Source organism: Perognathus longimembris, chromosome 21 (assembly GCF_023159225.1).
Source record: "Perognathus longimembris pacificus isolate PPM17 chromosome 21, ASM2315922v1, whole genome shotgun sequence".
NCBI lineage: Eukaryota > Metazoa > Chordata > Mammalia > Rodentia > Heteromyidae > Perognathus > Perognathus longimembris.
Genome location: NC_063181.1, coordinates 44,523,660 through 44,595,748, shown reverse-complemented (window position 1 = coordinate 44,595,748; position 72,089 = coordinate 44,523,660).

Here is a 72,089-nt window from a genome sequence, read left to right as displayed (position 1 = left end):
TTTCTTTAAATGAAACATTGCCTTCACAAAGTGGAAACAGTTCCTAATAGAGTAGTCTGGTGTTATTCCATCTATTTGAGTTCTGAATCCCTCAGGTCAGATCTAGATGCCCAGACTAGAACCAGATGACAGAGTAGGTACATCAGTACAGTGTAGAAAGCAGTGTTTGCCACTGTGATTCACATTAGAGTTTTCCAGAGAGCTTAGAAATATAGTGATGACCAAAGCCCCACTTCAGACTAATTAAGTAAAAAACTGTGGAGTGGAGAAGTGGCCTAAGACACCCATATTTAAAAGTTCTGCTTATTGTACTACATAGTCAAAATTGAGATCTCCTGGTTTAGAGAAGATTTTCAGGCCAGCCGATCACTGGAAACTGAGAGCAGCAGTCACCCGGTCATCTCACCCCAGTACAAATGGTACAATGAGCCTGTCCGAATTTGATCTCCATTCCACAATCTTGTCAATGTATGAATCCCAACCAGCTACCACAGGATGGCTTCCAGTTAGAGCCCTTCTCTGGGTGGCCAGGAATGAGCTCGTGCCTCATTTCCATTCTCCGTTGATACACAGGAGTATCATTGATTGCTGTGAACATTTGTTCACTTACCTCCATCTTTTTCCTGGGAGAAGTTGTACAATAAACTTGTGGGTCTCTTGTTGCTTACATTAACTCCTTAAGAAGTGTCACTGTCACAAGCGACTCTCCTCATAGCTCTGTAATAGCAATATTACAAGATCCCTGAAGGGATAATGTGTTTCTATGTTTTATTCACTTTTGTATCTTCAGTGTGAAGTTCCAACTCCACAGAATAATTTACTAAATATATATTTTTTATTTTTATTAGGATAATTATTACTTGCAATAAATTGCCCTCATTATTAAATATACAGTTTAGTGGCTCTTGGCAATTCCATATAGTCGTGAGACCAGATCCAGAATCAAGACATAGCATAAACTGCCCATCTTAAAATATTTTCTTATTGCTCCTTTTGTACTTGATTCTTACTTTTTTATACCATTTTTTTGTTGTTTGTGGGGCTTGAACTCAGGGCCTGGGCACTGTCCTTGAGCCTTTTTGCGCTCAAGGCTAGCTCTACCACTCGAGCCACACTACCACTTCTGGTTTTGTGTGGTTCATTTAAGAGCCTCACAGAGAGTTTTCTTCCTGGACTGGCTTTGATCCACAATCCTCACATCTCAGCCTCCTAGGATTACAGGCCCGAGCCCCTGGTGCCCTGCTTCTTACTTTTTTAAAATTATATTTTTATTACCATTAATTGAGTTAGCATTCAATAAATGACTATGATGTATCTTGATCAATGTCATATCTTTCATCATTTTCCCCATCTCTCCCAACCCAATCCTTCCTCAATTTTCTTAATTTCATGGGATATGTTTTAAATATTATGGCTTAATTACACCCCTCCTTCATTCTTATACCCACTTCATAAACTCCCCTCCATTCCCCCTGTCTAGTACTAGACTCCTGGTATTCATTTTGTTGGACTGTGAGATGATTTTCTAAAGAATTATAGCATTTAGATTCTCCCATGCAAGAACTTCCATTAATGCATTTGTATATACTTGCATTGATTCCTACTCTGGCTCCATGCAACTACTAAACTTTTCTTTAAAGAGAATTTTTGCCTTTTGTATAATTTTGTATGAACAGAATCTTATGATACTCTGGTTTTTGTATTATGTTGAACCATTTGTACAGTCTACCAGAGTGTATGTCCTTCTATTTTTCTCTCGTTTTTTTTTTCATTCTGGGATGTTACCACAGAAAAATGTGGTTCCTCACATTTAGATATTTACATGTCAATAAACATTGATAAAAGTCTCAAATGTATTTGGAGAATTAACAAGGCTTTATATAGGAAGAAATAAATTTATTAACAAGGCTTTATATAGGAAGAAATAAATTTATGCCTTGGACTTTATGGATATGGACTCAAAATACTTGTCAATGAAATATAGGAGTGAAAAGTAGCTAAATATAGTTCCAAATGACAAATATGTTATAGGCATATATATGTTAAGTGGTAAAACTTACTGAGATATATTATAAGAAAGTTGAAATGACATTTTACCTATCTAGTAAATATCAAAGATTTTCTTGGAATCATAAAATATCGCAACCTGACTTGTGGAATTGAAATTTCTTTGTACAATTATTTAATAAAAATAACAGTGGCCAGGTGCAGAAGGCTCATCAAAGGCTTCCCAGAAAACGGTGCATTGCTCGATGCACTCAAGTTCTGGGCTCTTCCATGCATTTTGAACTCCATAGAGCTATCTGTGTCTCTCTGTTTTTGGTTTTCTTTGTTCTACTACCTGTTTTATTGCAAGTTCTCTGAAATGAACTCATTATGCCGTTGACCAGGATGGTCTGGAGCCAAGAGCTCAAGCAATCCTCTCAGTCTCCATCCCACAAGTAGTTGCTTCTTTCCAATTACACTATAAATAAACGTGTCATCTGAAGTCATATCTGAAGCTTACTGACTTGTCATGGTATTGTTGGAGGATAGAACTCTAATTTTATGATGGGGAAATAGAGACATGCAGTAATTGGGTAATTTAACAATAAGGAGACAATTAGCAAAGAGTATCATCAGATAAGAACACGGGCACGGTCTGATTGCACACTCTTCAAGCGGTCCATTTGTACACTGTATACGCGTGGCTCTTCCTCTGGTTAGAATACTTCACTTGTTTAAAAAATTAGATTTCCTATTAGACTTGACATTACTTTAAAGCAGGGCTATGCCTTTTCCAGCTTTGTCATTTCTTAGTCTTTACTCTTACTCCTAGTATTAGATCTCAGTGACCAGATAGATGGGTATCTTTGCCTTGAAGAGAAATGGTTACATGGTTCATGTTGCCGGCCTAACCTTATTGTTTATAGAAGGTTTATCAAAGGGCCAGTGATTGAGACAGATGCTGCTCTTAAGGCAATTTGCTTGCCACTTGACTGAGCTACCAGCAACTTTTCCCACCTAGTCCTGGCTCTTTTGTAGCCTGCTCTTTGATGTAGATCATTTACCAGAAGTAAATCTATCTTGGTGGTCATCTTTCAAGTGAAGGAAGAAAAACTCAAGGCATTATTCAACTTTATTGCTTCAGTGACTAAAGCATTATTTGTTTTAATGAGCTGCCAAGCTATATGGGGAGAAAGGGGTTGTGGCAGAACCAGGAAGAGGAGAAACACACTGGGAATCAGAAAAGCAAATTCAGTTTCCTGCCAGGCTTTGGCTAAATAGATGCTTTTTAGATTGTTGTTTCTTGGAATTCTCAGATTGGCAGCTGCAATGGCCTATTTGACGCTCTTTATCATCTGTTCATGCTAACACAGGGGTTCACAGTATTGCTTCATGTCAAAGCGGGTAAGCAAAGGCAGAGGAGCCTAACTGAGTATTTTGTCATGCCGTATTCGCAATCCAGAAGGAGGAAGAACAACACAACAAATTGTGTGGACTGAATATTTTACAAAGTGGCAATTGATGGCAAATAGTACTGTGAAAGAGATGTGCTGGGTACAAGTCAGAGCTCAGATTTATTCAATACCTCATGTTTTTAGTTTCCGTTGGAAATGTATTGGCTGCCTTGCTCAATAAACAGAGAAGAATAATTATTTCCACAATATAATTCAGCACTGCTGCTATCAAGATACAAGTGTACTCAGTACATCTTTCAAGGACACTTGAAGTGAGTAAACTGATAGTTATCTGATCCTTCATGAAGACTTTTATCTCACATTCTACTACTGTGACAGTGTATTCTATTGCATTAGGTCAATCGGATGTGCAATTTTGTTGAATACAGTACTGTTTAAAATAGTTCCAGGAAATTTGGTCTGCCTTACATGATTTTGTGCTTAGCTGTGGAGGACATACTAGAAGATTTAAGACAGTTAAAATCAACCCAGCAAGAGACTTCAAAGCCATGGTTCTATTTAGACTGAGGGCAAAATGAATGAAATATGTTTCTATGAGGTATCTGTATGAGATTCAATGATAAGTATAACATCAACACCCGAGGTTTCTAGTGGGGAGGATTCATATTGAAGTTTGGGGTTTTCTTTCACAAATAGTATACATACAAAATAGCTTGCTAAAAGTAATGTTGTTCCAATTGGGTGGGAGGGATGTTCCAGTTGTACTAACTTAACAAAAGAAAATGATACTGTAGAAACGATCCTGTTCATTATATGAATAGTACCTATAGCTACTGCATTCCATAGAATTGATATTATATACTATACAAAATGTGATTCCATACAGAAGTTGGAAGATGGTAGATTTAGTATCAGGACTTTTTTTTTTTTTGCCAGTCCTGGGGCTTGGATTCAGGGCCTGAGCACTGTCCCTGGCTTCTTTTTGCTCAAGGCTAGCACTCTAACACTTGAACCACAGCGCCACTTCTGCCTTTTTCTATATATGTGGTGCTGAGGAATCGAACCCAAGGCTTCATGTATACGAGGCGAGCACTCTACTACTAGGCCATATTCTCAGCCTAATATTGTGTTTTTAAAGTATCTACTTTTTTGAGAGTTAACTTGTTTCATAAGATAACAAAAATTACCCCAAGAATTATGTACAGAGCTATTACATGGAAGTTAATATTTGCTTTAAAAATAGCATATTTTCATGGGATTTAAAAATCATATTTAAATAAGATTTGAATAAGAAATCTGACTAAGAAATAAATCACGTGATTATTTGGCACAATATGTGAATTTTATGTAGAGCAAGACACAGTAAAGTTTATTATATAGTAGCTTTTGTAATTCAGTTTGAGAATATAAGTGAGAAATATTTCACTCCTTTCATAGCTCACCAATAAGATTAACTAATAATACTAATTAACACTAATCTTAATTAATGTATGTAAGATCTAGTATAGTAATATTATAAAAAAAAGTGAAAAGTGTTGAAGTGTCTAAAAAGTAGCCAAAATAACACATGGCAAACAGAAATGTTTGGTCATTCTTTCTTGACAAAATTAGTGGAGTTGTTTGTAGTTGTTAGAGTTGGGGTAGGAGGAGTTCAATGCTAGGTTTGGGCTATTTTTCATGTACCTTCCAGGAGGAAAGGTAGGATATTTACCTTTTATTTGCTCAAGTTGTAAGTAGAAAGGGTTATCTTGATTTTAATCTAACGACTAGAGAATAGCAATTCATCAGGTTGTTATGGGTTGAGGGAAATAGTCTATAAGACTGCGCTGTTTGGTATTCCCACTAAAATGAGATTCCCTCCCATTGTCTCTCTATCCTAACACTTAGTATCAACAGACTTTTGGTTTATTACTGCCCATGTGGCTGTGAAGTGAAATCTTTCTATGAATTTAATTTGCATCTTACTAATGCGTTACACACTGCTGGGCCTCTTTGCATGTGCTTACTAATCATTCTAATGTTTTTGTTGTTGTTGTTGAAATACACATACAAAACTTTTGCTCAACTTTAAGCAAATTGTTTACTTTCATAAATTATTGAATCACAAACGTTTTTTAAAAAACATATTTTAGATACATGCCATTTGTTGGAGATACTACTTTCAAGTACTTCTTTCTAGTCTGTGGCTTATATTTATATTTTACTGATGAGGTATTTTGAATTGCAAAAAGCTTTAAATTTTGATAATGCATCCATAAGCAAATTTCCTTTTATTAATTTGTGTTTGTTGTTATAAAACGATTGCATAATTCAAGATTACTAACATTTATAAAATCTAATCATCCCAGAATGGTTTGTTTCAAAGCTACTTCTTTTGTACTTAATTATCATTATGCTAGTTTCCTTTTGGGCACAATTTTCATTGCCAATAAATAAACACTTACTTCTTGTCATATCCTACTGCAGAGAAAGAAACCTAAAGCAAATATTAAACTTGTTTATTTCTCCTATGCCGGACACTACTGCATTGTGCTATGTTTTTGATATTGTAGAGGACACAGCCAAATGCAGAGTTTCTGCTAAAGACAGATAGTAATCAGGTAATATTATGTACGGTTAGGAACTATGTTAAGCTCCTGACTTTCATTTTAATAGAAGTTGTTCAATAACAATGGTCCAATCCTGTGTCCTTTTCCTGAGTGCATCAGAATATAAATTTATATACTGATTTTATAATTTAAATCTGGGCATACTTGGGTTAGCTGTAAAGGGAAATTACACACAAGTCTCATCGTAGTGCAGATGGATGAGTGTTTTCACCTGAGTTTGTGAAGCACTGAGCTCAGCATTGGGTGTCTGCCATATTCTTTTGCAAATGTGAGAGTTTTAATTTTCCTCAGAGTGCTAATGCCAAGATGGACTTGGTTCTTATGACTCTGGTTGAGTCATTTCACCTTATGTCTTAATTTTCATTTCTCTTAAGTGGGGATTCCATCTCCAAGTTCCTGTGAATATCGAGTGCTTGATGCCTAGTGAGAGCTGACTAAGTTGCTCACTTGAATGGATGCTCCTTGAGTGCAGGGATCTTTCTTCAGCTCTTCTAGAAACATCCCTGACACACACATATTTCGAGTTTTAGAATGAGTCATTAACACGTGCAGTACCAGCCACGAATAGGGAAAATTGCGGGAATTTTTATAGACTGGTGCGAATGATCTCATGCGGTTAGAAAATCTTTTGCATATCCTTTATGGTCATGATTTTAAGAGCATGCGGTACATCAGAAGGATTCATTGTGTCAGGAATACCTCTGTAAAACCTAAGTGTGGACCAACGATGCTGTTTTCTAGAGACCTGTGGACTAAACATAGATAGGTGTGGAGTAAGGCATAAATAAAGTTGGAACCAAAATCCTGATCTCTTACCGTACCTTTGTAAAGAATTTAAACAATGTAAATAAAAAACCCTTGGCAGAATTTCTAGGTGGTACTGAGGACTATGAAATGAGTGCTGGGGGAAAATAAATTGAAGTTGGAATGGAAATCCCCCTTAGTTTTTTGGCAAAGCTCCCTGCACATGTATTGAATTTCCAATAACATTTAGGATGTTTTGAGAGATAACAAATCAGTTTCTAGAAATAAATTTAAATTTGAATACCACAAGAAAAGACCCTTTAGAAATGCTCACTGCTTATTACTCTGAGCTCAATATTCAGTCAAGTCCAGATGCTATCAAATGAAGATTCTTACTTTGAAAAGAAAGCGAAATCTGATCACTGCAAGGTGAAGGTAAAGTCAATTGCTGAGATGAATAGGAAAAGGACAGAGTTTCAAAAGGAAAGTGGGAGTATCATAGTTGGCTCTTTCAATGTGCTTCTTGACTGATGTGCCATCTCTGAGCTTCTTTTCTTGAGCCAGTGGAGGAAGTCCCGTCTCTCACAAAGGAGGTTTCTCACATGCCTTCCTTTGTAGAGGGCTGCATCTCTGATTGCAGGCCTTTCGTCTGCCGTGGTTCTTGTGATTTGAGTTTGCGTGTGTTTCAAGAACAAGTCAGAACAAAAACATCTTTGAGAAAAGCTCAGCATTTACTTTCACAACCCAAAGAGGCAGATTTTGTGGTGACCACAGCATCTTTATGAAAATTGAAATAGAATGAGAAATATCTCTAGAGCAAGTAGTTTAATAATCTGAGGTATTTCGTTGCAATCTGAATTAATATTTATAGCTTATATCTTTCCTGATCCCACAGATTTGCTTCAATTTACAGAACACACACACACACACACACACACACACACACACATACACACACACACACTTTGGCTTATTTTGGAAGAATTCTTCTGCAGATAAATTTTGTAAATGTCTTCTACAGGTGGAAAGTGAGTAATGAGTCCGGTTTTCCTCGGGATTTGTTTGGGATTAGATCTGCAATGTCCCCTCCTCCCCCAAAGCTAATGTGGGGAAGGCTTGGTCCCAGTGCAGCAGTGTTTAGACATAACACTTTCAGAGGGGTTTAGATCCCAGGGAAGACCTTGTTAATGGATGAATCCATGCATAACTGAGTGGTAGTGGAACTTCAGGACCGGGGCCTATTTGGAGCAAGTCTGTTCCTGCAGGCCTGCGCATGAGAATCTCTCGCCCTGACTCTCACTCACCTTCCTGGCCTTCAGGAGGTGAGCAGCCATTTCTGCTGCCAGTACTGACCACCATAATGCTCTGCCGAACCTCAGGTTCAAAGCAACCTTGGAAACTAAGAAAAATACATCTTTTTAAAAGTTGTTCCCCCCCCGCCTAGGCAGACGATGAGGATAGTAGACCTAGTTTTCATAAAATGAAGCAAAACAAAACAAACAGTGTAAAGCAGAGAAGTTGCCAAGAGAACCAAACTCAGGCTCACTGGAGGCAAAGAAAATTTGTGGTTTCTAGTTAATGACAAAATAATATTTCCTCATCTGTTGTTAGTTTTCTTGATGATGGACATTCTTGCTGGGGTGACGTGGAATCCCAGTGCTGTTTTGATTTGCATTTCTTTTATGGCCGGTGATGTAGAGCACTTCTTCATGTGTCTCTTGGCCATTCTCATTTCCTCTTCAGAGAAATAAGTCTCTCTTTAAGTCTTCAGCCCATTCATTAATGGGGCAGTTGTTTCTTTGAGGATATGTTTTGGGGGAACTTAATTTTTGAGTTCTAAGTATATTTTAGATATGAGGTCTTTGTCTGTTATATGGCCAGTGAATATCTTCTCCCAATCTGAAGGCTTTTTATTTATCTTGCAAGATAAGTCCTTTGTGTCCTTTGTCATGCAGAAGCTCTGCAGTTTCATTCAGTTTTGTTTGTCCAACCTTTCTTTGATTTGTTGTGTTTCTGGGTCTTTATTACAAAAGTTTCAACCTGTGCCAAGGAGCCCTAGTGTTGCTCCTATTTCTTCCTGCAATGTTTCCAGTGTATCAGCAGATGCTAGTGGGGATCTGGCCAAAAGAGAACACTACTACACTGTTGGTGGCAGGGTAAACTTGTTCAACCCCTCTGGAAAGCAGTGTGGAGCTTCCTCAGAGGGCTAAACATAGAGCTCCCCTACGATCCAGCAGCCCCACTTTTGGGCATCTACCCAGAGGATTACAAATAAGGCCATATGACAGCTATCAGCACAACCATGTTCATTGCAGCATTATTTACCATCGCTGAAATATGGAACCAACCCAGATGCCCCTCAGTAGATGAATGGGTCAAGAAAATGTGGTACATATACACAATGGAATTCTATGCCTCTATCAGAAAGAATGACACTGCCCCATTTGTAAGGAAATGGAAAGACTTAGAAAAAAAATCATACTAAATGAAATGAGCCAGACCCAAAGAAACATAGATTCCATGGTTTCCTTCATTGGCTATAATTAGTGTGTGTGTGTGTGTGTGTGTGTGTGTGTGTGTGTGTGTGGCATAGTACTAGCAGAGGATCACAACAGCTGAATGACTATGTACATATGATCATATAAAATGATGTTAAGCAAAATGAGCTCCAAGATATGGAAATAAGTGGTTTTTCGTTGTTGTTATTTTTCATGTAATATGTAAATTATTTCTTTTTTCTCGCATTTTTCTTCCGTATGGTTTAGCCACTGTTGTCACTGTATTTGATTTTGGTACCCTGGGTATTGTATATACATTTATCTGAATTAGGAAAGGGAAGGGGAACATCAAAAAGGTGAGACAAAAGACAAAGGGTGAACCAATGTAACAACGATACTCACAAGACAATATGTTGTAAACGAACTGTACAACTTCGGGGTGGGGGAATTGGGGAGGAGGAAAGGTGGGAGAAAAGGGAGGGAGGAGGTAACAAGTTTGACAAGGAATGTGTTCACGACCTTCACTGCCTTACACGTGAACTTGACAATAAAGTTTAAGTAAAAATATCGCATCAATCCAAGTACTTTAAGCTATGGAAGCATGTGAACGTACATGATTATATTTCATCCTCACATCATTGTGAAAAAGGCCAGATGAAGTATGCTGTTATTGAAACCAGCTTGAAAATGGCAAATGTGAGTGAACTGATTTATTAGGGCTGCCGTTACCGCCGTTACAAGTGATCACACGCTTAGTGCCCTAAAAGCAAACAAGCAAAACATTATTCTCTTACGGACCTTGAAACCAGAAGTCAGAAGCAAGACGACACTTTTTTTTTGGAGGCTCTAGAGTAGAAATCTATTTCTTGCTTCTTCCGGATGTAGGAACAACTCAGTTAATCTAAGATAATGTCTTCATTTCATGATACTGTGTACTTTCTTTTGTTGGATGTGTCATGTGTGTTAAGGAAAACAGAATGTTTTCAGGTTGGTGTAATTAAGACCTTGACATACTAAGACTGAGGTACTAAGATGAAAGAGTAAAAGTGAATAAGTCAAGGTGGAACTGAATGTCAGTAGTCTTATTTATTTCAGAAAGTTGAGCAAAATTAAATAGTCTTCTTAATTAGACATCTGCCAAAGTCTTTAATAAGTTTCAGTGCATTCTTAATTCCTAGGATAAGGTCAACGTTTTCCCAAATTATTTGAGGAAGGGAATTACTTTTTGATGGACTTTAAAGAGCAGTGGCCTTCAACTATTACAGTGAGAAGCAATGTATACTTCTCTTAAAAGGGAGAAATTTAGTTTAATTGCTATGAATAGCCCAAATGAAGAAAAATATGGATAGGTCCTGTTTCTTGAGCATTTATGCTGTATAGGATGCTGTCTTAAGTACTTTAGGTGTGTTAACTTGTTTAAGGTGTTCCACACAGTAGGTTGGAAATAAGTCCTATCATAATTATTTTACAACTATGGGAATGAGGCAAAGAGAGTTTAAACAACGTGTCTGGCTTTGTACAGCTCGTAAGGACTGGCTGGCAAAGCTGCTGTCATAACTATGGTATTCTTCTAACAGAGCATTTTCTTTATGAACAAGTAGTTTAAAAAATGTATATGCAAACCAGCCATCAAGATTCCAATCACAGCAGCGTGGGCTTCTTTGGTTTGTGCTTAGTAGCAGGGAAGCAAGGCTCATTGTCCAATTTGTCCATCAGCATTTCTCTGAGTCAGAGCAAAGAGAAAACACAAAGCTAGTGTTCTGAAGGAGGACATAAAACACATTGCCCTGTTCTCAAGACTTAGTATTGAAAATGTTTCAGTTCTCAGGTAATTTACTAGACATGATAGTTCTGAGTTATTTCAAAGCCTCCATGAAAACGAAAGGCATGTGGTACTTCCTTTTGCAAAGACATTGGGGCTCTTGGATCTGGCCTTGCTGACAGGAAGCGTCCTCTGACAATCACAGGGCTCTGCTGAGGTGGAAGGTATTTCTTTTGTTTTAGGTTGTTTTTATGTTTCCTAAGATAAGAATTCCCTACCATTTCCTATCAGATTGTCTGCGGTACACTCATAGTTTTTCTCTACAGGTAGCAACCACTGTAATTGCTCACGAGGTATTTTAGGAATGAAAGCGGAATTGTTTCACGGAGATGATTGCATAGAACCAGACCACAAAGCTGTATTTCAGGGCACGGCATGAAACGCATTGGGTTAAATTAGTTATTATTAAGGGCTTTGAGTAATGTCTGGTGCCAAGAAGTGCTTGTTAATTAACTAAATACAAATAGAACACAGAGAGGGATTATTACTATTTTCTGCACAGGAAATTGAGTCTTACGAGGCTGAGCTTCTTGCTGAAATTCATAGGGTCATTCCCCTTGCCTTCCTGGTGCAATCTGCCTGATATGTAAAGAGATTTATCAGAAAAAAGTATTTATTCATTTTTATTGTGCTATTAAATCATTGTCTTCTGCATGAAGCAGTATTTAAGTTAGCAAGAATTTCCTCGCTTGGACTAATACCCAAAGGGGCTGCAAAATGCATAGACGGAGGGCTGCGAAGCAGGGCAGATTGTGTTTGGGCCAGGTGGGAATTTATGACTTCTCTTTAAAAGATGGCTCATGGACTCAGTGCCGTCGGGACCCCTCTCACCCTTGTGCGCTTCTGCCCCGTCCGCCCCGGGCGGAAAGCTGGAGGGCGGCCCGATGGGCAAACCTTGGCGGTGCGTAGTCGCGAGAACAACTCCCCCTCCTGCCCTCGCACACTTAAAGAGCGACACGGGCGTCACACGGGCGTGTCAGGGCGAGCTTCTGGAACTTCCCTTTAAGAAAGGGAAGGGCAAGCACATTTATAGCAGTAATGACGGCGGGAAGGGGAGGGACCTGGAGCCGCTAGCTCAGATCAGCGACAGGCTAGTCTGGGCTGTCCATCACAGTGATGTCACGGAGCTTCCCCCAGAGGCGGAGATCACAGCCCACAGAACCATTATGATATCACAGGTGGCCGAGGCGGAAGGCGGGGCTGGCTTGCTGCCTCTTCCGGTTCTGGGCCCGGAAGGGGGTGGGAGTGGCTAACAGCCGCGCAGCCCCAGGGCGGGAGAAGGGGCCGGCCTCTCGGGACCGCCCCTTAAAGGGATAGCCACGTCCCAACACAGTGCCATCATTGAGAAGTTTGGTTGTAGCTGATCTAGTTTCAGTCATTTAGCAAGGAATTTTTTTAAGTGGAGGTTAACTGTGTCTGAGATGAAAAAGCAAAACCCAAACTAAAATAAAGCAAACAAGAAAAATCCAGAAAGATACTTAGGAGCTCACAAGCTAGTGTTTACATCACCGAGTCCTGTAAACCTTGGACTTCTTTGAAGCGTGAATACTGAAAATCCAGGATGCTAACAGGTGTGCTAGCAATTCATATCTTCCAGCAAAAAGTCATCTTCATCTATGCATATAAAACATAAAATAGATTACTTTTTCTCTTATGGAATGCCAAAGTCTGTCCAAAACAAGGAGAAAAAGGACAGGATTCACTAGACATGGAATCTAAATGCACATAAGAAAGTTAAAACAAACTCAGTCACCGCACTGTACCTGCAGTATGAGGAACCATACTAGCTAGCATTTATGGAAGAACTCTCCGGACACTCTCTGTTCCTTAGTGTCTATGTCTATCGTTTGCACACAGTGGGGTGTTTTCTTTACTACTAATTTTTTTTTTTATCTTTTATTACTTTACTAGATAATGTTCATGAGCCACTTCACCGACATAGACTTCTTATCCTGACCCTCCCTTCTTCTCTTTTGACAATACATACTGTACATTGGACATTGATAATGACCTACAATTTTTAATTATCTCTTAACACTTAAATTTCAGAGAATTAGAGGGGAACATTGCAAAAGACCTATATTCTATTTCATACTTAAACTCCAAATATTCAGGGAAGGTAGAGATTATATAATCTAATTATATAGATGATATGAAGCATATTTTAGAATAAATGTCCAAATAGAATATATCATGAGAAAATTATTCCAAACAACTTAAAAACTATAGATGTTTTAAGAATAACCTACTCAAAAATGGGATTTACAATCACAAGGTCAAAATCATTATATTTATCTTTCAACTTTCATTATTTTCTTTATCCATTCAGTCTTGATGTGTTTTTTGTCCTGTTTAGTTCTTTGAATCTACTTTTGCTTTAGCATAGTGAAAAACCTAGTTTCAACAGCTGCCAGAGCCTGCACCTTATTCTTCAAGATAAGTGGCTCCACTATAAGTTTTAGAAGAAGGAAAAAAAATAACCCACCCACCCCACCACAAAAAAATATGTCATATGAATCAGTGCATTGCCCTGCTTTTTTGTGTCTGTTATTTTTCAGAGGTCAAACGGATCTACCTCACCCTTAGACCCCAGTCAGTCAAGTTTGCCTTCCCTTTTCCCTTCCCCAAGACAAATTAAGAACGCTGAAACCTTTCACTCATAACAAAACAGTGATAAAGCAGGTAACAAGACCTCCCATTAATCAGGCCTTTCACAGAAGAGGCCCCAACCTCTACTCTTTGTCTAGCTGGCTGGTAGGTAGGTTTTTTGGGGGGTGGGAGGAGGGGGTAGCATTCTTTAGTTCAGCAGCACATTCTCCTTAGAAATGTTTTACTTTTCAGACAGTCTATGTTGATGAAAAAAAACCAAACGTCCAAAGAGTTAATACAGAAATCTGAACTTCTAATGATCTTCCTTTATATTTCCTTACAATGGACAATAACTCCCCATGCTAACGGCATGAGGACACTAAGACAGGCAACAATGAACAGAGAGGGAAGGTGGGGAAAGAGTGGCCACTACTACAAGATATACTGTATCATCTTGGTGGAAAAAAAAATCCTGTTTTCTGTAGCCAAATTGCTGCTGTCCCTTGTTGAAAATATTCAAGGTTCCTGTAAGTCAAGATGAGAGAATTCTGGAAGCTGAAACAGCTTTCTTTTCACAAGGAAAACATTACTGTCAGTTAAACGGTAACAGATCTGTCATTTTGTGCTGTCGGAATCCTTTTCACCAACAACACAAGACAGAATCTGCTCATAATAATGTCTCCCTCAAGTTTTCCCCATACAATGACTTCAACTTTTTTCCAGGCTAGTTGCCAGCGTCTGTATACAATTACATTAGAGCAAGCACGCCCTCTGCTGATCAGTGAAAGTATTAGCAAATAGTACTTAAAATAACTGAAGCCACAAAGATATTTTGGGCAGTTTTATTGGCAACTATGTTATTAGAACATGGTCAACATGAGAGATTATAACACTAGCCTATTTCCTAGAAACAGGAATAAATTTATATCAAATTTAGAATGTTCATCTTGTGTTCTCAACAATAATATTTTATAAATAATGGTTTGTAAATTGTTCAAGGTTATTAAAGAAAACAGAAATAGCCTCAGATCTACTAACATTTTGTACAAACCATAATATTTTAATAACACATGGAAAATAAAAAAGAGTTAGGAACCTTTTCCTGAGATAAGCCAGGGAGTAAACAGTTTTTGCTGGCCCATAAGTCCATTGCAACTCCACACTTCTACTTCTGTAGAGAAAAGGTGGCAATAGAAAATATATGAGTGGATGGATATGGTTGTGGTCCGATACAACTACTTCCAGCCTGGATTAGGTCTACAAAGACATAAACCTTCAGACTGATCAACTATAAAACAATGTGTATGCCCTTAAACGGGAACATTTTTCAAAACAAATGTTCATTTAGTGGAGGCAACTGTCATTTTTGTTTCAAGTCTGCCATCATTTCCAACTGTAACCATAGGCTGCTTGTTATAAAATACATTATGCTCATCCTTTGTATAAAAGTTATGCCTTTGATTTTGTTTCTGGGCCTTTGGTGACTCTATCAAACGAGGGCCAAAAACTCTCTTTCCATTTTAATGTACGGTTACCCTGCTGTTCTCCCAAACAGGAGATCCACCTGAGCGATGGTCTTCTCTCTCACAGTCTCTGCACACGAAGGCCTACATGGGATCTTCTTTCTCTTATAGTAGAAATTAGTATGTCAAGTACGAGTTAGCCTTTGATATAAGACAGCCAGTGCTCTGCTTCTATCTCAATGATTCATATAATCCATGACCCCCCCAGCTCTTTAATTAGCCAGTCTGTAAAATAATGGCACCAGCTGGAGGCATGGCCCAAGTGGTAGAGTAGCAGCTGCCTACCAAGTGAGAAGCCCCAAGTTTCAACTCCATTACTACCATTTTTCAAAAAGAGATAATGATCTCTTTCATATTTTTCTCATGAAAATTGAGAGCAAAAATATGTTAATGTACACTAATTATGACAACAATACCAATTTTATACAACTTCCCTCAAATAGTGCTCTAATTTATTTTCTAAGGTCAATACTACCATTGATCCCCAAGACAGATAAAGAAATTACAAGAAAATGACACATCAATAGTCTAAATGACCAGACGCAAAAATTATGTAAGAATTTAATAACCTGGGGTCTAGCAATAATAATACATTGTGATGAATTGGGGTTTATTCTGAAGTGCAAGGTTGGGTTAATTGTTGAGAATTAATCTATACAATTAATCATTCTGTCATATTACAGAAGAAAACCATGTGATTCTTTCAATAGATGGAGAAATAGCTTTGAGAAAATGTCAATGCCCATTCTTGACAAAAATGCTCAGTAGTGAAGGGAGCTTCCTCAATTGGATGTAAAGGCATCAATAAGGAGCTCACTGTGAACATCAAACAATCATGAAAAGACTAAATGCAGTTGTTCTAAGAATGGAAAGAAGCTATTTTTGCTCAATATTTTACCAGATGTCCTGGTCAGGAAAACATCTATCCAGATGTTTACCTAGGCAAGACATTTCTAAACAAGAAAAACAAATAAAAGACATATAGAGAGGAAGAAGTAAACCTAATTATACTTGCAGGTGACAAGAAACAACGTTTAATTCTATTTCTATAAATGGATCAATAAACAATCAGAAGTAAAGAGTACAGTAAAATACTATTGAAGCAAATAGAAATGTATTACATAAGTCATGCAAAGTCTATATCTGGGGAGCAACCAAATATCACTGAGATAATTTAAAGAGGGGCTAAATAAGAGAAATATGCAGTATTTAGGTCAGAAGATTCAATATTGTTATTAAGTCTCCCCTCGTAGATTTAACACAATCACAGCCTAAGTCACTGCAAGCATTTTTAAAGAAACACACAGTACTATTCGAAACAGAATACACACACATTATATATATATTAAATGTTTGGGACATTGAATACAACTCATTCAAGAGAAGATAATATTTTCAACAAGTGCATGGGCCTGATTGTATAGTTACATGTGAGAGAACGAAGCTCAATGCTGGGATGTAGCTCAGTGCAAAGCTTTTGCCAAGCAAGTGAAATGTGCTTTGTTCGACTCCTAGAACCAAAAAAGAACAAACCAAACCAAACCAACAACCACCAACAACCAAATCCTCAAAACACCAAAGCCCAAACCTTAATTTCACAACAAGATTAAAAAATGGTCTGAAAATAAACTGTAGACTTAAGTTCAGAAGTTAAACATTTCTAGAAGACTGTTTAAAACATTGCTGACCTTGTTCTTAGAATGTCTTGAACATAATAGCAAAACCATAATTCTTAACAGAAAACACCTACAAATTGTACATTATTAAAATTAAAAACTTTTACTTGATTGGTAAAACTGGGAGAAAAACTTCAAATCATGTTAGCTGATAAAAGAACTTTAATCTAGAACATAAGACATGTCTCAGAACTTAATAAAAAGAAACAGCTAAACAGAAAGAGGGAAAGATACTTGGCATTCATTTTATCAAAGAAATTAAACAGATGACAAACACATTCAAAGGTGCTCAAGTTGGGTGCAAGCAGCTCATGACTATAACCCTAGCTACTTAGGAGGCTGAGAATCCTGGTTCAAAGCCAGCCCAGTCTGTGAGATGCTTTTCTGTCTCAAATCCTTGGGGCTGTGGCTCAAGTGGTAGAACACCAGCTGTGTGTGTGTGTGTGTGTGTGTGTGTGTGTGTGTGTGTGTGTGAGAGAGAGAGAGAGAGAGAGAGCGAGAGAGAGAGAGAAGGAGGGGGGCGCGGGCAAAGGAACAGTACTCAGGTCCCGAGTTCAAGGTAATCCTTGAGTAAATGCACATTAAAACTTGTGTTAGTCAGCTTTGTAGCAATGTGACAACATACCTGTGAAAACCCAGCTTGAAGGAGGAAAGATTTATGTTGGCTTACAGTCTGGGAAGATGACTTCCCTTGGTCCAGTTGCTGAGGACTGAGGACCGAGGACCTTACAGTGGGATGCGCACAGGAGGGGAATGAGAGGAAGAGAAGCAGAGCTGTAGGGAAAGCCAAGCCTTTCAACGGCATGCCCCGACGGTTCACTTCCCCCACCCAGACTCCCCTCCCAGGGTCCGGCCTCTCCCAGCGGCTCACTAAGTGATAACTATGGAGCTGGATGAATCCAACTATGATATAAGGATTTTCATGATTCAATAACGGGCCCAAAGGCCTTATCTATTGCTCTGGGGTTCAAATCTGCTTTGGGTGGCCATTTAAGTTCCAGTCCATAACAAGCCACCACAAAATACTCAGTTATCAGAAAGACTAAAAATTTCAAAAGTGTGATCCTATTAAATGTTGGGAGAATGTGAGCTCTTTATACACCTGGCTGAGGCATGAGATGGTAAAATCACTTGGGAAGAGTGTTTGGCATTTTCTTTAAAAGATGTGTGAGGGGGCTGTGGATATGGCCTAGTGGCAAGAGCGCTTGCCTCGTATACATGAGGATCTGGGTTCGATTCCCCAGCACCACATATACAGAAAATGGCCAGAAGTGGCGCTGTGGCTCAAGTGGCAGGGTGCTAGCCTTGAGCAAGAAGAAGCCAGGGACAGTGCTCAGGCCCTGAGTCCAAGGCCCAGGACTGGCTAGAAAATAAATAAATAAATAAAAGATGTGTGAGCACTTCTGTATGGCAATCGTTACATCCCTAGGATCGGTAGAAGAGAAATGGAAGCGAAGTTCAGAAAGAGGCTTGTTCCAACACTTACAAAACCCTTTGGTGTAAACCAACTGAACAACTCATGGGGGGAGAGGGAAAGGGGGAGGTGGAGGGGGGAACGAGGGAGGAGGTAACAAACAGTACAAGAAATGTATCCAATGCCTAAGGTATAGAACTGTAACCCCTCTGTACATCACTTTGACAATAAATAAGTAATTATTCACCAAAAAAGGAAAAGGCTTGTTCATGAATACTCATAGCGATTCTTTATGACAGTTCAAAACTGGAAACAATCAAAATTTCTATTAAGTGTTGAATAGATAGAAAATCGAGGTATATGCCTGCAATAGAGAGGAATAAATTATTGATGCTTGCAACAATATGCATAAATCTCAGAATAATTGTGGTAAATGAATGAAGCCAAACAGAAAAAGTAGATAGCATAATTCAGTTTATATGAAACATTAAAAAATTAGGCAAATTTATCAAGACTGAAAGTGTGTTAATCGTTTGGAGCTGGAAAGGCTGAGAGGGTAGAAAAGAGAACTTCACCGTATTCTACAAATACTAGTCAATGTTATTATTAGTGCTATCACTAGATTTTTTTACTAGCACTATTACTATTACTATTACTAGCCTATTATTAGTGCTCTCCTTCCTCCTCCTCCTCCTCCTCCTCCAGGGCCTCCTCCCCTCCTCCTGGCTCCTCCTCCTCCTCCTCCTCCTCCTCCTCCTCCTCCTCCTCCTCCTCCTCCTCCTCCTCCTCCTCCTCCTCCTCCTCCTCCTCCTTCCTCCTCCTCCTCCTCCTCCTCCTTCCTCCTCCTCCTCCTCCTCCTCCTCCTCCTCCTCCTCCTCCTCCTCCTCCTCCTCCTCCTCCTCCTTCTTCTTTGCTCAAGGCTAGCACTCTACCACTTGAGCCACAGTGCGATGGCCGGCTTTTTCTGTTTTTGTGGTGCTGAGGACTTGAACCCAGGACTTCAAACATGCTAGGCAAGCACTCTACCACTAAGCCACATTGCCAGCCCTATCACCAGCTTTTTATCCTCACACGTTGCCTTAAAGGAGATAAGATACCGAGATTAGGTTTTAAAAGTAACTGAGAACCAGTGATAGCACGGGTACAACCACAGGAAGGGGATCCAAGAGGATCATCGACAATAGAAGCTACGGTTTCACATGGCGTGTTGAAAGTGATTACCACAGTGATATAACAGTCGTTTCCATAACATGGAGTTCATTTCACTTAGCATCATCTTTTGTGTTCATAAGGGTATAGCTATTGGGCTCTTGTGATCCTCTGCTGTGACTAGCCTAAACCTGTGCTGATTATTCCCTATGAGGGAGACCATAGAGTCCATGTTTCTTTGGGTCTGGCTCACTTCACTTAGTATAATTTTTTCCAAGTCCTTCCATTTCCTTACAAATAGGGCAATGTCATTCTTTCTGATAGAGGCATAATCTCTCTGTACATCACTTTGACAATAAATAAGAAAAAAAAGTGACTGAGAAGAATGGAGTTGTATTTCACAGATCAGACCAAATTTGGATCTTTTTGGAAATGTGCAACAGTGCACTAAAATTGAGATGGAGTTATAGATTTTAAAATTTAAAAGTACTTATTTTTATGCTGGTACTGGGACTTGAACTCAGAACCTGAAGAACTAGGCTTTTTCTGCTCACAGCTGGCACTTTACCACTTTAGTTTTAGCTTTCTGCTTGCTCACTGGTGTCAACAGTGTCTTGGATCTGTCTGCCCAGATCTGACTGCCCAGGTTGACTTTCAACTGAAATTCTCAGACCCCATGCTCTTAAGTAGCTAAGATTACAGGCATGAACCGCTAAACCCCAGATGTAAAAACCATTTTAAAAGCGTATAAGCATTTGTCAGTCTTGGAGCAAAGTGAGAGATAAAGGAGAGATAAAACATTCCTGAGCCTGAAGGAATTTTGCATGGCTTTCCACAGAGATTCATCCCATTTTCCTTAGAGATGTGTTTGAAAATGTGCAGGGCCCCCCTCACATTGTTGGAGATGAGGCTGAGCATGCTAACTGTTTCTTATTCATGGGCTAAGCCTGAAGAATTGTCTTGACACAGGGAGCACTGGTGCTTTGGGGAGCACTGGTGCTTTGGGGAGCACTGGGTTCTAGTCACATTAGTATGAAGGAAATAAAGTTCCCAGGGATTTTATGCCATCCCATCACCTAAATGGAGGTTTAGAGCTCACTTTCTGTATTCCATTACAGCCATGTTGCAGTGGGCAGAGGGAACATATGGATTTTGGGATACATGCACCAGTTCATGTCCACTGACAGGAATGCTGCACTAGATGGCTTCCATGTCAGGAAAACGGGACAAGGCAGCCCTTCCTTAGAAGGTTCTCGGAGCGGTGACAGGGCCAACAGGAAGTGAAGTCAGGGACCAGGTTAGACTCAGGAACTGTAACTCTACTTCAGCAGGAAGTTCAGCATTTCTAATACAAATCAGAATGGGCTATACATTTTCCCCTTAGGAAAGCTTAAGAACCGCACGTTTACCCTGCATTGTGCTGGTGCTGTGTTTTCACTCTGTGTTTAAGAAGAGGGCCTTCACAGTCCAGCTTCGTGGCTCAGATTTCATCTCTGCCACTTCTGAACCCAAGTCCCTGGTTTTCTCCAGGAAAGGGGGCCGGGGGAAGATGAGTGAGGCCGAGTGGCTCACATCGCCCCAGCGGCTCGGGGTCTGGAGATGGGGGAACACAAACGTTCCCGAGAGCGCGCGTGGATCCCTGGTGGGCATCGCGGCGCACACCTGCGACCCGAGGCGCAGAGGCGCGCGCCTGTCGTCCCCGGGCAAGGGACGCCCGCACGACAGGACTGCCGTCTAGGCCAGCCCGGGTGTTGAATAGAGCCAGTTTCCACCTTGAAAAGTAACCCGCACGGAAAGCGTTTGCTAGAGAGGCTCATGGGGTTCAGCACCTTAGGAAGTCAGAGGCTCTGAGCGCAAACCCCCGGGTCCCTTCACAAAAGGAGGGAGCAGCCGCAGCTATTTTAGGGACTATGGGAAAGCCCTTAGCAGGCCGAGAAGGTGACCATCCTCAAAGGTCAGTGTTAGTTTTCAAAAATTAAACCTCTGCAGAGGTTAAAATAAAGATACGACAGTTACAAATTCACACAATTTGAAAGGCGTGATGTGTGGTTATAGGAATCCTGTATTTACCTTGGAAGATGATTTAAAAGAGCAATTCTGGTTGACATGCAAGCGTCTCCAACTGTTTGAACTGAACTCTGGTAGATGCAAGGGGGAACTCAAACAGTGTTAGTTCCTTAGAAAGGCAACGCCAAATTTCAACAAAATAAAATACCAGGAAGGGGGGTACTTGAAAGGGGTGGATTCCTTGGGGAAGGGCAGATGGGGAAGAGAAGCAGAGGAGAATGCAGTCAGGAGCCCAGCACAGAGCCTACAGACCTGGCAGGTGCGGGAACAGGGGCGGGGTGCGTGAGAATGTCGAAAGGGGGATACTGATTAAGATGCACTCTATTCACAAACTCTTCGCTAAATGGCAACTCCTTTGTGCAACTACTTAAAGATCAGAAGAAACTTATACATAAAAAGCAGTCTTTGGTTTATCCAAAGGGTTCCAAGTGGAAATACCCTTCAATTAAGCAGAGGTCATAATGACAACTCACAGGGTGTTAGGGGTTTGCTACAGGTGCTTCTAATCGTCTACCTGAAGGTTCCCTGGACTTCTGGAAGCTTACCTCCTTTCACTTCCTTCCGTGTCTTACATTGCAAAGATATACATTCTTGCATTTCTTACAAAGAAAATTCTACCTTTTCCTAACTCCATGCAGGATTAGTGAATGCTTCTAAATTTTTGCTTTCCTAAGTCAAAAAGAACGATTAACATGTTTATTTTGTGTCTTCTATACATGCATTCTATTTTACTGTGTAAATCTCGAATTACACTGTAAAGAAGCAAATTCTCAAACTATCCACTAGGGGGTGGTCTTGTTCTTTCATTAAGAGTAGATTTATTATTATTATTTTTTTCTTTTTTAAATGTAGGTTTCTCCTTTCTGAAGCAGAATGGTTCAGTCCTGGTATTGAGTACTCTGTTTAATGTCACGGTTATATCTTGGCTCTTTTGAGGCTGACAGTGCTGAATTCACTGAAGGAGAAGAGACAACTGTTGATCTGTCACTATGTTTAGTTTCCTTCTTTCTTTATCCTTCATAGATTACTCAAGCAACAGTCCCACATACAATATTGTTTTTCACAGAAATGTCACACTGCCCTAAAGACTGAATCAGAGGACTCACTTCTATCTCTTCACAGAGATGCCTTGTTTAAAGACCTCTCTGTATCACCTAAGCAAACCACGGTGGCTCTTCATCTCTTTGCCGCACTGACAGAACTCTTCACAATAAACCCATGCATGATGCAATGCTTCCTGTGGTTGGTTTCAAAGGGAAACTCATTTTTCATGGACCCAAAGTGAATTCCCTAGTATTTCTATATGAGTAGAATCCATTTTTAGCCCATATCTAGTTCAACTTACTTTCTCGAATGACATTGCTTTAGCAACGTGTGGATAATAGGAAATGGTAGAATGATGCAAGTACCTTGACTTGTTAGAGATACTGGAAGTTGAGTCTGGATTTGGAAAACACAGTAATAGTTATTTGTCTAGTGCTACGGAAATGTAATGGCATCTCAGAATGACAATGAAAAGTATGTCAAATTCTTAAAATGTTAATCATAAGTTTGAGCTCCTGTTGTGGGGTCATACTGGGGGTTGAACTCAGGGTCTTGCGCTGCTAAGCAAATGCTCTCTTAGCTTTACCCTAGTCCTTTTGTTTTAAGTTTGTTTCTCCATAAGGTCTCATACTTCTACCCAGGTCTGTCCTTAAACTGTGATCCTCTTATTTCCATCAAGCCTGACCTGTCTCAATAGTTTTATTACTGTTTGTTCCACCAAGAGGAATAAAATCATATACCCAAAGATTTGTATGCAAATGTTCATCAGCAGCATTATATATTAGCCAACAAATGGGAAAAAAACCCCAAAGTCCATCAATTGATGACTAAACACAAAATAATAACTATATGACGGAACACTGTTGTGTAATAAAGAAAGAATGGACTACTGATGCATGAACGAACTTCATAAACGTTATGCTAAGTGGGAGAAGACAGGCAGGAAGGTCATAGATTGTTTAATTCCACTTAAAGGGAGCATCCCGGAAAGGTACATGCACGTTGGCGGTGACCTGGGAGGCGGACCGGAGACGAGGAACACCTACAAACAGACCTGGAGCTTATCTGGAGGTGGGGAATGTCAGTCTCGGAAAATCAGACTGGCACCGGTGGCACAGTACTGTGCATTTGATAGTAGTCATTGCATTGTGTGCTTAAAATTATTTTGCATGTAAAGCTGTTCAATATTAGACAAATAAATCTGAACTTAGTTTGGATGAGTCTGTGGTTTCACCAAACGTTCCATCTGCAAGCGGGGGGTGCTGGCTCCCACCTCCCATCCGGCTTCACGGGAAGGACGAATAGATTGCCTTGCAGACTGGGTTGAGGATAAATATATGACCCTACAAGATAAATAACTCAAGCTCAGGATCAAGAGGCTAGCTGATTTCAGCAATCTGTTGTGAAGATGACTTATGGCATTGATAGTAATGGGGGGGGGAGAGAGAGAGGGAGAGAGAGAGAGAGGTGACATATTTAGAATGCAAAATACAAGATGATGATTCACTGAACGTGGGAAGTGAGGAAAAGGATGAGGTTACTGGAGTATAAAATCCTAGATGATGGACAGGTGTTTGGGTCAGAGGAGGAGAACTGATTTTTGAAAAATTTGTGATTTAAAATGTCTGTGGGATATCTGATCGGTGTGTTAGGCATTTGAATATATACATCTGAGGCTTTGTACAAAGTTCAGAGTTGTCTCCTCAAACACATAACTGAATCTACAGGATTGGGGGAGATTTGGACTGCATATGTATGAGAAAGAGGTTTGAGACGAACCCTGAGGAGATCCCAGACTAACTTCTGCTGGTATGCACAAGAGAGTGTAAGCAAGAGGCCGGGAAGCAGGAAAGGAGTGCTGTGGTATACCAGATACCCAGGTGGGCCTTGAACCCTCAACAATAGTCACCAGAACTCAGCCAATTGGGCTAGGAGTCTTTATTAAGCTGTGCACAGAGTCTGACAGCACTGGGTCTCAGTAGGTCTGGGGTTTTAAAGGCGAAAAATCACATGTACCACATGCAGGTGGGTCAGGCAAGTTAGGCAAAGCAAGCAGGCAGACTTACAGAAGCAGAATTTCTGTTAGTGATTAGAATTCCAGTAAACTTCCTTTGCAAAGGTTGAGCAGCTCTAGGTCAAGCTGCTTTTGGCTGCGGTTATTCAGCTTAGGTTTTGCCCTTCACCAGGCCTACTACCTTGTCTAAGCCTGCTGTTTCTAGGGACTCAAAAAAGGGGGTTCCCTACACCTTTCACTTGGTTTCCACAAAAACGATTTCCAGAAATCTTTGTTAATTAGAAAGAGAGAGTTGTGGCCTAAAGTTGGTTTGATTCCCTAGAAACCAGGTAATCTCATAAGTCCTTTAAAAAGCCTCCAGGAAGGCTCAGGGTAAAAATACTCCAAAGAAAACTAGTGAGAAACATCTTGAGTATGGGTGGAAGAAGTTTAAAGTTTCCTTGAGAGCACTACATAGCCAGTGCGCCTTTTTTTCCATAGGAAGGCTTGAACTTGCTGGAGTCTTGATTTTCCTTTTTCTTGAATAGCACAAATGTAGTGATACACTATCTGTCTTTTGCCTGCACTACGTCTATAACCTGCTTTAAAAAAATGATCACCAAGGGCTGGGAATATGGCCTAGTGGTAGAGTACTTGCCTCGTATCCATGAGGCCCTGGGTTCGATTCCTCAGTACCACATAAACAGAAAAAGCCAGAAGTGGCGCTGTGGCTCAAGTGGTAGAGTGCTAGCCTTGAGCAAAAAGAAGCCAGGGACAGTGCTCAGGCCCTGAGTCCAAGCCCTAGCTAGTACTGGAAAAAAAAAAAAAGATCGCTAAGCCTGTTATTCTTATAATGATCAGTAAGTGTTTGCTAAGTCATAGGAAGCAGCACAAAGGAAGCATGGCCTGGCAAGGGCGGGTAACAGCTTTGCTGCTCTTTTCAGGTAGATCTGATTGCAGAAACCTCAATTCCTCAGTTCCTAACCGCAAAAGGTGGCTGTCAGCAATAACCCATCCTATTCTCACAGCCTGACATTCACACCACGATATACATGCATGTGCACACACACACACACGCATGTGCACACACACGTACAGAAAACAGATCACTAGGTGCACAGGAAATGCCCGAGTGAAAGTCAGTAGATAAAAGATTGTTTCACCTTAAAAAAAAATCATTTCAAAAGGCTTCCTGTATCTCGAAAAGCCTTCAACGTTCAGCATTAAACTCCGTATCAGAGTCGACAGAGTCAAGTCGACGGAAGGCGCGTGTCTGTAACGTTCATTTGCTGCTGGATCCGAAGCCTGGCCCTTCCTTCCCGCCTGCGCTGCTCAGTGAGGCTCTTGGGGGGCTCCTTCCTGCAGGGGGACTTGAGACCCTTCCTGGGTGTGACCTCACCACGGTGGAAAGTCAGCTCAGGGCTCCTGGAGGATCCACAGACCCAGATGCTCTTCTGCCAGTTGTGTCACCTCAGTCTGCAACAGGCTGGAAATACCACGTGGACAGGGAGGTAAGGCATTGGACTCTGAATGCTGTGTCCACGCGGCCTGCTGGATTTAGGCTCCAGCCCTCATGAGGGATGGGCGCTGTCGCTCTCTTCCACGGCTTGGCTTTAGGAGAGAAGAGTACACTGTATTTTGGTAGCCTGAGAAGAGGCAAAACCTAAAAACAGAAAACTCAATTTCTATTGAAGGCATGTTCCTTTTGGAATATCTGAGAGTTGAAAAACTAAGTTCAAGTGTTGTTCATTTGGAGGGAGTTTATAGGTAGACATAAAGGATTTGTTTTTAAGGCAGAATGATGAGTATTTGAGCTATCATGATCAAAGGCACAAAATCATTAGGGATCAGAAAGAGAAGAAAATAGTCTTTCCTTAGCTGCTACCTGAAGAAAAAAACTCAGAGGAAGTAACAATGCAAATAGTGGGCAGAGAACTGATAAATTTCTGGATTGGCTAAAAGATCTATCATCCAGGAGCTATGAAAAGATTTAGTGAAAATGAAACAGGTACATTTGAAGTAGTTAGTGGTCAGATTCTAGAATCTCTCAATCCTTGATGAACTGCTAGAAATGCAGTCAGGTGAGAAGGAAGAAGACGAGCTCAACTAAGTTGGGGATGGTGGCTCTTGTAGTACAAACCTATAATCCCAGAGCCGCTTGAACATCCCCAAGTAAAGAAAATGCGACCGGTCTCACAAAAGCGTTGAGTGTTGTATACCGGACGCCCAGGTGGGCCTCGAACCCATGACCATAGTCACCAGCACTCAGTCCATCGGGCTAGGAGTCTTTCATTTACCTGTGCACAGCGTCTGCTTGCCACGGTGACAAGCAGTACTGGGCCTCCGCAGGGCGGGGCTTTTAAAGGCGAAAGTCCCATGTGCCACCCACCGTGACAGTGCTTGTGACAGCAACCAGACCTACAGAAGCGGACCTGGTGGTCAGTGACGACGAACAGCCATTGCGATTCCAGTAAAACTCGGGCAAAGAAAGCAACGAACCACGTAAACGATCGAAATACTCTTTGTTTAGTTCTTGGCTCTGGGTGTAACTGGTATTTACTGAGTAGCCACTTAACTTCTTTACAACATGCGAATGGAGTAATAATTAGGCTCCATCTCTCTCCTTCCTTTCTTTTGCACGGGCCCAGCAGCTCTCGGTCAGGCTGCTTTTCACTTACTCGGGATAGCTCAGCCTCTTTTGGACTAAAAGTGAATTTCTTGGTCTGGATGTCTCATTGAGTGTGTAGTTCAAAACCGTAGAACATTTGCATAGCAAGTAGCTGGCCTTGGGTTACATCCTCAGTACTGATAAAGAAAAAGTAAGGCCACTGATGAGGTATAAACGAAGCGATGGGCGAGACAATCTCGACAATTAGCACAGAAAATGCCAGCAGGATGTGCCTGACACGGTTCCAGTAAGGTAGAGAGAATGACAAGGTGAGGAGTCTAAAGATGTGGTGTGGAGTAGCGGGATTTGATATATCCAAGTCAGATCAGTTCCAGGCAATGGGCGATAAGACTTGAGACCCAGGTCTTGTCAAACTGTCTCATTGTCATTCCCCTGAAGGATTTCTATAAAATGAGGGCTTTTAAAGATAGAAACTCAACGTGAGATAGCTTTACAACGTGGGAAAAGTGAGCAGGTTGCTTTGCTAGCTTACCCTTGGGGAAATGAGTCACTTTCTCTATTACAGTGTGGAAATACCAATCTGTCTGCCTATCTAAATTTTCATACACACTTAACTGCTTTCTAATGGGCTTTGGGAGCCTGCTGCACACGAGCCAGTACTTTGTGATGATATTTTCCAGTTTAAGTTTTTGTTCTTTTGAAATTCTACTTTCCAGGATTACCTCACAGATTAGCTCAGAACCAAGATCTACCATACTGTGCATCAAAAAGAAAAAGAAATCCATTGTATACTCAATTGTATAGTCACTTCTAGAACTTTTAACGGCAGGAGTTTGTGAACTAGAGACTGAAAAGTGATCAAGGAGGTATTAGCTCTAACCTTACTTCTATTAATTATCATCATAAAGGTCACAGCTCTGACTGCTTCTCTTGCTCAGCTTCAGTCATCCTGAACCTATCGCTGAGTTTTCCACAGATTGACTTCTTCTCTTACTTAAGATTTCACTGACGGATGTCTTTCCCTATTTGGTGGCTGCCTTTGGGAAGATAGCTGCAAGCAAGGAACACTCGTTAACTCAATGTAGTTGAAGGATGCACTGAAGAAAGGCAAACTTTTCTTACTGATGTAAAGACATTTTTGGAACTATTAAACCTCTAGAGGAGAAAATGACTTTTTTTTTAGCACATATTCCATGCTTTGTAGAGTTGGTCACAAACACACTCACTGACTTTTGAAGTTATTGTTTTAAAAACCCTGAACTTATAGGCCTAACATTTAAATATTGTCCCAGCACTAGCATTTGTTGCTGAACTCCATTTGAAGCTCATGGTTGACCCAGTAAAAGCCTTCCCAAGGCAGGTCTCAGCATTCTGAAGGCAAACCATCTCCAGCCTATTTGCCATAGAGGAGAGCAATAGTGGAAGGACAAGAGATTAGACCAGATAGATGGTTTCTTTTTTTTTCCTTACAGGTAAATGGAAGGCATAAGACAATTTAGATATTCCTGACTTATCTGTTCTATATGGCACTTTTCCTCAGTGCAGAAAACTGCTTCCTTCTTGATTTTTTCTTTGAAAACATTTTACTTGAAATTATTAAAGAAACAAAGAGAGAGAGAGAGAGTTTCCATGCTGCTTGTGTAGATGAGACTCTTTAGTCTACAGCATTGGATGTGGAATTGATTAGCAAGTAACACTGGGCTGGAACGAGTCCAGCTATCTCAGAGAAAGCTGGATGCGTTCACCAAGTGCTTTGAATTGTTTTCCTCCTTGTGTCACAGGGGGAGGTTAGTGGAGAAGGTTAATGGGTGTATTGTTTGTACAAAAGAGAAAAGTAATTTAAAAACAAAAAGACAAGAGAAAAATCATACCAAAGTTTTGTAAAATTGTTCCTCTTCACAAATTTTAGAGTTCTAACTTTAAAACTGATTTATAATTTAAAGTGTAAAATAAATAAAAAGATGGACCCTTGGCAATTTTCAGATTTTTCCTTTGTGTAGGGTGTGGAGTACAAAGGACAAAGCACGGTGTTTTGGGGAATATTTGCTTAGCCATAGGGTTCCTGGGAGTACCAAGTGTTAATTGATGTTGTTGATTCTAAAGGCATATGTTGGGACTGTACTTTTCAACACTACGTTCGTTTCTTTAAAAATATCATTTTGGATTGAAGCATACATGTTTTGATGTTTAAACCTCTAGAATAATATTGCTTATTTTTTTTCCAATGACCTGTATACCATCTTTGAAAATCCTGTTAGGATTTTAACTCATTTTAATTCTAGAACCATGGGTCCCTCTTCAAAATTCCATTTCTTTGTTTCCAGGTAAGCTCTCCGAGAATCCACTACAACATTACAAATCAAAATACTATGGACAATATTGTGATTTTCATTTCTGTTTCATTCCATTGTCAAATAACATTGGGCAGTTTGGAACATTGCCCTGCCAAAGCTAAATTTTTCATCTTAAAATTTAAGCTTATCTATCTATCATCTATCTATCTATCATCTATCAATCTATCTACCACCCTTCCCTCTTTCTCACATTTATATTCGAATCTGGAACCAGGTCCTGCCTAGCCACCTTGTACAAAGCAATCATTTTCTTTTCCTTCTGGAAGATGGGATTGAAAAAAAACAACACATTGTTTGGATTCACATATGGGACAATTTTTCACCTTGATGAACTCGGGAAATTACTGTTTTGCTGATACAGTTCCATGAACAATGTTTGAGTCATCTCTTCAAAGACTCTAAGGGAAGAGAAAGTTCTACAGTGCCGAAGCTCTCAGAGCAAAGAGCCAAGGCTGTGGGGTATTAATTTCACCCAATAGCTAGGCACTGGTGGCTCATGTCTGTAATCCTAACTGCTAAGGAGGCTGAGATCTGAGGATCAAAGCTCAAAGCAGGCCCAGGCAGGAAAGTCCACAGGTGTCTTATCTCCAATAAACTACTCAGAAAAAGCCGGAAGTGGTGCTGTGGCTCAAGTGGCAGAGGGCTAAGATTGAGCAAAAGAGGCTGGGACAGCCCCAAGGTCATCAATTCAAGCCTCAGGACTGGAAAAGCAAATTTTCAACTAAGGTGCTATAAAACACAAGCAGCAACTTTATAAGTGGTTGAAATTTCAAAGGACACAAAAACCCATTTAGATAAAATGGAATGAATTTCAAGGTGCTTAGGGTAGTTGCATATTTCCTTAGGATCTAGGCTAAACTTGTTACAGTTAATGTCCAATAATGGGTCAATGTCCATTATTAACCTAAAGCCTTTTCTCATTTTCCATTTTTCAATGGAAATCTAACTATCACAAACATAGCAAATTATTGGGGGATGTGTAGAGCAAACAAGGAGATATAATCGTTGTATATTAACCTGGTTTTCATTTATGTAGCTAATGCATGCTTAGAGGTCAAATTATATAAAAATGTTCTTGCTGTTAGGAACTAATGCTTTTGATGGAAGAAAAGGTCAGTTCAAAAGCACGTGTTTTTTTTTTTTTTTCCACAACGTGAGAAGAGAAAGATGAGAAGAAACAGGGGAATAGGAGAAAAAGCAGATGTTGAGGAAAGACCAGTAGATCTAATCAGGGTATTGAACAAAATTCTGAGCTTTGGGAATAGGTAGGAAATATGTGGAATTAAAAAAGTAAATAGAGGCTGGGAATATGGCCTAGTGGCAAGAGTGCTTGCCTTGTATACATGAAGCCCTGGATTCCATTCCCCAGCACCACATATATAGAAAATGGCCAGAAGTGTGCCGTGGTTCAAGTGGCAGAGTGCTAGCCTTGAGCAAAAAGAAGCCAGGGACAGTGCTCTGGCCCTGAGTTCAAGGCCCAGGACTGGCAAAAAAAAAAATGAAAAAGAAAAAAGAAGAAAATAGATTACTTGCATTAAGATCTAACCATTTTTAAAAGCAACAAAAGCTTTACAAATAATTATGTAACACCAATGAGAAAACATAACCAGATTTTTATAAAAATTATTCTATCATTCCTTGATTTTATTATGACTATCATTTTTCCTGCTTTTCAGTACTAGGCTTGGCAAGCACTATATCATATGAGCCATGACCCTACCCTTTTATTTTTGTTTATGAGGCTGAGTCTTGTGACCTTTGTCTTAGCTATCCTTGCAGTATTGATCCTTCAGATTCTAACTCCCTAGTAGACAGGATTACAAGCCTTCACTACCATTCCTGATTTTGTGACTAGTTTGATTGCTTCAAGATTTAGGGTTACTGTCATGTTGAATAAAATGTAAAAACAGAAAGAAACCTTTTCTACATTTCCTTCCAGAAAATTGCCTACAAGAAAAAAAAAAGAAACAATAAGAAAGATGACAAATAAATGAGCCAAGGTAGTAATAGAATTTTCTTCTTATTGATAAGGTTGGTTTGCATCTTTTTGTATTGCTTGGTTTTTCTTAAAAACAAACTACTTACTTTACTTTCCAGCTAAACAATAAAAGATAATCGAAATGTATATTTTCCTGATGTGCTCCTTTGCAAAGTTCATTTTAATTTTCACATTTTCAGGGAAATGAAAATCAATCGAAGCCTAATGCAAGAGGGGAGGGCGATGTTTTATAGTTAGGAGAATTGGTGTGCAATCCTGCGCATCTCAGCGTTGAGGCTGAGCTTCCTTATTCATGATGCTTACTCTTCTGGTTTTTACAGAAGGCTAAACAACTCAGGGTTTGAAAAACGGAGCCACTGTGTCCTGGCCCCCCAGTCACCAAAGAACAGCCGTGGAGCAGGGGGCCATCCGGTAGAGCTGCTTGGAACGGCCTCTGACCATCTGACCAGCACTTCCACTAAGCTGCCTGGTGCAGTCTGCACAGGGCACTCACTCTACTCTATAGCAGCCTTGAAGTTCATGTGCCACTCTAAATTTGAGGCCTGGATTAGATTCCTTTCCCTGATGGTCTCATCTTTTACAATCGCAGCATCCCTCCAAAGCCTAATTAGTTTTTTTCTTGAGCTCTACTATGATTCTGCTACATTTCCCTGAGGATTTCTCCCTCACTCAAAGAGAGAATAAGAAATTACAGAAAAGGAAGGAAAAACAGCACCGGAATCCATACAGTCACAAACTGAAGCATGAATACTTTACCTGTACAAAAAGGAAATAACTGCAAAGAAGATAATCCAGAGTAGTCTTTCTAGATAGATGTTTAGCTGATTCATTTACTCATCCAAAGCTAATGGAATGTCTGCCATGTAGCAGATAGCTTATTAGGATTATGACATATAATGGTTTTTGATTCAAGCAACTGACGCATTGGGAAAACAAGAGAAGCATAAATAATAGTAGAACAAACTAACTTCGTATTGTATGTGTCAAGAATTGTAAAAATCATATAATGTGATCAGTAGACAGATGAGGGCTGGGTTTTCTTAGGCTACATCTTTAGGGAAGGCCTTTCCAGTTGATGAATAGTGATGTGGTAGCTACAGCATACTGAGCATTGGTATGACTGCTTCCTGGTTTGTGCTTACTCTCTGGGGTGGCGTTTTCCTGAGTCTCCCCCTATCAGATACCACATGTGACTAGTGGCTCATCACACACAGGAAACTCCTTTATAAAATCGACCCGACAGATACTTACTGTACCCTTGCCCCCTGCATGAAAGGCATACATAGTGAATAACACATGCTCAGGTGGTGCGTGCACACACACACACACACGTGCACACACACATCTTGTGGAATTAGTGGTCTGCTCAAAGTTGTATTATGATTCTACTTATCAATCCCTCCCCCTTTTAAAGGCAAATTTAAGGCCAAATTTTGTACAATGAAGGCATATTTTCTTTCTTTGTGCCCTGTTAAACTGGTATTTCAAATATTTGCAAAACAATTACTATGTATTATTTATAACTTCCCCCCCACCCCCCGAGCTGAGGCCCGAACTTAGGGCCTTGCCCTTGCCAGGGAAGTGCTTTTCCCCTGAGCTAAGTCCCCAGCCCCTAGTATATATAATTGAGTTGAAGGTATTTCCCAGTCAACATTCCCATTCATTCCATAGGCTTGGTCACTCGGTTAAGGGAGGTCTCTGTTGCAACTTGATCATTCGGTGCTTTGTAATTCTAGCGTCTGGTTCATTTCAAAATTCTATTTTACCCCAAAGTTGTCTATTTTGGAAGTTATTTATTATACTACAAGCAGGCACAAAGCTATAACTTCTACATGCCTTATGATTCAATCCACTATTGCAAAACAGCTCGGTGAGTCTCTCCTACTCTTTAATGTATTTCAGCAGACTAAGGAATATTGGTTGAAGCATACATCTTGTGAGAAAATGGGTCAGCTTACCACCTTCTCCTTTGAGGTGGGAATGCTGCCAAAAACAGTCACAGCAATAAAAGTATTCTTTAACTTACAATGATGAATTAGGAAAAGGTGCCTCTTTACTTCAGCTAAATTCTACAGATGACAGGGCAAGAAGGAGTGGGGACATAAAAGTTTCTCATGACCCTTATTGAGGTCAGAATCACAGGACATTGATGGGTTGAAGAATGTCTACTTCCTACCCGACTGCCACTACAACCTGCATAGTATAGATCTCATGGTGACCAGATACAGGATATTCAGGGAGGAATGGAATCCATTATCAAACATTTATCCTATCATCTAGGTTCACAATCTTTGCAATGGTGGTGACTTGAGAAATATAAAAAGAACACCGCTATGCTTACTTTATCATAACAGAACACACAGTTTCAAATTTGGAAAAAAAAGAAATAGAAAATAAGAACTAAGAGAATATCAAGTATAATATTTATTATAAAAGAAGAAGAAAATAGTGACTAGAAAAATATTACAATTTCCTTTATGTATTTTCCCAGAGTGAAACAAAGTAAGATAGGATATATGGTGAAATTCTCCTTTAGCCATTAAAAAAGTGGGTGACATGTAGGCTGTATCTCAGACACATTTTGAACTTTGGAGAACAGAACATTTTGGGAAATCACCTTAAGACTAAGACACTTATAGATGCTGCTTCTTAGCCATATCTTGTACACTTGTACATAAAGGCAAATGGGTACCAGACTTTTCTCAAAAGAATTAGAGGCTAAGGGCTAGGTGAAAGTGACCTAGAGTAGGCAAAAAGATGAAGTGAAAGACTAATTCTTGTATTTCAGACAATGGTATCTCCTTGGTAATGTATTTTTCAGTAAATATAATTTTCTACTTATGGTCATAAAAGGCTGGTGTGTGTGTGTGTGTGTGTGTGTGTGTGTGTGTGTGTGTTTCAGCTTTGCAAAGCTGGCAAATTCATGTAAAGGCATTCTCCCCTCCTTTTCATTTTTTTTCTATCCAATATTCTTTTTTTCTTTTCTTTTTTTTTTTTTTTTGGCCAGTCCTGGACCTTGGACTCAGGGCCTGAGCACTGTCCCTGGCTTCTTTTTGCTCAAGGCTAGCACTCTGCCACTTGAGCAACAGCGCCACTTCTGGCCGTTTTCTATAGATGTGGTACTGGGGAATCGAACCCAGGGCTTCATGTATAGGAGACAAACACTCTTGCCACTAGGCCATATCCCCAGCCCCCAATATTCTTTCTATCATCAGTATATTGTCTGATCAGAATAGGAACCTCTGAGAGGCAGACATATAATTACGGACCACTATGTTTCAGTCTGCATAGCTCTGATTTCGCCGTTACCTTTACTAGCACGATAACTGCTATGTTGAAAACGTTCAGGTCATGGCCAAGGGCAGAGTTGTTGCTGAAGAAGTTGGAAATTAATCAGTCTGAGGCTCCTCTGCAAAATTTAACTCAGAGACTTCTGGGGGCACCAAGTCAGCCTTTCATAACCAAGGACAATAATTAGCCTTAGCTTGTCAAACAAGCACAAGTCTGTTTCATTAGTAGACCCCAGAGAAGAGTCTCTCTGAATTTACTTTCCCATCCATCGGATGCAGGCAGAATTCAGCAGAGAAAACTCTGGGCAGCGAAGGGATTGGGAAACACTTGGGGAATTTCCTCCCAAGGACTAAAGCAGTGCTCATTGTAATGCTTTCTATTATACCAGGGTCAAGGGGGATTGCAAAATAAGGGGAAGAAATCAATTCCAAACAGCCAGAATCTTATTCCTCCTTCTGGCATGTGCAGAGCTTGGGGGATTTCCATGTTAAGTGTCACTTGATAAATGTTTTCTCCCCATGACAATTATCGATGAAGAAAAGAATTGTATATTCACTCAGGGATATTGGGTTCTAGGTTAAGATGCTTCTAATATCTGACTATTCGAATGATGCTGCTACATTAACACATACATACACACACACACACACACACACACACACACACTTCCACGAGAATTTAGCAGAAGGTTATGGCATTTTTTTTCTCAATTTAAATTCTTTCCTAACTTTCAAAACACTTTTCTCTCTTCCTTCTATTTTATAGTTTGCTAGTATAATGGGGCTGGATTAATTTATCCAGTAGAACTTTCTGTGGTGATAAAAATGATCTGTGTCTTCATTGTCTGCTGGGTAGCTGCTAATCATGGGTGGCCATTGAGCATTGAAATGTGGCTAGTGTAACTGGGAAGTTAACTTTTAATTGATTTAACGGAAGAGAATTTAAATGTGGACATTCCCATGGGACCAGCAGGCATGGCACTGCAGAAAGACCTAATGGCTGGAATAAGGCCAGAGATGCTGCATTTCTTTACACTGACTACAATTCAGGGATGCCAGAATTAAAATGAGCACGGTGTCACAGTGCTGTCACTTTAGAAAGGTGAGCTTAGTTTGCCTTGTACTTTTTAAACAACAAGAGGAACACACGTTTTAGGTAAGGTAGGCAGTCCAGTGAATATGCTTTCAGAAACAATTTTACTTCTCTTATTTTATGTAGGAAATTGATCTCAGAGCCCTGCAAAGGGAAGTGCCTGCTCCCGCAGAAGACAGATCATGACAATCAGTACTAAGTGAGCACGAATTGCCTGAAAGTTGCCGTATCTCATCTGTGTTCAGGATTAGTAGGCATGCAGCTTTTCAATGCCACAAGAGAACGATTAGGGTGTTTGGTAAAGCAGTCCACCGTAGTGAAATGCTTTCAGTATAGTTCTATTTGTATAAGGAGGCAAATAACAGATGTTCAATGCTTTGTAAAAATGGATTGTTTATTATTATAGCTCATTTTGTTATATGATCTTTGGCTTTCATGTGTTGAGTACATCATGACCAGTCAAAAACGTCACCTCATATCAACAATCAGAAACTTGTTGGGCACCATTGACTCATGCCTATAATGAATTCTAGCTACTTGGGTAGTGGACATCAGGAGGATTACAGTTTGAAGCAAGCTGGACTCCATCCCAATCACTACCTGGATGCGTAGGTACCCACCTGCCATTACCGGTTAGCAGGAGGCTGAGACTGACTGGGAAGGTCAGAATTTCAGACCAGTCATGGCATCAAGTTTGCAATTTAAAAAAAAATTGTATTTTATTGTCAAGGTGGTGAAAAGGAAAGGCTGCGCATGGTGGTTCACTCCTGTCGTGTTACCTGGGAAGAAAGTAAGATCCGATTTCAAAAATAACCAGAACAAAAGAGGCTAAAGCCATGGCTCAAGGGGTAGAGCGCCTGCTTAGAAAGCATAAAGCCTCCAGTTCAAACACAGTCAGTCCCCCCAAAAAATAAAGAAGAAAAAAGGAGAGAAACCAGAAACTCAGCTTCGGATGACAGAGTGACACGAGAGCGAGCTACGTTAATTTCCTACAGATACTAATGTTTTTCATAATAGATAATTTATATGGGGCCAGAAAGGCTCATATTTATATCTAAAGTGGGTTTCTAGTCCTATTAACGTCTTTAATTATGTAGCAAACATGTCTTTTGTATTCACAGCATGCCAACATTGTCTGTGGGTTAATGATTTCATTGCATAAGTGACATTTACAGAAAACCGTGGCAAAATGTTAATAGCACTCATTGTGATAGCTAGTCATTTTGCTTTTCTTTGTCTTTCTAGTCACCCTCAGTTGCCCTGTGGCTGCAGAGAAGGGCCCATTGGGGGGTGCTGGGAACTTGTCACGGTGGCCCATACTGACCGAATTAATCTCTGCACAGTCCTTTGTTTAGTGATATCAAGGCGGGTGCATAAAATGGACTGTGTTGAGAGTATCCACATCAAGAATTTTATCAAATGCTACAAACTGAGACTGTTTGGGAAGAATTGGTTTTTGCTTTTGTTTCTGTGCTAGTCCTGGAGCTTGAACTCAGAGCCTGCTGCTATCCCTGAGCTTTTCTTTTCTTTTCTTTTTTTTTCTCCTCAAGGCTAGTGCTCTACTACTTGAGTCCCAGCTTCACTTCTGGCTTTCTTGGTGCTTAATTGGAGATAAGAGTTTCATGGACTTTCTTGTGCAGGCTGGCTTTGAACTCTGACCCTCAGATCTCAGTCTCCTGAGTAGGTCGGCTTACAGGTGTGAGCTACTGGTGCTCAGCAGAAGAGTTGTTTTTTACATTTATCAGTGTACTGCTAGACCTGAAAGTGTCCAAATAGGTATTAACTGTAAATTGAGCCTGAAAACACGAGCACGGGAAAGTGGGAGGCCCCTTGCCTTTCTTCTCTTGTCTCTTTTCCACTGATAATTTACTACATGCCAATTTGTAAATTATTTGTAATCTTGATACTTCAACAATTATTTATAAGCTTCTGGCATAAAAAAACCCCATCAATATGAAGACTTGAACTCATAACAGCGTGGAGGGGTTCATAGGTACAGCTAAGCTTTGCCAATGAGCCATCTTGTTCAGGAGTCCCTGGTGATCACAACAGTTGCCAAATCATGTCTTTGTCATGAAGAATTACTGAGGTAAGTAAGGTCATCTTGCTGACCTTAGATTAGAGCCCTACAAAGAACCCTTGGGGTTTCTTGGTGAGCTTTGTTAATACATAGGAACATATATGCAACCTTTCTAATACTACAAGTTACTTGATGTCCGTTAGCTGATTTGTTGGGCTAGCTGATCTCTTCTGCCTGCTAGGTGTGGTTTTCTTCTCCTTGCAATTTCAGTCTCAATTCGGATTCTATGCTTTTCCATCATTGGTACCTACCTTCTTTCCACAGCTTACAATTCCTTCTTTTTTTTGGCCAGTCCTGGGGCTTGGACTCAGGGCCTGAGCACTGTCCCTGGCTTCTTTTTGCTCAAGGCTAGCACTCTGCCACTTGAGCCACAGCACCGCTTCTGGCCGTTTTCTGTATATGTGGTGCTGGGGAATTGAACCTAGGGCCTCGTGTATCTGAGGCAGGCACTCTTGCCACTAGGCTATATCCCCAGCCCCTTACAATTCCTTCTTGACTCAGAAAATGAAAAGAGCTTACAAGCTGGGTAAATTGATATTTTGGCACCGTTTATGGATAATGAATATCTATTGAAACTTTTCACCCTATCTTCCATTTCCTTTCTGCCAAGTTTTTTTTCCCACTAAGGCAAGAAGGCCAGTCAGTTTGTAAATATGAAATATGCAAAATGTTGTCAGCTTAAAGAATCATCCTCTAATAACATTTCTTGTAGAGATGTTTTCAGAAACGAGAAGTGAAATTGCACTCAGGATGTCTAGGAAGAGTGAGTTGTTACAGCAATATTTTCACTAAAGGCAACTTACAGTTTTTTTATTCCTGTCCTCATTTTGAACTTTGTACTCATTACTGAACATTGCCATTTTGTTGTACCATTAGTCTTCTTATCCTAACTAAATAAAAAAAAATCGAAGGTTGTGTTCTTTAGCATATACGGAAAGAAGATAGAAAAGTCATCTAACTTATCTGAAAATATTTCAGAAAAGTCTTGCTCCCTGTACTGTCCCAGTCTTCCAAAGACAACGGTTCTTCCCACGACCAATTTGTCCAACTGTACACATTCAAACAGGTCAAGAGATTTTGGGAATGTGAATGTGTTCTGAGAAGTACAGTGCCAAATTCTGCAGACAGATTGCTTTGTTAAAGAGATTAGGATATTTCAGCACTGAAATAATATATTTTTTTGGAAAGGTTTTTTTCTTAGCACAAAAATTCTGCTTCAAGAAGGTAGGCATGTGGTAAAAACATGATTCTGTAATTCTAATGTCGTGAGTAAGCAGAGCTGGAGACGAATAAGAGTTCAGCTTCCCTTTCTCAAGTGGAAGTTCACACATTGCAAAAGCAATCTCTCTACCTGTTGGTTAATATAGCAGCAAAATAAACAAGCTTGCTTCAAGTAAAATATTCACACACAGTAACAGGCTATCCCGCAAAGCTTCCTTTCCTAGACTAAGGAAAAGTAGAAAGGAAGAAAAAAACCCCAAATTTTGACAAATTATAAGACTTATGTAGAAGAATGGTGGTGATGTCTGACATAGTCAATATACAACAGATGCATGCTCAGAAGACACTGCCTGGGGCTCCACTGGATTCTAACCAGGCTGATGAAAAAGCCTTCAAGTGAGGCTCACGGCTCAGACAACTGCAATTCTTATCCTAAGATCTAAAGGGCGGCCAGAAATCTCTTCCCACGAACTCTGAAGTTCCTTCATCTCAACTACCTACAAGTAGCTATTGCCACCAATATACAATCAACCACGTGTATTGTATTTCACCCACTATAATCTTTAAAAACGTATTGTCGTTTTGTTCGTGTTTTCCCCCATGGTAATATAAGCTTCAGTGAGGTATGGAGATCTCCTCCACCAGCAAAACCCAGCAAGCTTGTGTAGCATGCAGCTGTGTGGCACAGTAACGACCAGGGTCATTGAATATTTAATCTGTGATAGATAGCTTTCCAAGTGCTCTACATGCATACAGTCTTATTTCTCATAACATGTGATGTAGAGATTCATTTTACCCCCATTTTACAGGTGGGAGTAAATATTATGGCAGCAGTCATTTAGTTTAGAATGATAGGCCAAGGGAGACTAGCTGTGGAGTCCGGCTCTTTAATCACTTTTAAAATCTTGATTAGTGTTTATTAAGTCAGTGAATATTTAGTGCCTTGTACAGCCTAACATCTCAAAAGAACAAAGGAAATAAGCCTGTTAGTCCTGATGCTGTTATTAATAGGGAAGCGTTTTATCATCTTATTGGCTTGCTTTGTCAGTGTGGCAGTGGTCCGGCTGAGAGTTAAAGCTGTTAGGAAGCTGAATGGCTTGCTGACTAGGCAGGGAAAGTGCTTCCCAGTTAGCTCCACTCTGATAATTCAGTGGCAGACATGCCTTGACTCAAATCAGCTGATTTGGCTTAAGGCTATCTCAAACAGCCTGGAGGAATGAGCAGCTTCATTTTAAATTTGAGCTTCTAATGCTACTTGATGTTTCACAAATCTTACTTATAATCAGTGTTACACTTCTATGGAAGCTATAAAATATATTCTAGTGACTGGAAATCATTCAAAAGATTATCTAGAGATTTACTACTTTTGAATTGGAGGCAGAGTAAGCACAGGAACTGATCTGCTGGAGAGGGACGCCCGTCAGAAACTGAGTTTCCATCTCCTCCCTGCCATGATCTTTTTACTGGTCTTTGCTCATTTCCACCAAATAGGATTTTAATAAAAGACTTATATTTAAAAAAGCAATTGAATACTCTTTTATATTTTAAATTATTTAACTGATTTGGACTAACATCCCCTCCCCCCCCAAAATGTGCTAGGTAAAGTAAAGCATAGGGTAACTGGACTGTAAGGGCCAGAGGGCTTCTTCATGGTTTTGTCTTAGGTTAGTAAGATGATCTGCAAGTAAGAACACATTGCAACTCGTGTGCACTGCCCAGTACACACTAAGTATAGGCTGACTATCCCTTGTTCAAAACAACTGAAGCTAAAAGTGTTTCAGATTTTAAAACATTCGCATATACATATATGTATCGTGGGCTATCTTGGGGCTAAGTCTCAAGCAGAAAATTCCTTTGTGTTTCCTTAAATGCTATATAACCATGGCATAAGAGGAATTTGATACAGTATTTTTAGTAGTGTGCCTGAATTTTGACTTTGATACATTACGTATTACAAACATCTTGAGGACTTTATTCATTTATTAATTTATACATTTTTTTTGTGCCCATTCTTGGGCTTGAACTCAGAGCCTGGGTGCTGACTCTGAGCTAAGTTTGCTCAAGGTTAATGCTCTACCACTTCAGCCTCGGCTCTACTTCGGACTTTTTCCTGAGTAGTGCATTGGAAATAAGGGTGTCACAGACTTTCCTGGCCGGGCTGGTTTTGAACCAAGGTCCTCAGATCACCCGTGTAGCGAGGATCATAAGCAGGAGCCGCAGGTGTCCAGCTCCTGTATGTAATTCCTTCTTTCTTTTCTCTTTTCCTACTGGGGCAGTTAGCCTGTTCAGGACTTATTTAGTCAGAAGGGATGAAGTTGGGGAGAAAACAGCTGGAAAGAGCCTTTCTGGATTTAGTTTCCAAAGACTAAATCCTTCTAATAGTTTAGACCTGGTAGATGTTGTGAAAACATCAAAAGTGAGAAAAAACATATGAGAGAAACTTCAGGTGTGAGAGGGCTGGGAGGGGTAGATGAGTCAGGAGAGGAGGACGTATTCCCTTAGGCCGGGAGTGTAGATGGTGAGATAAAGAATCTTCAATGCTCTTAAGAGAAAAAGAAGCCTTATTCGATTGCTTAGCCACACGAGTCCAGGGAAGCACAAATACTGACGTGCTAAAGAAGTACAGTTAAATAGACAGATAAATAGACTGAGGGGATTTTCAGCCAGGATCCTTACAAGGGAGCAGAGAGGATGGTTAAACAAATGGTGGGTGCTACGTGATTCTAAGGCTTGGGGCTTCCTGGTGACAAGCCATCTTGGATGATCAGTGCCGGCGGGTCAACCACAGAGGCCTGTTAGATATCAGCTAGTTACACTTCAGTAGGTGGACGTATCAAAAACGTGGTATATCTCCACAGTAAAATATTATCCAGCCAATAAGAAAGTCACTATTACGCCATTTGCAGGAAGGTGGATAGAGTGGATGTATATCATGTTAAGTAAAATAAGCCAGATTCAGAAGCATAATGCTACCTGTTTTCTTTCAAAGAATATAGATTTTTTTTTTTTACAAAACAAAAATGATAAGAAAACAAAGAGAAGATGAAATGGATCACTGGAAGATCGTGGAAGGATAAAAGGGAGGCTATTCTGGGGACATGAATGTCAACAGTTATAAAAATGTCACAATAAGGGGCTGGGAATGTGGCCTAGCATTCATGAAACCCCGGGTTTGGCTTCTCAGCACCACATAAACAGAAAAAGCCAGAGGTGGCACTGTGGCTCAAGTGGCAGAGTGCTAGCCTTGAGCAAGAAGAAGCCAGGGACAGTGCTCAGGCCCTGAGTTCAAGGCCCAGGACTGGCAAAAAAAAATCACAATAAAAGCTATTATTTATTACACTTAGTCTACTCCAATTAAGAGATTAAAAAATACTATTATTCTCTCAGAAGAGTTACAGATATGGCAAACAGGAAATGATGCTGTTGCAAAAGAAAATCAGTTGCTCATTCTGGGAAATATTGAATGCCATTGTATAATAGGGAACAGTTCTGTTTTGCATCTTAAAAGGAAATTTCCAGCCGGGATAAAATCTGCTAATTAAACAAGTTTACTTTTTTGAGAATAAATATTAATTTAGGAGAATCATCAAAACTCTGACATACTCTGGAAATTTTTCTGAATTTTATAAGTAGAAAATAAGTTCATCACACAGACACATATATAATGTGTATATATATATATATATACTTCTAATTTTGTATGAGTACAAAGACTTTTTCTCCTCTAATCCTTCAGATTTGAAAAGACTGACATTTAAATACAATTTTTTATATAAATTTAATTTCTTCTCAAAACAACTACTAATGAAGAACATCCTTGCCAGATTGTAACTCTCCACTAAATTCCTGCATCACTTGACTTAGCTGTTTTTCTCATTCAACTATAATTCATATTCTGTGTCACATATTACACGACAGCATAAATGAATATCTATGCTATGGCTTGTGGAGCATTGATGCTAAGCTTAGTCTGGCTTGTGTGAGAACTACAGACCAAAAAGTATCAAATTCTAGGTCTAGAAGTTGTATTGCAGGAAGCAAGGAATCATATTTGCAAATCAATGAAGGAACAGAGAAGTTTGTCTAAACCTCTATGGTAAATAGGCACTGATAAGCAGAGTTAGCGGGGAAAAGAAGGCAAGAAATTTTTCCTAAAAACTACAGACTACCAATAATGATATACCAGTTGTTTCCATAACTTGTGGTTTATCATTGTTGGTAGTCTGTACTTAATGCCTTCTTTTTTTTTCTTTCAAATTTTTATGATCAAACTTATGTACCGAGAGGATACAGTTTCATACGTTATTATGCCTTCTTCTTTTGTCTTTCTTTCCCATGGTTTTACCCCTGATGTCACTGTAACTGATTTTGGTACCCTGGATATTGCGTATATGTGTATTTGGAACTAGGGAAGGGAAGGGGGATATCAAAATGGAGAGACAAAGGATACAAGATAAACCAATGCAACAGCAATACTGACAAAACTCTAGGCTGTAAACCAACTGTACAACTCATGGGGGGCAGAACTGGGGAGGGCAGAAGGCAGGGGAAAAGGAGGGGGGAGGTAACAAGTTGCATAAGAAATGTATGCACCGCCTTATTATGAAACTGTAACCCCTCTGTACATCACTTTCACAATAAAGACAGGAATTTTAAAAATTAAAAAAGTACAGAGTACCGTAAGGTCGCCCCGGAGGGCTCCATGCCGATGCCCCCCACCTGTGTAAGTCTGCACCCAGTACCTGAGTCAGCTGGGTAACTGGCACAGCTGGAGGCCGCTACCTCCTCTGAGGTCACATCCAATCCCCCTGGCCAGACCTCCCGCCTTTCCCTTCAGAACCCTGCTCAACGCGGTCCCCCTCTCTTTCCTTTTCTCTCTCTCTCTTCTTCCTTCCCCTCGGTCTCCCCAAGCCTCCATCTTGTGCGGGCTGGCACTTAGCTCTCCCCGGCTCTGCCTGAACCCTGTGGCAAGTTTCCCTTCTGGGGAACCTTACAATGACCATATGCTGCCTTTAGTGTTTCCTACAATATGGTAACAATATAAATAAATCCATGAATGAAAAAGCAAAATGTCGTCAGCAACACATTAGAGCTCATAGAATCAAATTTTGCCTCAAACATAGCTCTATGGCCTAAACAAAATGATGACCACAAACATGTTTCAGTGAAACAGGTTTTGAAGTCATACTAAAGGTCAGCAGGCACACATTAAAAGCCAACATGTTTCTAACAAGTGAAATATATTTAACCTTGCATTTAAGTCAGTGACATCAAGTGAGAGATAATGGAACATCATTGATCTGAGCAAAGTCATGGCTTTGCAGAACAGAGCACGGATCCTTCAGAGCAAGGAAAGTAACCTCAAGTCATGTCTTGATCCTGTAACTACCTGTTGTCTGTGATAATGGATTTTGTATTTGTCTTTCAAAGGTCAGAGGAAAAGCAAAGAGCTACAGTTCCAGTTTACTAGAAATCATTTCACATTCACGGAGGTACTGTTTCCCTGTCAAGAGCTCTGCTTGCAAGCCGCAGGGAACATGTCCATGAACTGAGCGGGTGCCCTGTGAACACATGTTTTAAACCTTGGAGTGAAACGGACCCCTCCCCCCTGCTCTATCTACCTCCCACTCCATCCCCCCAAATAAGTACTCACAGTCCGGGCATTTTTCTCCAATTCCAAATTTGTATTTCCCCTGTCTGCTCAATATCCTTGTGAGAGAATATTGGCACCCTATTCTCCCATTCAGATGGTGAGGTCATTCCTCTAGAATAACTGTGTTTGGAGACAGAGTCTCCAAGGACACAATGAAGATTAAATATGGTCATTGAATGGGGTCTTTGTAAGAGTTTTCCAAGGAGACCAGTGATGGAGAACGCCACGCAGTACTGGGGCAGAAGAGAGAACTTGAACTTGAACTGCTGGGGGGCTGCTAAGGGCAAGGCGCTGGTTGCGGGCTCTAGAGTCGCTCCGGGGCGGTGCCTTAGCTGGGGTGGGGGGTGGGAGGTGTGTCCAGGTGTGTGTCCAGGTGTGTGTCTGGATGGATTGGAGTGTGACCTCAGAGGAGGCGGGGGGGGGGGGAGGTAAGGGCCTCCAGGTGTTCCAGTTACCTAGGTGACTAGACTGAGATGGAAACGGGAGGGGCCATCTGCCTGGAGCCCCGTGGAGCCCTGGAGGGGACCTGATAGTCTCCAGGGCATTAGTGTTCTTTTGAGAGGTACCTCAGAGAACTTGCTGGATTTCATTCTTTACGTTAAGCCAGAGAAAAGTCTGCGTAAAGACCGAGAGAAGGCAGCAGTCTGCGGGAAATGGATCCCTCCCGAGAAAGCAACTGTGCCAGTATTCCCAAAGGATGAGAAATGAGTTTCTGAGGGATGCACTCAGTCTGTGGTGCTCTGTTTTGGAAGCCGGAGCATCTTGTAAGGGAGAGGCAACGCTGGAGGACAGAGGTCCCCGGCAATGTCCTTGGGGGGATCCTCGCTTGCTCCTGTGGGCTCCTTCTCCGCTTCCTTCTCCCCAGGATGTCACCTGCTCACCTGCCAGGTATTCTTGCCTCCACGAGTCTCTGCCCAAGTGCAATCCTGAACCGAGCCTCTTTCAGGTTATTTCTGTCACTTATTTGGTGATAAAAGTTACTAATAACACAGTTGGGTGCCTGTGGCTCAGGCCTGTAATTCTAGCTACTTAGGAGGCTGGAATTTGAGGATTATAGTTCAAAGCCAGCCCAGGCAGAAAAGTCTGTGAGAATCTTATCTCCAATTAACCACCAAAAACCTGGAAGGGGAACATTTGGCTCAAATGGTAAAAGGCTAATTCATCCTGAGCAGATATGCTCAGGGACAATGCCCAAGTCCTTGTTGCTAGCATCAGGACCTGCACCAGGAAACCAGGAATAAGGAAGGTACTAATACACACACACAAACACACATACACGTACTCGCACACACATGCACGTGCACACATGTATGCTCAGGGACAATGCCCAAGTCCTTGTTGCTAGCACCAGGACCTGCTCCAGAAATAAAAAAGGTACTAATTCACACACGCACACACGCATGCACTCGAGAGCACGTGCACTAGTGTTTAACAAATGGAAGGTCACAAGTGGAGTTTGTAGGGTCTTTTAAGTATAGAGTCATATTATATGCAAATAGGGATAATTTTATTTCTTGGTTTCCCATTTGTGCTTCTTTTTCTCTACCCTTTTGTCTTATTCCCCTGGAAAGTAATTGGAGTACTACATTGAATAAAGAGAGAGAGTATCTTGTCTTATTACTTATTTCAGAGAAAACGCTTTTGTTTTTCCCTCCTTTGATGTATTGTTGGCTGTAGGTTTGACATATAGCCTTTATTGTGTTGAGGAATAATTCTTCTATTCCTACTTTCTCCAGGGCTTTTACTATGAAGGGCTATTGAATTTTGTCAGAAGCTTTCTCTGCTTTGATTGAGAGGGCCATGCGATTTTTATTTTTTGTCCTAGATTCTACTTATCAGTTGATTTATCTGTTTATCTATGTTGATTGGTTGTTGAAACTCTTATGTGAAGTCAACTTGATCACACTGTAGGATTGTTTGTTTGTTTATTTATATTTGTGCCAGTCCTGGGACTTGAACTTAAGGTCTTGTGCTTTTTTTCTTTTCCCTCACCCTTGGCACTTTACCACTTAAGCCATACTTCCAGTTGAGACTTTTTTTGTGCCAGTCTTAGGGCTTGAACTCAGGGCCTGGGCATTGTCTCTGAGTTTCTTTTTTTTTTTTTTTTCCCCTCAAGGCAGGTGCTCTACTACTTGAGCCACAGCTCTACTTGCAGCTCTGTGGTGATTTACTGGAGATAAGAGTTACACAGGCTTTTCTGACTGTGATCCTCAGCTCTCAGGCTTTTGGGTAGGTAGAGTTGTAGGTGAGAGCCACCAGTGACAAGACTTTCTCTGTTTGTTGTTTAATTGGAGATACATATGTTGTATATTTGTCTCAGCTAGGATTGTCTGAGCTAGGGTTATAGGTATCAGCCACCAGCACTTGGCTACAAAGTAAATTAAAAAAATGTGTTGTGGAATTCAGTTTGCCAGTATTTTATTGAAGTTTATTTTATTTTTTTAACATCTGTCTGTATTCATTAAAGAAACGAATTTGCAGTTAGGAAGGAGTCTTGTCAAGGAGATTAGTCTATGGTTTTCTTCTTATGTTATCTGCTTCTTCACTCCTGAATCTGTCTGTTCCGTGGCTGGCAAGAGTGCTTGCCTCATATCCATGAAGCCCTGGGTTTGATTCCCCAGCACCACATATATAGAAAACGGACAAAGTTTTGGATCAGCTCTAGTAGCTTGGGGGTAGAGTCTATGGGATTCTTTAGGTATAGGATCATGTCATCTGCGAAGAGAGAAAGTTTAACTTCATCTTTTCCAATTTGGATCCCCTTTATATTTTCTTCTTGCCTAATTGCTCTGGCTAGGAATTCTAGTACTATGTGGAAGAGCAGGGGAGAGAGTGGACATCCCTGCCTTGTTCCTGATTTTAAAGGGAATGGCTTTAGTTTTTCCCCATTTAGAGTTATGCTTGCTGTTGGTTTGTCATAAACTGCCTTGATTATACTCAGGAATGTTCCCGGGAATCCCAGTTTTTCCAGGGCTTTTAGCGTAAATGGGTGCTGTATTTTATCGAACGCTTTTTCCGCATCCAGAGATAAAATCATGTGGTTCTTTACCTTTCTCTGGTTGATGTGGTGGATTACATTAATTGACTTGCGTATATTAAACCAACTTTGCATCCCTGGGATGAATCCAGTTTGATCGTGGTGTATGATTTTTTTGATGACTTGTTGAAGTCGATTGGCCAGAATTTTGTTGAGAATTTTTGCATCTATGTTCATCAGGGAAATCGGTCTATAGTCCTCTTTCCGTGATGAGTCTCTGCCTGGTTTTAGGATGAGGGTTATACTGGCTTCATAGAATGAGTCTGGTAGTGAACGTTCTCTTTCAATTTCATTGAAGAGTTTGAGAAATATTGGTGTGAGTTCTGTTTTGAAGGCCTTGTAGAATTCTGCAGTGAATCCGTCTGGACCTGGGCTTTTCTTGGATGGGAGAACATTTATTGCCGTTTCTATTTCAATACTGGATATGGGTCTGTTTAGAAGGTTTAAATCTTTTTAAAAAATTTGTTTATTAATTGAACACAAATTTTTTTACAAGGTGTTGTGCAAAAAGGGTACAGTTACATAGTAGGGCAGTGTGTACATTTCTTGTGATATCTTACGTCCTATTTTTCTATCCCTTCTCTAGGTCAGGTAGACATATATACAATATACAATGTATCAAGAACATTACGGTATTCACAGACTTGGTCTCTACTGTCTCTCCGTCTCCCTTTGTTATCAGGGAGATCATGCCCCTTTGTTTTCTGTGTTCTAGGCTTGTCTCGCTCAACATTATTTGTTCGAGTTCTGACCATTTCCCTGCGAATAACAATATTTCACCATTCCTAATCGCTATGTAGTATTCCATTGTGTATAAGTACCATATTTTTTGGATCCATTCGTTTGTGGAGGGGCATCTCGGTTGAATCCATATTTTGGCTATTGTGAATTGTGCTGCGATAAACATGGAAGTACAAATGTCCTTTTGATATCTTGGGTTTTGCTGTTTAGGATAGATGCCTAGGAGTGGTATGGCTGGGTCATAGGGTAGGTCTATATTGAGCTTTTTGAGAAACCTCCATACTGTTCTCCAAAGTGGTTATACTAATTTGCACTCCCACCAACAATGGAGAAGGGTTCCTCTTTCCCCACACCCCCTCCAGCATTTGTTGTTTCCTGAGTTCAGAGTATAGGCCATTCTAACTGTAGTGAGGTGGTATCTCAGGGTTGTTTTTATTTGCATTTCCTAGAAGGTTTAAATATTCATGGTTAAGTTTAGGGATATGAATTTTTTCTAGGAAATCATCCATTTCTTCCAAGTTCTCGATTTTGTTGGCATAAAAGTTTGCAAAATAGTCCCTTATTATTTTCTGAATTTTGGTTATTTCTGTGGTGATGTTACCTGTTTATGTTATCTTGTTTATTTGAGTGTGCTGCCTTCGTTTTTTGGTCAGGTTTGCCAGGGGTCTGTCTATCTTGTTGATTTTTTCAAAGAACCAACTCTTTGTTTTGTTGATTCTTTCAATGGTTTTTTCGTCTCTAATTGATTTAATTCTGATTTGATTTTAATTATTTGCTTCCATCTGTTGACTTGGGGTTTGGCTTGTTGTTCTCTCTCAAGGAAATTAAGGTACTTCCTTAAATTATTGAGTTGCTGTTTCTCCAGTTTGTTGATGTATGTACTCAGAGATATAAATGTTCCTCTGAGTACTGCCTTTGCTGTGTCCCAATGGAGCTGGTACTTTGTCTCCTCAACTTGGTTGAATTCCATAAACATTTGAATTTCCATTTTAATTTCTTCAATGACCCACTGATGGTTCAGCAGTGTGTTGTTTAGTCTCCATGAATTGTGGGATTTTCTGTGGTGGCTGTTTGAGTTGAGCTCTAATTTTATTCCATTGTGGTCTGAGAGAATGCAGGGAATGGTTTTGATACTTCTGAATTTGTACAGATTTTCTTTGTGCCTTAAGAATGGAGAATGTTCCATGTGCTGCGGAGAAGAATGTGTATTTTGTTGTTGCTGGGTGGAACACTGAGATTCCATCTCACCCCAGTAAGAATGTCATATATCAAGAAAACTAACAATAACAATTGTTGGAGGGGATGTGGCCAAAAGGGAGCCCTACTTCACTGTTGGTGGGAATGTAAACTGGTTCAGCCACTCTGGCAAGCAGTATGGAGATTCCTCAGAAGGCTAAACATAGAACTCCCCTATGACCCAGCAGCCCCACTTTTGGGTATCTATCCAAAAGACCACAAACAAAATCACAGTAATGCCACCAGCACAACAATGTTCATCGCAGAGCAATTTGTCATAGCGAGAATCTGGAACCAACCCAGATGCCCCTCCGTAGACGAATGGATCAGGAAAATGTGGTACATATACACAATGGAATTTTATGCCTCTATCAGAAAGAATGACATTGTTGTAAGGAAATGGAAGGACTTGGAAAAAATTATACTAAGTGAAGTGAGCCAGACCCAAAGAAACATGGATGCTATGGTCTCCCTTATTGGGAATAATTAATACAGGTTTAGGCAAGCCATAGCAGAGCATCACAAGGCCCAATAGCTATACCCTTATGAACACATAAGATGATGCTAAGTGAAATGAACTCCATGTTATGGAAACAATTGTTATATCACAGTTGTAACTACTTTCAACATCCCATGTGTATCTGTAGCTTCTATTATTGATGATGTTCTTGTATCACCTTCCTGTGGTTGTACCTACACTATCTCTGTAATCTTATCTGAGTATATTGGAAACCATGTATACTGGTATTAGAACTAGGACATTGAAAGGGAATACCAAAATCGAGAGACACAGGGTAAAAAAGAAAAACAACTACAAAAACAATACTTGCAAAACTGTTTGGTGAAAGTGAACTGAACACCTGGGGGGGGGGGGGAAGGGAAAGGGGGGGAGGGAGGGGGGAATGAGGGAGGAGGTAACAAACTACAAGAAATGTATCCAATGCCTAACGTATGAAACTGTAACCTCTCTGTACACCAGGTTGATAATAAAAATTTGAAAAGAAAAGGTTGATACTTCCTCCTCTTAGAGTTGTAATTCTCATGTTTTAAAATTTTGATTCTACCTCATTTCTAATCTTTACTGTTTTAAGCACCGTCATCCGTGGTGCCACCTGTAGTTCCGTTTTACTCTGGATTCTCCAGCTCCTGTGAGCCTGTGTGGACTGCTTTCTGTCAGGCTGCTGAGCTCTGCAGATGCTCTTCCCTTCATTGCCTCTTGCCTTGTCCTCACGGTTCTCCATTCTCTTAGCACTGATGCTGTTTGCATTCTCCGTTTTCTTCCCAGATGACACACTCTGGTATATCATAGGTACCATTTAGTTTTTGTTGCTGATCGTGAGGCTTGAACGCTGGGCCTGAGCGCAGTCTCTGAGCCTTCAGCTCAAGGCTAGTGCTCTACCACTTTGAGCCACAGCTCCGCTTCGGGTTTTCTGGTGGTTCATTGGGGCTGAGAGCCTCACGGACTCTTGTGCCTGGGCTGGATTTGAACTGTGATCCTCAGATCTCAGCCTCCTGGGTAGCCAGGATTGCAGGTGTGAGTGACTCTCATGGGACCTCAGTTGTCTTTTTATACTTTAAGTGAAACTTTCATTTTGTTGATGTACTTATTTAAGCTGACTTGACACTTTTGGGTAGAAAATGGTTTTCTTCTTCATCACCAGTGATTTCCATTAAAAAAAATGAAACACAAGTACCATTCTAGTTCCTTTAGAGATGACTTCCTTCTTCTTCGTGCTTAATGTCTTATGAATGATTAGCGCATATTCACTCTATCCTGTTTTTAAATTTTTGCATAAGGAATTAAGAAAAAAAATCTCCCTGAGATTGCCTGAGTTTATTTTTTTATGGTTAACTTTCCTTTCAGCTTTTACCACATTTCTCGCATGCATTAAAATGACTTATTTTCTATTAAGGTCTGAATTGTGTTCCCTCCAAATATCTCGATGCTGCAAAACCTCAAAGGGAGTGTATGCAGACATAGAAACCTTACAGAGACAAGGAAGCTGGGATGAGGGCATGGGGTGGGCACTGTCATAGAGGCATCATTGGCTCTCTCTCTCTCTCTCTCTCTCTCTCTCTCTCTCACTCACACACACATTTCCTTCTCTCTTGTTAATATGCGAGTCCTGAGTCTTGAGCTTAGGGCTCAGCCTCTGTGCTCCAGGCTCATGCTCTCCGATGTGACCCTCATCTCCCCTTCCAGCTTTGTGGTGACTGAGTGGAGTCTCACAGACTTCCGGCCTAGGCTGACGTTGAACCGCCATCCTCTCTCTCAGCCTCCTGAGTAGCTAGAATTACAGGTGTGAGCCACTGGCTCCTGGGGAGAATTGGAAATCATGAAGCGCAGAAAAGAGCGCCCAGAGCTCGCTCTCTGTCTCTGCAAACACAGAGGGGAGACTGAGGGCAGAGCACAGGGGAGGCCAGGCTCAAGCCAGAGTGACAAGTCTCGCCCCAAACGAACCTCTTCACATGTGGAACTTGAACGCTCTTGAACTATGAAAAACAAATTTCTGTTATCGATGCTATCATTATTTAGTATTCTCTTATGACAGCCTACACTGACGAACATGCTTCTCTCCTATTTGTATTTTATGCTTTGCTTTTGGGAATTCCAACTAGTTGAATGACATAACTCCTGGGGACAGTGTGTGTGTGTTATCTTTTCTTATTTCTTAATGCCATATTTATCTCATTCTGTAATCTTATCTTTAATTCCTAGTAAATTGATAGGTTTCAAAGTCATATTTGCCACCGTTATCATGTTTTCAATAGTTCTACTTTCTAGTCAGGTTAACCTGGAATAATAATGAAGATACTTAAGGAGTTATTATTCTGCTACCAAATAAGTCCTACTTTTTTCCCTACACTTCATCTTACATTGGTTTATATTAGGATTTTCTTTCCATTTTAAGAATTACTCAGCCAATATTTCTGAGTCATATGGAACTTGGGATGAGCAAAGCAGACAGCGCTCTCCATGGACCTTCTGTCCTAGTGTAGGAGAATTATAAATAAACATGGGAAGTATTTATAATTGTATCGTGAACAGAATCGCAGTGAAGGGGTCATCCTTGTGACTGAGTGAAGGAGTTTTCAGGGAAGATCTCTTTAAGGAGAAGAAACCTAGTAGAGAAACACTGGGCACAAAGGCTAGCAGCTACTGTACTTTTGTCCCAAGATTGGAATAGTCCATGAACATCTCAAATGGATCTAGATCTAGGTCTAGATCTATGTAAAGAGAGGACAATAGATGAAGTCTGGGAAACTTACATGAACAATATCACTTGGATACCTCCAGTGGTGGCAAGGAAATTGGATTTTATTAGGTTTCAAGAGAGTTCTTTGGATAAAATACAGCAAGGACATAAGGAATTTTGATTTGTAGTTTTAAGGGATGCCTCTGGCTTCTCAATAGATAGTTCATTGGAAGCAATTAGAATAAAAAGCAGAGGGGAAGTGGGGTAAAATGTTGAGGCAATGCAGGTGGAAGATGGCATTCTTACATTTGGGTGTTTTTCAGAGGAACAGGGCTAGAAGTCTTGTGGTTATCTTGTGCACAAACAACAAAACTTGTTTATGGATTGAAGAACACAAGCTTAAAGGAAAGTTCCTGTGCTTCTCTTTATGGACTAAGGTATAATAGAGAAGAGAAGGGGTTTGAGGGTTGGTAGATTAAAAGCTTTTTGCTTTATTAGATTTTAAAAGTATGTAAGGAAGGCATTGAAATATAGATTTCTTTTTTTGCCTGAAACAATGAGATCTGCTTTCATCCACATCAAAGATAACTCAAGAGAAAGCCAGGCAGAGAGTTCCGTATCTGTGGACATAGTGAGATGTCAGGCCTTGCTCTGAGACAGACAGAGATCTAGTCTTCAGTTTGAAGCTCAAATAGCTAAGTGCAGAATACTTTATTCTGAGCTTTACAACTTACATGAATTGTTTTAGTTTTCTGTAGACTGCTGATACTATTACAACCTTATTAGTCGCAAATACCATTCATTTTTTTAATTAGCAAGAGTATCCAAGAATAGTGGGCATATTATTTAAATACTTGCAAATTTATTAAGCTTGTTTCTGTCTAGGAAAGTGGTCTACCTTGATTAATGCTTCATATGTACTTGAGAAATAAATATCATCAATTATCTTTGAGTAGAATGTTCCATATAGGTCAAACAACCATGTTTCTTGATAGGGTTATTCAAGTCTATTATATCCTTGCTGAATTTGAATTCGTTCTACTAATTTTAGAGAGAAAAGTACTACAGCTGCCTGTTTTTATGCCTTAAAATTTTTTTTGTCACCTTATGGAATGTTCTATTTAATTTAACAGTGTAATGTAAAACATTATATGCTTATGAAAAATACAAGAAAAATACGTGAAAGAATACATAGACTTAAGAGTATTGACTTCTTTGCAAATATAATCATTTCTTGGAAGTTTGCTTCAATGTATCTTTTGATATAGAGTAAAAGAAGGACACTGGGGTAGAGTTATAGAAATCTATGAATTGATTTGTTGCCTCATTCAAGATCAAGTGACTGCAGCAAAAGTTTGACACCAGAAAAATCACAAATAATGAAAATGTTAGTGTGTTAACTTTTCCAAAAATAGAATAAGTTTTATAGCTATTCAAAGAATGAAAGAAAACTTATTGGTGATTTCCTATTAAGGTGAGTAGGAATTCATTGATTTTGAATATATTAGCATGTGGCTCTGCTATTGAAAACCTTTTTCTGCCTTACATTTTTACAGAGGTAGTTGGGCATGAGAAAGTCATGATACCTAAGAGTTCTAAAGAGTTTATCTAAATACACTGATAACTCGGAGCTTATCTGTGTTTCTTCTTAGCTTGGAAATAAATTTTTAGTTAACCATCACAGCATCCTAGAGAGTTGGGATCAAAATATTTTTCTCACTTTGTAGATGGCTTTAGGCACAGAGCAGATAAGTGTCTTATCTGAGATTTGCTGGGAAGCCGGGGGCAGAAGGGGAATTAGAATGTCAAACTCTGGATGGTTTATCTTGGGTTTAGTCGGAGGTTCTCACTAAGTCCTGGGCAGAGCCTTTGGCCCTGGGAAGCAAAGGTGACACTGAGAGTCAGTGATACCGAAGCTGGCCCGAGGCTCCCATTGTGAGTCTCAGTGTGTCTGGGGGGTGTTAAGAATCCAGGAGCTCATCAGCTAACCCCTTGATAATAACACAAACAATCCATTTTTTCAAGTTCATGTGTTTCTCTGAGCTGACAGCCTCATCTCCCCAGTTCTCTGCCAAAGGCTAGTGCTGTGCTGAGCTCCACCATGAAAATCTCTCACTCCAGAAAATGATCTGATGAAAAGAAAATGATATATATTTTTTTTTTGCCTTGAGTTAAACCTATGGCTCTGCTGATTCTGGAAAAGTGCAATGCATGCAACAAAAATGTCTATGAATTTTATTATACATTTGTTAAGCACAGGCTAGATTAGGCATGCAAAAGACATTCATCAGTTAAGTAAAATTCAGCAAAACTAGAAAGGCACAGTGAGGCGATAGAAGAAATGACTAGAGGCAAACTTATTTGTGGCTTTACACTCAAAATGAAGCATTACTGATCGGCTTGCATATTAAAAATATATGCTCAGATGACAGAGTTTCATCATTTTTAGAGAAAGTGATAAAAATAAGAATTAAGTATTTTCCTGTCATAGGTAAAATTGCAAATTTGACTTATGAAGATTGTCAGTTGCAATAAAACAGGTCAGAATATAATTTACCAATATGTGACATGATATTCTAAATTCTTATCTCCAATCTCAATACAAGGGAAATCATAGGTAAGGAAGCTTTCAAAGCCACAAAGAAAGTACTAATGCTGAGTGAATATACATTCACAAAAAGAGATTGATGATACAATTTATTCTTGATTTAAAAAACAGCACAGAAAACTCTGATCCACCTAAGAAGTACATCTGAAGCCACAGTCAATATTTTGCTACATTTTCTCTACTGTTTTCCTATTGAAATACATGCATTGTTACAACAAACTCATTCTGCGGGTGTATCTTGTCATTGTTACTTGATTCATTTACCTGCTAGTTCCCCCTTTTCTACGGTGGATACATTCTAAGACTCCTTCGTGGGCGCTTGAAACCACAGACGGTATCACTCTGTGCACAAGCAGTGGGGGTTCCCAGAGGGTGGAGAGGCTGGCGCAAGCTACCGACAGGCGTGGGTCTGCTGGACACAACGTGACACGCAACACGCGTGGGCTCTGAGATGGCACAGGAAATCATGAGTCAATCAGGAATCCCAAAGGAGCATGCTGCATGTTGAGGTTTATGGATGATCTATATCTGGATTTTTTCCATTTAATAAGTCCCGACCACAGTTGGCTGCGGGTAATGGAAGCCACAGACGGCAAATCAGCGCCTAAGAAGGCCTACTCGGATTGTGTGTTTTTCCCTATTGTTTGGTCACATGGTTTTGGACCTCTTAGCTCACTGAGTTAATGGTGTACATGGGGTCATGTGAGGGAATCTCATTTTTACTTGAACACATGTTTGCTGAAATGTTTGTTCATGTATTTGATTATTTTCTCAGGAAAAAAATTTTCTTGTTCTCATTATCAATTGAACACTTAATTTTTGACCAACTGTTTAGGTAAGTCCAATTTGGGGTTTAAAGTTTGCATACTCAATTTCATGGACACATATTGGAATTACTGTGTAACTTTTTCTTCTATCCTTATGACTATTAGAAATACTTTATGCATGGATTTTTCGGCTTAGAATATTTACTGAACTGTATGAATGTCAGCCTATTACTTCCTGCTCTTGTTACTGATATATTTTTTTCCGTTGGGAGCACATACCTAAGTTTTCTGCTTTACCTGTGACTTTGTGAATTTCTATAGGATCAGTTCAGGCTTTTGTCCTCATTAATATGGCTGCTAAGCACATCTATAAATGCCAGCTTTTCTTTTGCATAGCAAAACCCGGTCTTGTTGTAATTTAGATTTATTAAGTTTCTGTTAAAATATTTCCTTTTTCAAGGATGCAGATTATGTTGCATATCACCTGTCTGTTAATTCATCGCCCTTCATTTCTTATATATTGGAGATAGTTGTTCAGATTTGTTGCAAGTTTTGCTATTCAATTTTAAGCATGTCGGCATTGCTCTTTATCTAATCCTGAGCAATACTAACTTTACTGTTCTGTTTTAAATTTACTTCCTTTCTATTTCAACTCATCCTCTAGCCCAATTTCTTTCCTTATCAGTCTGCTATTACATCTCTCAGTTCTTATTTCAAAGGGGGATACTTTTAATTTTACTGTGAACAGGAAACAATGTTTCTAAACTCATTTTCTTCAGTAACCTTTAAAAAGATCTATTCTTGAAGCTAAGTCTTTTATGTTAAAGAGATTTTCTAATCTCCAAGCTTTCTTTCATTTTAATTCATTCCCTGAACAGGAAGAGAGCCCTGCCTGGCCATGGCTCATAAACAGGGCACGGTCACAATTGCACTGGGCTCGGAGGACCAGGTAGCACAGTAGCTGATGTTACTGGCTGGACAGAGCTTTTCATATTTACAGGAAGGGAGTTCAGAACAGGGCAATCCAGAGCTGGCCCTGCTGGGGAAGGACGTGGTGGAGGACCAGAGCCTCCTCTAGCTTTTGAATCTCTCAACTCAGCGTGACTTTTATTCATAGGGTTGTCAAGTGGCTGCATTGACTCCAGACGCATTCTATCCTATCATCTATATCCTTTCATTGCCTCAGTCCTGGGGTCTGAACTCACTTGCCAGGGACTCGATCCACCACTTGAACTATGTCTCCTCTTTGCACATGCAGCTAACGTCGGGGCTGGCCTCCCATGCCTGTCCTCGCAAACGCTGTCTCTCAGAGAAGATGACAAGCCGGGGCCACTCTGCATGGCCTACTTCGTGAACATCCCGAGGAGGCGAAGGGCAAGGAGAAAAATAGGGTCTGTATTTCTTTATTAGGAAAGCAATATAGTTGTGAAAGCTCCCTTTGGGGCATTTTTTACTTCTATTTCGTTGCTGAGAACTATGTGATGTGGCCACCCAAAGCTGTAGAGGTCATATGCGTTCTGAGCTGGCCTGAATCCTCGCGGGCTTATTCAGTGTATAACCAGGTGGAAAATTAGATGCTGTGGAATCCTGCCACTAGAATCCTGTCTCTAGTTTGGGGGGTGGAGATAAGAATTTAGAACGTCGGATTCACTTATTAGTAAAATGCTTATGTTCTGGCCTGTTTTATTTGAAGTGATAACAAAATAATTTGAAAATCAATCAAATGTTCCGTTTTCCCTGTGGCAAGGAAATACTTGGCCACTTTTAGTTTTATGTCTCTCTTTTAATTGATACTGCTGAGATTCATCTTATATTTGTAAAAAATGAAATTGCATTTGAGCATTTAATCTTTTTTTTCTAGCTCTGACTAGCTTGATAATGACCCATGAGGAATTTAACCCATGAATTTGCCTAGATTTGCTTTGTTGTTATTGAGATAAATTTGGAAAGGGGCCGAGTCCAAACTTGGCTTTATTTACCATGACCATGAAATAGTAGAATCTGCTAAAGGAATCCTCACTTAGTTGAAATGTTTTGCTACTACTCAATAATATTAGTAATAAGACATAAAAAAGCCTTTGTGATTATGCATAGCAGTAGTTTTCCTCAGATGCACTACACTGAGGTAATTTTATCCAAATACCATGAATTTGTAGTTATCTCCCCTAAGAATAGTAAATATGTGTTAAAGTAGTAAATATTACATATGCCAGTTCACACCTTCATATGAAGATGTTAACTTTGGGGGATGCCTTAATCTCTTGGAGATCAAGTAAAGCTTAGCAAAGGTGTTTTGTGATATTTGAATGTTGAATTAAAAATATATTAGCCAAGGAAAAAGCTCCAAGACAAGATGAATTTTTATTTTATTTTATTTTATTTTTAAGTTATTCTTCAGGCCTAGGAATTAGAGGCTTAAGTATTTGCTCAATTTCATAGGAAAGTATATAATTTCACGTAGTATAAAGATGTCCCCCAGGTATTTGTATTTCCTGGATAGCGGCTTTCTCTGATATTGCTATGGTTCCAGAATCAGGAGGGTTTTGTAAATTTACTCACTATGACTGAGACTGCTCTTAAAGTCCTGCAGACTAGTTGGGATGATCTGAGCAAGCTTTGCCAAACACCTGGTAATCAATAATGCATATTCTTTTGGTGATGAATTTTGGATATAGTAATTTCTCATTTACATTTGAGTATAATGCTCATATTTTAAACTCATATTTTATAGTCCAGAATGAAAAGACTGAAATATAAATATTTAAAATCCATCCATTTAAACAAATTTGAATTATAGAAAAGTTATAAAGATGTTTTATTTGTTTTAAGTTTATGGTAAGCATGCTTTAATGAAGCATTTTGCTTTAATGAAGTCATGAGAGTGATTTGTGGTTAGTTTTTTAGTTGTAATGTCTTGGAAGAAGTATATTTTTTCTGATGAGATTTAAACTTTTTTCTCTTCAAAAACTCTATTCCTTCTTGAAAAGAATAGAGGGAATAAAACTTAGTTATTTCAAGCACATCCTGTGGTATCTGTAAAAAACCAGCTCGTGTTCTATCACATAGTAGCTGTGTGCTCTTGGGCATGCGTTTTGGTCTTAGGAAGGCACATCTGCTCAACATTTAAAATGGTATCATACCGCTTGCCAGAGTGGCTGAGCCAGTTTACATTCCCACCAACAATGGAGTAGGGCTCCCTTTTGGCCACATCCCCTCCAACAATTGTTATTGTTAGTTTTCTTGATATAGGACATTCTTACTGGGGTGAGATGGAATCTCAATGTTGTTTTGATTTGAATTTCTTTTATGGCCAGTGATGTAGAGCACTTTTTCATATGTCTCTTGGCCATTCTCATTTCCTCACCAGAGAAGTCTCTTTTTAAGCGGTATGGAGATTCCTCAGAAGGCTAAACATAGAACTCCCCTATGACCCAGCAGCCCCACTTTTGGGTATCTATCCAAAAGGCCACAAACATAATCACACTAAAGCCACCAGCACAACAATGTTCATCGCAGCACAATTTGTCATAGCTAGAATCTGGAACCAACCCAGATGCCCCTCAGTAGAAGAATGGATCAGGAAAATGTGGTACATATACACAGTGGATTTTATGCCCCTATCAAAAATAATGACATTGCCCCATTTGTAAGGAAATGGAAGGACTTGGAAAAAATTATACTAAGTGAAGTGAGCCAGACCCAAAGAAAAATGGACTCTATGGTCTCCCTTATAGGGAATAATTAGCACAGGTTTAGGCAAGTCACAGCAGAGGATCACTGGAGCCCAATAGCTATACCCTTACAAACACATAAGATGATGCTAAGTGAAATGAACTCCATGTTATGGAAACGATTGTTGTAACTACTTTCAATGTGCCATATGTAATTGTAGCCTCTATTATTGATGATGTTCTTGTATCACCTACCTGTGGCTGTACCTACACTTTCTCTGTATCTTATCTGCGTATATTGGAAACCAGGTATACTGGTATTAGAACTAGGAAATTGGAAGGGAATACCAAAATCGAGAGACACAGGGTAAAAAAAGACAAACAACTACAAAAGCAATATTTGCAAAACTGTTTGGAGTAAATGAACTGAATAACTCATGGGGGGGGGGAAATGAAAGGGGGAGGGGGGAGGGGGAATGAGGGACGAGGTAACAAACAGTACAAGAAATGTATCCAATGCCTAACGTATGAAACTGTAACCTCTCTGTAATTCAGTTTGATAATAAAATATATATATATATTAAATAAAAAAGAACTTAAAAAATAAAATGGTATCATAATACTACCTAAGTAGTAAGTGGTTATAAAGGAAAAATGGACTAAAATATAAGCTAATGGTATCATAATACTACCTAAGTAGTGATTATAAAGAAAAAATGGAATAATGTAAGCTAATCACATGGCATAGTTTCTGATAATGAGGAAGTTTTCAATGTTCTATTATAAGATAACTTGAGCCCAGATTTCAGCTTAAGTAATACATCTTTGACTTACTATTTTTTTTGTAATAGAATCAAGATTTTAATTAGGGATGTGTGTGTGTGTGTGTGTGTGTGTGTGTGCGCGCGCGCACATGTGTGTCTTTACTATTGGGAAATTTTCATACTATGGATTTGCGATTTATACCAAAAATTGCTATTTTAATTGAGAGCTTGGGTGGAAAGGAAGAACTGAGCTGGGGTAAGTTATTTCTTCTATTAACCCATGTTTTATATTAATTTTTTCTTTAGAACATGGGCAATACATTAACAAGTTTTGCTTATATTCCTTGTCTTATTATAGATATGTCTTACTATAGCAAGTGCTGAATTTTTAATTGATTTCAGAACAGTTTAATCAGATGTTTATGCTTTGGTCATAAAGAATACACAGTGGTGGTTGCCATCTGCTCAAGATGAAAATGAAGTCTCCTTGAAGTGAGCAGTGGACAGAAGGATTTTTAGTGGATGTGTAATGTTTCTGTTCCTATATGAAGTGTTTATTGCGACTGTAACACAAATGTATAAGCCTGAGGGCTCAAGCTTAGTGTTTCAGTTCTTATTAAGTCTCCATTGGGCATTGCATGATGCATTTCTCAAGCTTTGTACTGAAGTAAGAAAATGTGGGTTTAGTCTGATAAAATCTTTATTCCAGACAAGTTTTATTTTGAATTGTTGCTTAGTCTTACTTAGTTATTGCTGTCATCCACAAAGTAGTCTTCAGCACTCAACATTTTATTAGATTGTTTTTTCCCCTAAATAATGCTTCATGGATTTTAAAAAATAACCTTTGATCTACTTGGAATGTGAACAGTTATCTTTTCTAATATGCAGCAGTTTCTTACTGATAGACATTCTAGAAATACTTAGTTCATGTTTCCATGACCTTGCATTCTCCTTCCTGATGTTGGGTTTCCAAAGCTCGTACCCTTAATGGTATCCTATATATCTTCTCTGACCATTGTTGTCTTTTCAAATTGAAGTACTCTCTCCTAGAAAAGTCAGTAAGAGGTTTAACCAGGGCACAAAGTTCCATTTTAAGACTGTCATTGCATATTGTTTAGCTTTCCCTTGCACGGTGACAAGGGGATTGTAGAAGAGGTAGGATGAGAGCTTTTCCTCAACTGCATTACCATTATATACATAATGAGATGATATATTATATGTATTACTATATATAATAATATATGATTTATTATTAATTATAATTATTATATAATAATACATTATAATATATGTAATATGTATGTATATATATATATATAAACTTGACCTGCAATGGGAAAACTTAGTGTTTTTTCTTCGCTGTAAAAATGCTATCTGACATGGGATATGCTCCCAGTGTTGCTTTGCCTATTTGTCAGAAGCCGTTTGTCAGGTTTCTCAGTATCTGTGGGTGGTAAGTTGGCTTTGGAATTCAGAAAGGAAAAGTATATGCTCACAGAGATTGATACAAGTGGTCGACAAAAAGTAGAAGTCAAATAAGGTGTTGAAATTAGAATGCTTTGGGCTGCAAGTCGCAAAATATGGTGTTAGTGAAGCTTTGATAATAGAGGCTTATAATTTCATAGGAAAAGAATTCAGAGATGAAGAATTCTAGAGTTGAGTTAGTGCTCCAATAGTATCAAGTGTCTGCACCTTTCATTTTCTAGGAAAGCAAAATTCTGTCCCTGAAGGCCTCAACAGAATTCCTTCCATGCCTTGGTGCTCAGAACTTCATACAATTCCTGTTATCAACCTATACTCTGAGAAGACTTCAGGGAAGAGTACGATATTTTCTTTTTGTATTCTTGATGAACTTTGCATATGAAACCATGAGTCATTTAAATGGTAATAGGATCTCGGAAAAATCTATTAAATTATATGGATTTCCTTTAAAAGATAATAAGGATCAAAATAACATTTACTTATTTATATATACTTTGTTCTATACATTAAAAAATGAGAATTAGAGCATTGGAATTAACTTTTAGATACCCATGCATACAAGATGGAAATATTAGCATAATGATGTAAAGCTAATTGAAAGATTAAGCACAAAGGTATAGAAAAGAAAGCAACTTTCTTATGTAAGAGCAGCATCAAAACTTTGGCTTGGATCTTGTAGCAACTAGAACAAACAGGAACAAGAACAGGTGGGAGAGTCTCTTTGTAAGATTAAAACAAATTGTTGCAGAATTCAGTACTGAATGGGTAGGAACTGTAACCATAGGGAGAGTTTTCTCATGGGTGATCATGAAAGGACTTACCATGTCTTAGTAGATGGCATAATCAATAACACTCTTGATAGCCAGCAGCAAGTTTCTTTGACCTATTTCTTATTATTTCTCTTCCTTTGAGTTCACAGTATCATAGAGAGAAATTTCTTTACATCTTTTTGGAGGAACCAAATCATTTCTATTATCTAGATAGATGCATGGATAACATTAGATGGATTTTATTCTCTATCTTTTATTTGTTCTCTTTTCATTCAATTTATTTGTGGGTCTTAAATTTGGGTGTGTCTAGCTCTATGCTTCTGGGAAAGGAGAAAGGGATGTGACTATTTAATAAAGATGCTTTATTTTTGGAATTTGGTATCTTTTCCTTGAAAAGAGAAATTCAGAAATTGTTACCAAGACATTTCTAGGAAGAGAAATGGCTTTGTGTACATGTCATACTTTGCAGTCATGTCATTCCTCTGGAGCCAGTTCTATTGTTCGAACCGTACTTCCACCATCTTCTGGACCTTTTTGTGGAGAATAGCAGCAATTCTTGTGTCATATGGAAGAGAGATTAAATTCTTTTGTTTAATTATTTTTATTATCAAACTGAATTACAGAGGGGTTACAGTTTCATACATTAGGCATTGGATACATTTCTTGTACTGTTTGTTACCACTCAGTCACTGTATTCATTCTATTCTATGTTTCAAAATTTTTACAAAAGTAGTTGTATAAAGGGGATTTAACTCCAGAAATTAGGTTTTGAGTACAATGCATCCTGATTAATATCAACTTCCTTATTGTCCTCTGCTATTTTTGCCACACATGTTACATTTTGATGTTTTAAAAGTGAGCCTTATTATCATGACATGAGCACACTTGAATTTGGGGTTGCTCATGGCTTGAAATTGGTGTTGGGGTAGAAAAGAATCAGAAACCCATAAGGAATTACCAATGTTTGGGCTTCTAAGAAAAACAGTGTTTTTTTTACTATTTTTTAAAATATCATTTAATTAAGGAGTGGTTTGGGTTGAGAGGACTTGGAGAAGTAGGAGGAGGATATGAGAAGTAATTAAATGTTACTATAATTATATAAGGTTTATTACATATAATTATATAAGGTTTATTATGTTTAGAGGCAATATAAAATGCTAGGTGAGGTCTGTTTTTGCGTTGATGAGTAGATGTTCAGAATGCTGGTATGATTATTGGAAAATACACATCTGGGTAATAATGATATTTTAAATCACTATACAAATACATGACCTATAGACATTGTACATTATCTCTGTTTCCTGTACACAAAATTACAGACAGAATGTGTCAGGTATTTTCTTCAAAGGATGGGAGAACCATTTTCAGGGAAGTGGCATCTGAATTTTGGATGGAGATGGAATTATATATGTGGCAGTACGGATAATTTTAGGTCAGGACTGAAGAGTATTTTATTGCTTTTTGCTCAGCTTTTCCTTTCCCTAATCCCACTGATTCCACACTTCAACTTTATGCTCGGAGAACCATTTTCAGGGAAGTGGCATCTGAATTTTGGATGGAGATGGAATTATATATGTGGCAGTACGGATAATTTTAGGTCAGGACTGAAGAGTATTTTATTGCTTTTTGCTCAGCTTTTCCTTTCCCTAATCCCACTGATTCCACACTTCAACTTTATGCTCATGCTTGGCTTCTGTGCAATTCTGCACTGGACACTATCTGACTTAAATAGCTTCAACAGTTCCAGCACACAGCTCAGGAGTCTTGGTGATCAAGCACTGAAGTTGCAAAATTTCACCTCTGACTTACACAAAAGACAATTGTATGAACAGAAGAAATATTCTGGAAGACATGGGGAACTTGCGGTCACAGGAAAGTTGTCATTTTAGTTCAGCTGAGGCTAAGTTTACTCGTGTAAGCTGTTCCATCTCAACATTGATCTCATTCAGTTCATATTCAATCTTATGTTTTTTTTCCCCCTTGTAAGTCTTAGCTGTTTTCTACCTCATCTCATTCTGCACTTATACAATGACATTTTTGAGTAAAAACCCAGGGTATTGTGTTATTCTTTTGATTTTCATATCTAATATTTCATGGTGATAGTTAACTCAATTTTTTAAGGTATTGCTGTGCGTTCTAGCTCTGGGAAATCTAAAAATCTGACATTTGGAAATTTCTTCTTTATTAGAATTTATAATTTTTGTGTATATTTTTCAAGTAGCCTTTACTTATTAAAAACAGTATTATATTTTCCTTGAAACTGAGCAGCGGTGAAGCGATTTCTCTTCTATCCCTTCCCTCATCCTCAGCCCTGACTATCAACATCTCTAGCACTAGTGGGGCATTTGTTCAATCCATGGCACACAGTGACACATCTTTGCATCCAAATCCATACTTCACATGAAGTTTCACCCTGTTGCAGACTGCGGACCAGACACATGTCTAACATGTATCTTCCAGTGTCATACAGAGTAGTTTTACTTTCTTGAAATTAGCTTGTGCTGTGCCCATTCTTCCCTGTCTCCCCACTAATTCTTTCTTATTTTATTTATTTTTATTTTTTCTTTCTCTTTTAAATTTATTGTAAAGGCAGTGAACAGGGGGGTTACAGTTTCAAAAGTAAGGTAATGAGTACATTTATTTTTACATATTATCACCCCCTCCCTCATTGTCTCCGGCTTACCATTCCTCACTCTCCTCTCCCCCACGTTGTAAAGTTAATTTTCAACATAGTGTCTAGTGAGTATCATCAAACACTAGTCTTTTTACTGTCTTCATAGTTTTGTCTTTCTCAGAACCAGAAAGTAGGACTTACACAGCATGTAACCTTTTGGAGAGCAGCTTCTTTCACTCAGCAGTATGTATTTAAGTTTCTTCCGTGTCATTTCATGGCTTGATAGCTCATTTCTTTTTTTTAACTGCTAAGGCTTATTACATTTTCTGGATGCAACTCATTTTCTTTTCTGATTTTACTGATTTTTTTTTCCACAATTAAAAGGTAAACATCATGTTTTAAAAGGTGTTGTCTGTTTGTTCACTAAAGTATCATAACTCTTGGTAGAGAGCAGTGTTTTAAGCTTTTTTTCTCTCCAGTGTTTGAAATGGATCTGAAAATTTTTGGTAGATGGAATGAAAGCAAATCCAAACAACTTTCCCCATATATGTTACTAACTGATTTAGGGACCCCAGAGAGGTGAGCAGATGCACAGGACTACATTTCATTTACTAGAATGGAACACGTGTGCAAAGCATCCCATCTTTCCATTTGTGAGTGATGGATATAATTGAGAAGTAGAGAATAAACTACAGCTTGTTTCAGAGCTGGTGGACACCACAGGAAATCTCAGTGTAAATTAGGAGTTGCATTGTATTACATTACTCCAAGCATTAAGACTATGCTTGTCAATAGACTTCAGTGAGCATTGTCATCAATCCTGTTGAACTGCTAACCTCATAAAGACAGCAGTGAAACACAATATGGTAAGAGAAGTTGTCATCAGAAAGATCTGAAGAATGTAAAGCATAATGACACTAAAATATCAAGAGATATGAGCAGGTTGCCTTAAAATTTAATTTAGTTTTAAATAATGAGTCATTTCACTCGTACCATGCTTTAGGTTACTTCTCTGAGAAGCAGAGCCTGAAACAGGAATTCCGATTTCCGTGCTTCACGGAGGAAGGGTTCTTCAGGAAAAGCCTTTAATGGAAGGAGTGAGGAATGGAAGTGGGGAGGGAGGGAGAGAGAGCGAGAGAGAGAGAGAGAGAGAGAGAGAGAGAGGAAAGAGAGAGAGGAGAGAGAGAGGAGAGAGAGAGGAGAGAGAGAGAGAGAGAGAGAGGGAGAGAGAGAGAGAGAGAGAGAGAGAGAGAGAGAGAGAGAGAGAGAGAGAGACCAGAAAGAAGAAAGAGCCCAACATGGCATGGAGGAGGTCTCAGGTGAAGTCTGGCTTTGGTTTTGTCATAAAGGTAGGGTATATTTTGTGAAGACTTAGGGAGTTAAGAACTGTGGAATATGAACTTTACAGACTACCAGACAGTTGCCCTTTTATATTCCCAAATCCTTTCTTAATTACGGGGTCTGTGACTAGAAGGGATGAGGAGGGGACCAGGCAGCTTCTGCTACCAGGTGGCCATTTATGGAGAAGCAGCATTTGCGAGCTTTTCACAGCATGGCATCTGCATTGTGTCCAGGGTAGGCTTAAAGGCAGGTGCTTTGAGTTGGTAAGTGTTGAATCAGTAAATGGTCTTTTCTCATACTAGGACCAAAGGAATTTGTCAAAGCATTGTTAAGAAAATAGAAATTATGGCAGCAGATTCTGACTTTGTCTTTCTCTTGACACAAGTTGTATTTCCTGTAAGACAATAAAGTTATAAATGATTTAACTGGATAGAAGTGGAATTTCTCTATTGATTTATAGCAAAACTTCAGTTGTTTCACCCCTGATTATAGCATCTGTCAGGCCACAGATCATCGTGTGCCTGAGGTCAGAGTACCTGGAAGTGACAGTCCTGTGATAAGACTTGCTCTAAATCAAAAGCAGGATCAACTTTAATGTTTCTGGCAATGGGTTCTCACATTTTTGGAACAACAAGAATTTCAGAAGTTGAAGTTTTCCGGTCTTGTGGATTTTCTTCCTACCGAGAAACATTGAATCTTCATAAAAGTCTCTGTGTATTTTTTTCTCTTTAAAAACGTTATTAAAAGCGATGTCCAGAGAGGTTACTGTTTCATAAGTCAGGTAGTGAGCACATTTTTTAAATAGACATTGTCACCCATTCCTTTGCTCTTTTCGAGCTTTTGAACTTTTTAACCATATTCAAACAACTTGTAAAAGTGAGATCTTTTTGATTGTAAACGTGTCCTTCAGTGACCCATTCAACATCTATAGTTAGCCATGAAGTTAGTCATGTGTAAAATTCTGATTATGCCCATCAATTAATTCATGATTGGTACTACACTAAAGTGGGTGCCAAAAAGGTCCCTCTGGAAACTACTTCCATTTTAAGTTTCCGGTTTAGTTTAATATTTTTGAATATTCCAATGTGCTGAAAATCTTTGTATTGCGTATGAAGAGTTTTTGGTCATCATTAATCTGTTCATAGTTAAAAAGTGTGGTTTTATAATGGCATAAAAATCACAAATAACAGAATATATAGTTAATGGATAATGTTGAGATGCCAATTATATTTAAAATAGTTAATAGGATTTAAGCATACTGAATGCCTAGACAGAAAAACCCAATCATTGTATCTTAATATTCACACCATTTGTTGTTTGTTTTCCCCATTATGCTAATTTTATTTTTTATAGATATAGTCAGAAGTTGTACAACTTTAAACCTGCACTAGCATATATACCACAAATATTGTCCATGTTGTGTAATATTGGCAAGTACCATATTATAAATGTCATTACTTTATTTTTTTAAATGGAAGCATTCTTTCTATATGTTCCTGGGGAAAGTGGGAAGGAACATGAAATCAACACATTTGATTTATATCCTAAGATACGATCTATTTGGAGGGAAACTTCTGAGACTGCTAAGCTGTTGGATCGGATATTCTCTAGATATCTGTTAAGTCTATTAGACCAATCGTGCCTTTTAATCCTTCAATTTCTTTGTTAAATATTTTATCCTTGTTGAATTTCTGTATGGATAACCTATTTATTGGTGGGAATGGGGTATTAATGTCACCCACTATTATTGTGTTGGGGTCTATCTTTTTTATTTCCAGTTGTGTTTGCTTTATGAAATTGGGTATGCTTATATTCAGTATGTATTTATTCCATATGTATTTATTCACAGTTATTTCTTCTTGCTCCATTGCTTCCTTTATCAACATGAAGGGGACCTTCTTTGTCTCTGCTGACTCATTTCATTGGAAGTCTGCTTTGCTGGACATGTATTTGCTTACTCCTGTGTCTAGTTTAGGGCTCTGTTTGCTTCAGAACTACTTTCTCATCATTTTGTGGTAAGTTTATGTTTATCTTTGACTGTGAGGGATGTTTCTCACAGGTAACAAAGAGTCAGGCCGTGTTTTTAAATCTTATCTGCCAGTCTGTGACTTTTGACAGGAGAATTAATACCACTAAAATTCAGAGTTGGTTATTGAAAGGAATGAAGTGGTTGCTGTCATCTTTAGAGTTTTGGAGTATTTGATTCTTTCCTACTCCTCATTCGCTTATCTACTCATCTAGTAAGGTTTATTCTTTCTTGAATGTTTTTTGGGGGGGCTTGAATGCCTGAGCACTGTCCCTGAGCAACTTTGTGCTCAAGGCTAGCACTCTACCACTTCTGCCTTTTTCTGTATATGAAGTGCTGAGGAATGGAACCCAGGGCTTCATGCATGCTAGGCGAGCGCCGTACCTTCCCAGCCCCTGTTTCTGATTTTTGAGTGGTTCACTGGAGATAAGAGCCTCACAGACTTTCTTGCCTGGGCTGGCTTTGAACCATGATCCTCAAATCTCAGCCTCCTGAGTAGCTAGGATTATAAGTGTGAGCCACCTGTTCCGGGTTCTCTTTCTTGAAATTTTATGATTGCATTTTTCTTCTTCTAAATTTCTTAAAATATATTCTGCAATGCTGCTTTAGTGGTCATGAATTGCATTAACTTTGTCTTATTAATATTCCTAGGGCTGGGAAGAATGCTTGCCTCATATACAGGAAGCCCTAGGTTCCATTCCTCAGCACCACATATACAGAAAAAGCCAGAAGTGGCGCTGTGGCTCAAGTGGCAGAGTGCTAGCCTTGAGCAGGAAGAAGCCAGGGACAGTGCTCAGGCCCTGAGTCCAAGGCCCAGGACTGGCAAAAAAAAACCCAAAAAACATATACACAAAAAAACAGTTACTCCATCCCTCATTTTTATTTTACTTACCCTTCCCTCCTTAACCCCCACCCCCAAATTGTAAGGTTCATATCCAGCCTAGTATTAAGTGAGTATTGTTGTTGTATTAGTTTGTCCTTTGACCTGCTAGAGGTCTTTGGTCCATTTAGAAATGCTTCTGGTCCAGGGTTTTTTACATGTCTTTAGCCAATTCTGCCAGCACCATTTGTTGAAGAGGCTGCCTTTCTTCCATCCTGTAATTTTGGGTCCCTTGTCAAAAATTAGGGGGCCATAGGTCTGCGATGGGTCTTCAGTTCTATTCCATTGGTCCTCAGGCTTATTCTTATGACAATACCAAGCTGTTTTAGTATTAAGGATTTGTAATAGAGTTTGATGTTTGGTATTGATATTCCCCCAGCATTGTTCTTTCTGCTAAGGATTGTTTTTGCTATTTGGGGTCTTTTATTGTTCCATATGAACTTTTGGATTGCTTCTTCTATTTCATTAGAAAAAGAAGTTGGCGATTAAGTACAATACTGACTGTTGCCTTGCCCTATACAGCCTTAATTGTATTGAGGAATATCCCATGGACTCCTACTCTCTCCAGACCTTTCATCATAAGCGGGTGCTGGATCTTGTCAAATGTTTTTCCTGCGTCTATGGAGATGATCACTAACATGGGCTTTTTCACATGATCAGAAGTTTCATTTGTGTCTTCTCACTGTCCGCAAATATGTTGTTATAATAATCCTTTTCATGCTTGTAGAGGAAGTGTTGATGAAAGCTGGCTTTATCAACCCTGTGGGCTTGAACGAACGAGGGCTTTCCAAAGAAACAATATACTTTAGTGCATTGTTCGTGATGCTTTTTGGCAGGGGTCAGCTTTCTGTACCTACATTTTTTTTTTTAACTGGGGCTTTATTGCCAATAAAATGGTAGGGAAATACGTGATATGTGATTTCTTCCTGGTCGTACAGCTGCTTTATAAGGTGAAAGCTCCACCGCTGGGCCTCTTTTACTTTCCTCTTGCTATATATGTATCTGAGTAGAGCAGATGTTAAGCATGTTTTGAAATGTGTGTATATTTTTCATATTTTTCCTTTCTTCTCAGCATTCATTCTTTAAATTTATGGTACTCAAAGAATGGGTCTCTAGGTTTCAAATATCACCTTATCAAAGTTTGTAGCATATACATCTCAACTCTCTAGTGTTCTCATTTGCTGTTATTTTTCTTCTGTTTTGTTTTTCTCTGCTCATTTCATTATGGAGTTGAAGGAAGCAATGATCAGATGTCTGTGTCAATGTCATTGTATGTCTACAAAGACACTAGCATTAAAATATCTACATTGTAGGTTATCACTCAGAAATTCTTGGAATGTTGACATTTCTTTGTACCTTTAGAGTACAGTTGTTTTTTGTACAAATTGTTTTAATGTGTGAAATCTCATAACAAGTCCACTTTTCTTTGCTGAGCTTCTTTTGCTGATATTGTAGGCATCAGGCTCTGTTTCCAGTGATTTCTTTAAATAAAAAACATTTTGGGAAATGGAATTTATGTTTTTTAAATACAGATTTAAAAGAACTTTATAGTAACACAGAGCAGCCATTGTCTGCAGTTGCTATGAAGATTCAGTTCAGCCATGGAAGCTCTTGAAACAGTTATTTATACTATAATGTATTTTTTTTTCCATCTTCTGGTCTTCCTTCCTGGAGGATGAGCTTTATCATTCCAAAATTACTGATTTTGGAGAACAAAAGCTTGTCTTTCTTTTTCCTAGGAGCTTGGATTATAAGCCATGCTGTAGAATGGTGATATCTGACCTCAATATGGTGATATCTTTTATGGTGATATCTTGATCTACAATGTTTATTGTCAAAGATATAACACACATTTCTGTTCTTCCTCTAGCATTCAAATAGTACAATTTCAATACTTCCACAAAAAATGTGAAGTAAATATTCTGAGTCCTATGCTATCCGACTGTGGCAACATACAAAGTGTACATTCCTCAAACTCCTCCATGTAATAAACTGTAAACGTAATAATTTGTTTTCTGACTATTAATTCCCCGAAGTTCTTCAGAAGCTGAAGACTCCCTATTTTTTTTTAATCACCAATTTGTGCTCTCATGTCATGCGTCTCTCA